The sequence below is a fragment of the Pteronotus mesoamericanus genome, unplaced genomic scaffold (assembly GCF_021234165.1).
Source record: "Pteronotus mesoamericanus isolate MK-2021 breed Mesoamerican mustached bat unplaced genomic scaffold, CSHL_Meso_final contig_2, whole genome shotgun sequence".
Taxonomy (NCBI): Eukaryota; Metazoa; Chordata; class Mammalia; order Chiroptera; family Mormoopidae; genus Pteronotus; species Pteronotus mesoamericanus.
Genome location: NW_026555084.1, coordinates 27,404,064 through 27,473,748, shown reverse-complemented (window position 1 = coordinate 27,473,748; position 69,685 = coordinate 27,404,064). Strand labels below are relative to the sequence as shown.

Sequence of the window (69,685 nt, the reverse complement as noted above, 5' to 3'; positions counted from 1 at the left end):
ATACAACTCCCTGATGACCAAGAGAGATGAGTTCTGCCACTGACATCCGCTGCCACCATGCAGTATGCAGTGGTGGCAACTGTGGGGAAGACAGGGACCAGGGACCAAGCATCACCCACCCTTCCTCCCATCCCTGCAGTTCAGACACAGCCTTCTCCAGAGCCAGCCACCAGGGGGCGCCCTCAGAATCACATCCTCCCCAGGACAGAGCTCGGAGGAAGCTTCCCAAGGAGCCACCTGGTCACTGGAGGCCAGGACAGCGAGTGAGTGAACTGCTTCTTGTAAATGGAGCAATCTCCCGAGCCCCACCCAGCCCTCCAAAGCTTTTCTTTCCACCTGCATTTTAAAAATAACATTAAATGGTTCCTTTATTTGTTCATTTTTATTACAAAAGTAACTCATGCTCAATGCACAAATGGGTGCTTTGGATTTTTGTCTCTTTTGTTTTGTTGCATGTTTCAAGATTTCCTGAGCTTAGGGCAGATGGCATTTAAATTCTTTGGACTATGGAGTAGAGGAAGGAGCTCAAATGGCCCCTGAGACCCAGGCAGGTCCCTGCCTCTCTGGGCCTCGGTTTCCCCTGTCTGCATGTTTGGGGGTCCTGGCAATCTCCTGATCTCCTAAGTCTGAGCCCTAGCAGTCGGGCTTCCTCAGAGCTAGGCAGGGACCGCATCCTGCACGTGCATGACCTTTTCCGGATGGTTGCCCAGGATCAACCCTAAAAAACAAGCACTTCCTTGGTAGGACTCTGCGCCCATCCCAGAACTAGCCCTGAGTCACCTTCTCCCACCCCCTTCATCTATAGCCAATGTCAATTCTTTCAAAACAACCTTTAAACAAAAAAGGTTAACTTCCTCTGGCTGCAAGTCTTTTTAAAAGAAAGGGTTTATTAAGGGAGGGCGAGCAAAAAAAGAAGGGCGGTCTCGGGCATTGAGGCTTAACCACCGGCAACACGACTCGGTAGGAAAAGCAACATGTCCACTGTCCTGGAGTTTTGCCAGCGTTTCTTATTTACCAGGTAGGGGGAGAAAGGTGTAAGCTATCCTGAAAGGATTTACATTGGCTGAAGGGGGTGGGGGCAGGAAAAGGTGAAGCAGGGCTAGTCCTGCGACAGGTGCAGAGAGGGTTCCACAGGAGGAGGTGCCGTTCCCTGTGGATTGGCTGTGGGCAGCGGATTGGGAGGTTCATGTGCAAATAGGAAGCGGAGGCTCCTGGGGCCCCACGGCGCCTGGCTATTCTCTCTTTCGGGTGATCTCGGAAGTGGCCACCGGGAAGCTGACCCTCCACTCCGACAGGTGACGGGTACGCAGGAATGTGAGCAGCCTCCTGTCGGAGCTGGGCCGTGGCGATTAACAGGCTCACTGTTCTGTCTCTTTCTTTCGCTCTCGGGCACCTGTAATTTTAATCCAGAATACCTCAGAATTTTTTCCTTGCCCAAACTTACATCTTTCTTCCTGCTCCTCGATGCATAAAGGAGCCCTTCAATGCCAGGACAGTTGACATGTTGTCTTTTCCATCCATTCCTGCCGCTGGAGGCTTAGACTTCATGCCCCAGCGCTTGGTCCTTTTTCGTGCTACTAATATGACCCGATGAACCCTTTCTTTTAAAAAGCCTTTCAGCTCGGTGGCTATAGAGCATCGTCCTGATACACCAAGGTTGCAAGTTCTGTCCCCAGTCAGGACAAGAATTAACCAATGAATGCATATATAAGTAGAACAACAAATCGGTGTTTCTCTCTCTCAAATCAGTGAATTTTTTTTAAGTGTTTTAAAGGCTCTCCGCTGCAGAAGTTCAGTTTTATGTTGACCACCGCCCCCTGAGGGCCTGCACAGCCTCACCTCTGCTGCCCTGGGCGCGCGATTACACCAGGCCCTTGTCTGTACAGCGTAATTCTCTAATTTCCCCCACGCTCACTCAGTTGCTGGGGCTCTGACGCCAGCAGTGACGTGAAGGGCCCAGTCCTCCCTATCCAAGCACCACAGCTCTGTTCCCCGGCGAGCCTGAGAACTGGAGCCCGGGGCGCCTTTGGGACTTTCTGTGAGTGCAATGGAAAGGCCGAGGTAGCGCTTCCCACACGGGGTGCAGGCAGCTCTGGGTCTGTCTCGTTATAAGTTCCAGCAATGCAAGGGGTTTTAAGTGCTTTCCCCGCAGATCTGAATCTCACCTTCTAACACAAAATGTTAGAGCTCAGCCCCACAAACACGAGTAGTTCAGCATCAGCCAGGTCCCACCCCTACTCTTTTGTGGGGGGAGGAGCTTGAGACTTCTGTCCCGCCCCAGTGTAGGGTCCTGGGTGCAGGGCTGAGCTGGAGGCAGGGAGCATCTCCCATGCAGAAGCAGGAATTCACATGAACCTCTGAGACCTGGTGGTTCTCAGCTCTGCAGACCTGTCCTCCCAGAAACCAACCGTCAAGCACTAGCCCCACAGTCAAGATGGAAGGATGGGGACTGGCCCAGCCCTGGCCCACAGCCAGGAACCCATTACAGTAGCCGGTCGCTGTAGCCCAGCCTGCTGCACCTAAGAAACCCCCACCCAAACCAGAGGGGCTGTGAATTTCAGAAAGGGAGTTTTTGGCCACAGATCTAGTCCCACAATGAATCAGGATGAGCAGAGGTGCCATCCACCGTCTTCTTGGTCTCGGCCAAGTTTCCCAGGGCACAAGAGGCCCCGCAGAGTGAGGGCGTGTGCTTGGCACAAAGGGAGCTGGATGTGCAGGGCGAGAGGCACCAAAGCGCCCGCTCAGAAAAGCACCCAGTTCAAAGGGGTGCATGACCCCCAACCCTCCGTCATGCTGCTCGCAGACCTGGGTCCACCCTGGGGGTTCTCTTGGGCCTGCCGAGGGCGGGGGCTGGGGGATGAGAGGTGTAGGGGGAAGTCACTTTTAAACATGCCCCTGCCCTACCTCCTGCTTTAGCGTCTTCCAAAACCATGGGCTGAGAGGAGAAAGAAGAGATGAGAAATGTTCTAAAATTATAAGCACAAAAGACAAAGCTTGACCAGAAGGGGAAACCCTTTAAGATGTCAGTAATAATAGAGCTGTGAACAAAAAGTAAAAAGAGCAAAGCTGACAAGGAAAACCGCAGTTGTCAGCAGCGGCCTCCGGCGACCCAGAGGCGCGGGGAGGCACTTTCACCCTGAAGCTCGCGGGCCGGCTCCGGGGTCAGGGAGAGCTCAGAGGCGGGAGGTGTGCGAAGGGAGTGTCCCCCACGGGCCACCGCTGCTGGGTCGCTGGGTCTCCGGGAACCAGGGTGCTGCAGAGCTCCCATGCCTGACCTTTGGGACAGTGATTTGGACCCCCCTCTCTGGCAGAGAGCTCCTGAGGGCATGGACCTGTCTGTCTGTCCTGGCTCCCCAAAGCTAGGAAGAATTTGCTTCCTAAATAAATAACCCTCAGCCTCTCTGATGGCTCCTCCCCATTAGGAGCCCTGGTGGGTGTGACTCTGTCCCCTAACCCTTCCCGGGGAACACTTCTGGGCAGAAGGAGGCCATGGGGAGCCTATGCCAGCTTAGGGGTTCCTTCTGTCCCCCCCAACTGTCCTCACAGAAGGAAGGGGGAGACATGTCCAGGGACAGCAGAGCTAGAGCTGCTGTGGAGCCCTGAAGCCAGGCTGTGAGCTCTGCGGCCTCGGGTGGCTCTCTCCGGCTCTGCGAGCTGCAGTTTCCTCGTCTGTTGGACGGGGTTAACAGACCTCCCTCTGAGGGCTGTGGGGAGGATCAGATGAGATAACAGATGGTAAGGAGTTCTGTAAACAGTAAAGTGCAGTGCAAGTGTCTGGAGACATTCTTGGGTCTGACACGTATTTATTAAACATCCGTTTTTCTGCCAGGCCCTGGCTCAGTCCAGGGGACGCAGTCGTGAGCAAGACAGAAGGCTCCTGCGGGGACAGAAGAGGAAACGGGGGTGAGAATGCCCTAGGCCCACAGCTCCCCCGGCACATACCGCCCGGGAGAGGCTGCTCAGGGAACCCAGCTCTGGTGCCTGGTCCCTGGAGGCTGCCTGGGGTGGTCCGGTCCCCTCAGCACTGTCACCGCCAAGGCAAACACAGCCACCCAGAACTATGGCAGCCTCCAGGACGCCCCCCGCCCCCCAACAACGATGGAGATTACTCAGCTGGAGGAAGCAGGACTACAATTTGTAATCGGAGTCACCCAGCAACATTTCCACAAATTAGTCAGAGAAATTTCTCCCAGGCAGTCACAGAGAGGGGGCTTCCAGCCTGAGTAAGTGGGGGTGGGGCGAGGGGGAGGGGCTTCTCGGAGTCCCCCTGGCCTGGTGATCTGCTGGAGCCCTGCTCCCGTGAGCACTTGGCTTCCCCAGAGCTGCTGCTGCGAAGTCCTGGGCTAGCAGGGCCCAGCGGCTGAGAGAGAGAGCCCGGGTCCAGGAGACAGGCCGCCCTGAGCTTAAACTTTAGCTCTGCCCCTCGCCGGCTGCAAGATCTTGGGCAAGGAACTTGGACGTCTCAGATTCATTTTCCTTAGAGTAGTATTTTCAACCTCATTAGGCTTTTGCGAAGACTAAACGCAGTAGTTGATGTAAAGCCCCTTGCATATTGCCAGGCTAGGCATAGATGAGTTGCTCGATTAATTTGTGTCTATTTAACAAATATCATGGTACTTCCTACAGGCCACAAACTGTTCCAAGTATTTTACAAACACTAACTCGCTTAAGCCTTACAAGAACACAGTGAGAGAGGGATTATCATTCCATCTCACAGCTGAGAGAACTGAAGCCCAGAGAGACTAAGTGACTCGCCCAAAGTCACAGAGCTCCCCAGCGGCAGAGCCAAAATTGAAATCCAGGCTCCTTCCTCTCTTGCTTCTTCCCATCTTTCTCTTTCCAGCCCCTGGTTTTAGAAGTTGGAGCAAGCAAGAGGAAGCTGATTTAAGAACAAGCCCCCTCCCACTGCCAAGCTGTGCCCTCCCCAGCCCCAGCGGGTCTGAGCGGGGGGTTGGGCATAGAACGGGCTCAGGCTCCAAGCTGCTGGCCTTTGCACTAAGCTTCTTCCCCAAAAGGCGATGTTGCTGCAGGACGCCCCCGCCCCCACCGAGATCGACCTCCCGCAGCAGCCTCCCCTCGCGCCCCCGGGTCCCATTCGGAGCCAGAGGCAGACGTCCAGGCCTTTGCCCTCACACTCACCTCACAGCCTGTCCCTGCTCAGGCGCCTGCGGCGGCGGCTCAAGTGGGCCAAGCGGGGGGCAGAGCCGCGCAGGAAGTACAAGCGACTGCCCACAGCCTTGGAGAAGCCTTGAGATAGAAACCCCGTCAGTGGCTTCCCTCCCTTGGGAGCCCCTCCGCCCCCCGCCGGTCTCTGCTCTCACACTTCTGGTGACAGAGAGCTCACGGCCTCTGCCGGCGGCCTGGCGGGGCCACGGGTGGCCGGCTCTGGCTGGCCGCCGTGCTTCCTCGAGCCGATGAAATCTCTCCATGGTGTCATTTCCTCCCATTAGTCCTGTCTCTGCCCTCAGGCCCCACAGGCCAGCCGCTCCCTCCGGCTGGCAGACATCTGGAGATGGCCATCACTTGGCAGGAGTCCCCACTTGGCCTCAACGCTTGGTGGCCTCGGCCTGGCCTCAGAAGGCAGGGTTCCTGGTGCCTCCCCCTTGCCCCAGCCCTGTCCCCGCACTCCCCCTCACAGCTAGCAGGGCCGGAGGATTGTGGGCACGCCTCCGCTAAGTGCTTCTAAGGGCCTGGTCCCAAGCCCAGCCTGGCTGGTTGGGGACAATAATAATTGACACCAGTCACCCCTTAGCAAGTGCCTACTCTGCCCTAGAGACCGTGGTAAGTACTTTACCAGCAAGGACTCACCCCATCTTCCCAGCTCTTTAAGACATGTATTATTTTTGCCCTCACTTAACAGATGAGGAACCAGGCTCCTAGAGGGAGGTGACTCGCCCAAGGTCCCACCCACAATGAGTAAGTGGAGAAGCCCCATTGCACACACAGGCTCTGAGGTTCAAGGCCAGCTCTTGACCATCAGATGACAAAGAAAGCAGTCGAAGGACCAGAGATTCACAGGAAACAGAGAATGAATTGCTCACGAAGATGAGTGGCTCCAATTCTAAAGGCCACAAGGGACTGGGAGGGAGAGAGGCCCCTGTGGACAGAGGAGGGGGCTTCCCGGATGAGGCACGGACCACAGACGAGGCCTGACGAAACAAGGCATCTCAGACACTGCAGGATTCCCAGCTAACGGACCCCTGGGAGCAGCCCCCCACAAAGCTGAGGCACTGAGTTGGGTCAAACCATTACGAAGGAGCTCCCCCAACCCATGGGCAGCAAGCATTTATTAAGCACCGCAGTATGTTTGGTCCGTGTTGGCGCTCAGCGAGGGCACAAAGTTTCTGTCATCCCTAGAAGCTGCGAGTCCAGCGGGGCAGGAGCAAAGCCTCACTAGAGCTGTGGTGACCGGCTGGGAAGTAACTCTTGCTAATTTTCTCCCCACCAAGGGCACAAACTGGAATGTGTTCTGGGATAAGGAGCACCTCTCCCTACCTCCCGAAACCAGAGGTACTGGCGTTTTTCCCTAGGACTTTCAGAGGAGCCATGTTCTTTGGAAAATCATATATGGAAAAACAGTTTTACGGTCAAATAAGTTTGGGAGGCACTTGGCTGAAGGAGGCTAGAAGGGGTCTCTCTAGGGCAGGATTTCCCAGTGTCTCACTGGCTGTGTGCATTGGCCTGACAGCGACTCGGCCTCTGGCACAGGTCCCCTGGGGAACCAGGACACAGGCCTCCCGCTACCAAGCTCCTGGGAGACCAGTGGGCAGTGATGGTGCCGTGCTCGGCATATGCCAGCCATTCCCGGCTTGACTTCCTGCTGATACCTTGGTGCCTTTGACCCCAGACCCTGTCCTGTGGAAACCCAGGGCTATTTATTTCTCCGGTGAGTAAATCTCAGCCCCATCCATTGGCGAGAGTGACGGGCACGATGGGAAATTGTCGTAACAAGCCCTGTGAAGCTGGGGGACAGCTCTCTTTGTGATCTCACTGCCACCGCCCCTCAAGCCGAATTGGCCAAACTCCCTTGGGGTTTCGTCAGGGATAGCTAACATCTAGCTCTATTATTACATTTGTATTGTAAGAGTAATTCTTGGCTGTTGCACAAAATCGGGGGAGGGGGTTAGGTGGTAGAGGAGAGAACCCACTGAAAATGATAAGGAAAGACGACCTCGAACCCTTCCTGCTTCATTGAAGGCAGCCGCCTAGTCCAGACCCAGGGCCGTGGCATCACAGCAGTCGTGTGTCCTCGCCACTCTCAGGCCAAAACCACCCACAGGCACACACACGGACACACACGCACAAACATGCAGTGAAACTACACAGAGTCTCCAGAGAGCAAACTGTGTTTCTAGTAACAAACCACAGTCTGCCTCTAGGACGCGTGACCAGGCTTTGCCCTGAGAGAGCAGGCTGCGCCACGGGAAGTGTTCCTGCCCCGGCCGGCAGCCCAGCCTGCAGGCGCGCACGGCAGGCCCCGACAGGATGCCAGGCTGGCTGGCGGGCAGGACAAGACGCCACTCCGAGCCTCTCCGCGTTGTAATTTACCAAATCCATCTGGGGCTCCTTGGAGGCGTTTTCTGGAAATGTTACATTTCAAGGGTCTTCCTGTTAGAAAAGGTCAGAGTTCATGCAGGCCTTTCATGTTAAAGGAACTTGAAAGAAAGGAAAGGAAATGTATATTTTCAGCTTTAGCTGTGATTAAGTGAGCTCAGGCCCTGAGAACACTTAGATGATTTACATGACGTTACATGAAGAGCCAATTAGCCTAACAACTTCCGAAAAATTTCTAGCTCAAGAGCACCCATTTATTAGAGCACTTGGAATGTGCCAGGCGTTGTGCTAAGTTCTTTCCTGGGATACATGATTCATCTCAGCCCCGCTCCCACAGTGAGGGGCAGGCTCAGGTGTGACACCGCTGTGCCCACAAGGAAGCGGAGCCTCCAAGTGGGGCAGTGATTTGTCTGGAGTCCTGCCAGCTAGTAAATGGTAGGGCAGGGATGCAGTCTCAGGTCTGCTGAAATCCAAAGCCGGAGCTCCCTTGTGCCAACCCTCAACCCTTGAGAGCTCTCCATCCAGCATCCTGCATCTGAGGACGGCACAGGTCCACCTGGTTTATTTGCATGAAGATGAAGCCTTGTTAAATCTCCAGCTCTGACCTGGCCTTCCCAAGTCCAGAAGACTCTGGGGCCTCCCGGCAGCTGGCCCTGGTCCCAGACCTCCCCTGGTCCCATCCAGGGGGCAGCCACAGCAGATCTTAGTCACCTCCCTGTGGAAGAATCCCAGGGCCTATTGTCTCATGACGGAACCTGAGTCAGGCAGTCTAGGGTGGGCCAAGGGGAGAGACGGTACAGACTGAGGTTGCTCTGACTCAAGGGAGATGCTCTGGACCCCCTTACCCAGCAAAGGGCTTGAGCCACCCATCCAGGCTAGCCAGGGAGATTCCCCAGTCCTCCCGGTGGCCCCTTCACGCAGCATGCATCACCCAGAAAGTAGGAACTCTATTAGCGACCACTCACTCATCAGTATTTGTCAGCCAAGACCACAAAGTAGGTAAGGACCCCGCTGAAATTGCAGAGGTCAGAGTGGAACACTAGTTAGGATATAAAAATTAGGGTGTGTGCCCTGACTGGTGTGGCTCAGTGGATTGGGCGTTGTCCCACAAACCCAAGTGTGGTGGGTTTGATTCCCAGTCGGGACACATGCCTTGTTTTGGGTTAGGTCCCCTGTTGGGGATGTGCAGAGGCAGTCTCTCTCACACATGATGTTTCTCTCCCTCTCTCTCTGCCTCGCTCCCCCTCCCTCTAAAAATAAGTAAAATATTAAAAAAAAAAAAAAAGAAAAAGAAAGGGAAAGAAAAGTTAGGTTGTGGGCTCAGCAGACAGGCCACCTGGGTTTGGAATTCTGATAAACTCACTTCCAAGCTGTGAGACCTTGGGTGACTTATTCAGCCTCTCTGAGCTTTAGTTTCCTCATTCATAAATGGGCATAGCCGTCCCTATGTCATAGGATTGGCATGATGATTAAATGAGATGATGTGTGTGAGGCTCTTGCCACGATGCCTGGTACACAGCACTCACTCCACAACAGGAAGCCACCACGTGGATGAAGGTGACAGGATCAGCACTAACCAGACCAAGCGCTGCTACAGGGCCCCAGCTGCCTTGTGGGGACAAGTCCAAGCTCCTTTTTCTCTGTTTTTGCTCTCTATCGCTCCAAGCCATGCATAGCCTCCCAGGCCCAGACGAAGTCGGCCTCGTCCAAGAAGCCAGCCTGACCACTCCAATCCCGCTGATCTCACCGTATTGGCGCTCCTTCTGCCCATGGTTCCTATGAACTAATCCGGCAACAAACTTGGCTCTAATGATTTCTCAGCTTCTCCAGCAGCCAGTGCCTCCTCCAGTGGCCTCCTCTGCCCCTCCCTTCTACCAGCCTGAGCTCAGGTTAGGTGCCCAGGCCTCCAGGCTGATTTCAGTGTGGCTGATGTCTGAGACTCAGGCTGCCTCTCCCTCCCTTACCCCTCCTCACACATCTATTCTCCCTACTCACCTGCCCCCCCTGGTTCCGCCCAGCAGGGCAAGGGGTTGGGAGCCATGACCCCCTAAGGGCAGTGGTTCCCAGACTTCGGAATTTCAGAGCCCTGTAAAATGTCCAGAGAAGCTTGGGGGTGGGAGAGTGATGGAGTTGTCAAGTTTTTCTTTTGCCAAATAAGAACACTAAAAAAAAAAAAAAAATTAGTTCTCACCATCATTTCAGTAAAGAAAGGCTGTTTCCACACCAATAAAGCAGAAAGGTCATAATCTCTGGTTAAAGGCTAATATTTTAAGATGAAAAGAATTAGCCCTCTTGAGAAAAACAAACTCCCTGTTGCCCTGACTTCTCTCCTTTCTCCGTGGACTGGAGAAAACTTCAGCTCCCTGCGTTCACTCGGGCCTCATGGGTCTGGGGAACTTTGTCCTGGAAGAGGCTCCTGCTAAACTGGGATCACTCAGAAAACGCAGGACGACCCCCAAAGCCTCTGGGTCAGGCAGGCCTGTATTCCCGCGCAGCAATAGCAGAGGAGGCTCATCCCAATCAATGCCAGACCTTACGACTTCAGGGGCTGAGGTGGGGGGAGGCCATGGGCCCCTCCTCCTGCGCTCTCCCCTGGGACTGGGCTGCGTCTGGCTAGAGCCCCTCCCCCACTCTAGAGAGGATGAGGTGAGACTGAGCAACAAGCTCACACCAGGAAAGTTGACCGGGTGGGGGGGTGGGGGAGGGGACTTAATGGGCAAGGTCTTCCCCACATCTCCATCGCCACACAGAGCACTAGTGCCCACCCCCCCATCCCCACCCCTCCCCCGGGCCCCCGGAAGGGAGGAGAAGAGGGCACTCCAGCCCTGAGGTGGGGGTGGGGAGCGGACCGAGGCGCCCCGCTGGGCGGGCGCAGATAGGATCTGAACACGGAGAAGGACGGCCAGGTCCCTTTGATCCGCAGCCAGCCAGGCTGGGCCCAGACCCGGAGGGGCGGTGCGGCTCTCTTCCGGCCCGACTTTGCACCGCAGCCAGGGGTCCTGTGAGAGTCTGAGTCGGGGAAGCGGCCAAGACACCCTCCCTTCCCCAGCACCTTCTGCCCCAGTAGCTCTCGGGAGAGGCGGGAACGCCTACACAGAATCCAGCGCAGGAACCTGCTGCGGGCTGCGGTTCACTGCACCGGGATCCGAAGGGGCCTAGACGTAGTGGCTGAGCTGAGGCCAAGTGTGCTGTAGAAGCCCGCGTGGACTTGACCCCGGGTGCCTTGTAGATGGGATGGAAACTGGCGGTTCCTGCGCTCCTCCCGATCTGTTATAGACTCTGCAGACTAGGTCTTGCGAGGGCCCGCTTGTGCCAGACTCGGAGTCAATGGGCTCCACGGGAATACGACTTCCCGAGTTAAATTGCTTCGCATGACCCAACCCTCATAGGAATCCCGCGGCCCACGTGGCTGACCAAAGCCTGGCACCACTGGGCCGCAGGCTCTAGGTGCGGAAATGAGTTGGGACAGTTGTGGGAGACAAAGGGTGTGACTGGAAGATCCCTATGGTGGGGAGATCGGGCCCTGCCTCCAAGTTCTCGCGGCTGTGTTCGTGCCTCGAAGCCTCCACACGGCTGAGAGGTCGTCACAACCGTGATGTATGAGCCCCACATGCAGCAGGCGCTCAATGTGTGTGGCGGGTATATGCTTATGTTTGCGCTATGAGTGGGCGACCTGACTGGCGTAGGTTTGGAGAATGGGGCTTTGAGGAAGCCTAGTCCTGCCGGCCCGGGACTGGCCTCTGAGCAGCCCCAAGCTCTAGGAAATCCCCAAATTCAAGCCCAGAAAGTCCTGGGCCGGGGGCACAGACGCAGTTCACACCTTAGCTCTTGCTCCAGGACACCCTAAGAGCCTAGGGGACATCTAGGCGCGGGGCGGGAATCCCTAGGTGAGGAAGCTGGGTCGGAGTTTCCTTTAAAGTCCCCGCATTTTAGAAGATTGGTGATGCTTTTCAGGGTCGTCCAACGCCTAATTCTGTTTACAACTGGGAGAGCGAGCCCTTTAAGGCTATACCCACTGGGCGCGTCCCCGCCGCTCCGGTGAGAGGAGGGGCGGGGCGGGGCGACTTGGCTCCGCCCCCGTGCCGCCCCGCCCCCGGCGCCCCCGCCCCGCCCCCCGCACTCAGCCGGCGGCGCCTTTGATGTTCGGACCCGCCAGCTCCCGTAGCCTCTGAGCCCGGCGCCCGCGCCCAGCGCCCAGCGCCCGCAGCCCGCCCAGGCGGAGTCAGCCCGCGCTCCGCCCGCCGCGCTCCGGGCTCGGAGGTCCGGACTCCGGGCTCGCCGCCTCCCGGGCCGGCTTCGCACCCCTCACTCCTGCGCCCCGCGTCCCAGCGGCGGAGCGCACCATGCCGCAGCTGGACTCGGGCGGGGGCGGCGCAGGCGGCGGCGACGACCTCGGCGCGCCCGACGAGCTGCTGGCCTTCCAAGACGAGGGCGAGGAACAGGACGATAAGAGCCGCGACAGCGCCGCGGGCCCCGAGCGCGACCTGGCCGAGCTCAAATCGTCGCTAGTCAATGAGTCCGAGGGCGCGGCGGGCGGCGCGGGGATCCCGGGGGCCGGCACCGGGGCCCGCGGCGAGGCTGAGGTCGGGGCCGAGGTGAGCGCCGGCCCGTGCCCAGCTCCTTTCCGGGGGCCGCGGCCATCGGAGCCCCCATCCCTGAGATCCCCGCCTGTCCCTGGCCCCGAGTCCCCAGCTTTCCCTGCGCCCCTTACGGCCCCTCTGAATCTCCCCGCAGGCTCTCGGGCGGGAACACACTTCGCAGAGACTTTTCCCTGACAAACTTCCAGAATCTCTGGAGGACGGTGAGTTTCTGCACTGCCCGGCTCCTCTCCACCCGCTAAGGCCCAGTCCTCCATGGGAGGGAAGGAGCCAAGGGGGTGCCTCCCCCCAACTGCAGCTCCAGGAGGCGGTAAAACCGAGGGGGTGGGAGGAGTGGGGGCGGGTTTCCCGGGCGCCTCCGGGCTCGAGTCACTTCCGGTGCCCTGACCTTTATAGGAGTAAACAGACCCCCGCCATCTCCGCCTCCCCTCCTGCCCAGGTGACTGACTAATCCCCTGTCTTGGGGAGAAAGCGCTGGCGAAGGTTCCTTGGCCAGCTGGCGGGGTGGGGGTCGAGTTAGGGGTCGCCAAGAGGAGGCTTGGACTCGGTGCTTCGTCAAAACTTGGCACTTGCGGGTACCCCCATCCCGTTCTTTCTCAAGTCACGAACTTGAAGGGGACCCTTTGGCAAGTCTTATTTTTCTCTAGAGAGTAGACAGCCTTCAGCCCGAGCCGTCCGGGCTGGCGAGTCTGACCCAGCTGTGGTTTTTCCAGGCCTGAAGGCCCCGGAGTGCGCCAGCGGCATGTACAAAGACACCGTCTACTCCGCCTTCAATCTGCTCATGCATTACCCACCCCCCTCCGGAGCAGGGCAGCACCCCCAGCCGCAACCCCCACTGGTAAGTGTCCCAACAGCCCAGCCGGGCGCCTCCTTGACCAGGTATGTGAGGCAGGGGCAAGAAGTAACCTTTACTTCCAACGGAATAGATACATGAGAACTCGGTTCTGGTCTCTTTTCCCCCGTTCCTGCCCAGTAGGATCTGAACCAGAGGAGAACCATGCTGAAGGAAGGAGGGACGGCCCTGGGCACCCCACTTCCCGCTAGCTTTTGGCGATGTCTCCCTAGCTTTCTCACAGCAGGTGCAGGAGCTCACCTGGTGCTAGGTGATGCTGGGGTGGAGCCTACCCGGAGAACTTTTGAGCTGAGACCCACCCCCTGGCTCCCAGGGGTGGGGTGCCTAGCGTGGTCTCAGCTGTGTGACCTTGGTAGTTAGCCTTCTCCCTGAAGCCTGGAACCCCGAGCCTTGGTGCTTGGAGGAACCAGTAGGAAAGCTTCTTGGCTTCAGGTCTCCTGGTAGTGGATGTTCTACTCGCTCTGTCTTTGTTGGCATGAGTGCACCCTTGCCAGAGAAAGGCTCTGAACGCCGTGTGTGGGCAGTGGGTTTTTACGAAGCTGACGTCTCAAACGCACCACGGAGGGTTTGCCGAGGTGTTCAGTAGTGTCGGTGAGGGGCCTGTTTGATGAATTTGCAAATTCAGTCTGTTCAAGTATCCAGTGCTTTGAAAAGGTTTCAGGATGGTTACACACTATGCTTTTCTGCCCATTGGAGCAGATGACCTCAAGTGTGAAGAGCCTGTGCTGAGTGCTTTGGAGCACTTAGGCTGTACTTTAAAAAAAAGAAATTCAGATTACTGTTTCAGTCATCCTCAGCTAGCCCACGCTGGGGTGAGGTTAGAGCTCCTAGAGTACATGAAAGGTTTGGGGGGACCCTGGTGGAAGGGTGTTGGGTGCAACTGTAGGCCCAGTGTAGGTGGGGATGGCGAGGCAGAGGCTCCCATGGCTAGTGGTGGGGTCACCCCGGGGGAAGAGGGTGACTGCCTGGCCGATTCTGATCCAGAATGAGGAGGGTTGGTCCCGGGAGCTGTTTCATGCCGACAGGAGTAGGAGGTGAGAAGATGGGCTGAGGCTTCTCTCCAGAAACTTGGGCTGGAAAACCTTGTAGACTGCTGACTCAGGAAATGAGCTCCTTGCCCTTTGGTCCCCATTTTCTCACCTGTAGAAGGAGCCTGTTGGATGAATGTTCTGTCGGTCTGAACTTTCTGTGCCGGGGAGGGGGGTGGCTCTGTCTGGAGGTTTGCTTCCTTTCAAGTCTGGGGTAGGCGCCTGCCCACCAGCCCTGCCACCTGATGCAGCAGCTCTCCTGAGAGGCCGCCCCCCCCACAGGAGCAGATGCTTAACAAAGGTGCTTTCTGGACCCCCCAGTAGGAGCAGGCCCTTTGATATTGGGCCAAGGTGACATAGCCCAGCACTGCCAAACCACTGGCGGGTGCATTGCCTGCTTGCTTGCTTCCTTGGTCTGGAGCGATTGTGGTAACGAGGACTAGACTGAAGGCCTAGGCCGAGAGCGGGCCTCGCGGGGCGGGCTCCCCTCCTGCTGCTTCTGACTCCACAGCAGGGCAAGGAAAAGCAGTGTTTCTGAGCTCCTTTCATGGCCTGGGCAAGTGGTGGGAGAGGGCCTGGAGAGGGAGGATCTCCTCTGCAGGGGCGTGGCGATGAGACCATTTGGTGTCCTTTCGTTCACTGTGGTGAAAGAGTAGGTGGACACAGGACCAACCGCAGCACTAAGGCTGGGAAGGAGAGCACGGTGCAGAGGGCCAAGCACAGCACCCGGGCCCGGGCCATTTCTTTTCTTCAATGTAAGGGCCTTTCTCAAGGCACAGCAGATGTGTCTGTCCCTGTCACAGCCTCTCCTATCAGGGCAAGTCCCCTGGTTCTCCTCCCCACTCAGCGGTGGCCTCCCACTGCCAGGCCTCTGGGAACACAGGAGGGGGTTAGGCTCTGGCACTGACTTTCCATGCCCCTGCTCCAGCTGTTCCAGGGGGTAGGGACAAGGACAGAGGCAAGGGCCTAAGTAGGGGTGACACTGGGTGAGGAAGATATATGTGAAGGTAGTGGAGCTTCTTTTAAGAAAACTTGATAGTAATAAACAAATAGCAAGTAAGACTAGTTGCTTGCATTACTTGAGTTATAGAGACACTTAAAATATGGTCAGGTTTTAAAAAGCAAAATTAATCGACCCTGTGTTTTGGGAGCACATCTATCACTGTGACTCAAGGTTCATGTGTCCGGAATCAGAAAAAGACTCTTGAAGTGGGTCAGGAGCCCCTTGCAGGGGCCCTGAGGAAAAACTGCCTTTGGAGGTTTTCTTCCAAGCGGAGCTTCCCTGCGCACGTCCGAACTGCGCAGGGGCCACGTCCCCCCCCCCCCCCGCTGCCCCGGGCCCCGCCCGGCCGTCCCTGCGGGAATCCGAGTGGTCAGCAGTCGTGCGGAGGAGCTCAAGACCAGTCCCTCGAGTTTCTAACCGTGGGGAAGCTCATGCCAGGGACCTCCTGCGCTTGCGTGGGTGGAGCATCCATGTGGTGGCCACACTGGGTACCTTGAAAAAGGCAGGCTCGAGTCTCGCCAGGAGCAACAGGCTAAGCGACCGCCTCAAGAGCAACTGCGATGGGGCAAAGAGGAATTTTTTTTCCAAAGTTTTGTTTCTTTTTGGTATTTGGCTTCTTGTAAGCTCTGTCAGGGGAAGGGGAGTTAGGTCAAAGTTTATTTCACGGCTGATGTTTGTCTGGCACCCCATGTGGGCTTGTGCGCAGTTACTGGCCTAGAGCAGTAGCCGCTCCTTTTTTTGGTTTTGTTTTCCCTGCTTTGAGACCTGGAGTAGGGGTAGAGGGAGGGAGTTGGTCCTGGGCCGGGCTTGGGGGGGCTTCTGGGATGAGTAAGGCATCACTCTTTAGGGAAGCTCAGGCTCTTGAATGTGGGGGGGCTGATGGACTGACGCAAATTCTCATCTCAGAAAGAACATGGGGCCACGTTGCTCTTGTGGCCCCTTCCATTGGCTCCACCCAGAACCTGTGGCCTGAAAGGTTGCAGAGGCTTTTATCATTTATTTGTAACTTTTTTTTTTATTATATTTTTTTATCCTCACCTGAGGATAGGTTTCTGTTCATTTTTAGAGAGGGAGGAAGTTGAGTGGGGAGAGAGAACCATCGGTATGAGAGAGAGAAACGTCAGTTGGTTGCCTCCTATACAGGCTCAGACCAGAGATGGAACGCACAACCTAGATAGGTGCCCTGGCTGGGAACTGAACCCGCAACCTTTTGGTTATGGAATGATGCTCTAACCAACTGAGCCACCTGGCCAGGGCGAGCCTTTCGCCATTTAGGTGAAATGTCCAAATTAGACAAACCCATAGAGACAGACGGTGAATGCGTGGCCGTCGGGGCCGGGAGGAGAGGGTTGTGGGGAGGGACTCTCGTGGGGTTTCCTTTTGTGGTGAAGTGCACGTCCTGGAATTAGTGCAGACAGTTGCAAAACCCTGTGAATAAAAGCCGCTGAATTGTACACATTAGAATGAAGAATATTATGGTACGTGAATTACATCTCAATACGGGGGAAAAATGAGGTGTGTGGCCCCTGCAGGGACTTGGAGCTCTTTGTGTCAGCTCCACAGCCTTGCTGACGCCTGGCGTGCCCCGAGCCAGGGGGTCCGGCATCAGCTCCAGGTGGAGGAGCCCAGTTGAGGCGCTGGGCCCCCCCAGGGGCTCTGGGCCAGCGGTTCACATTCCCGGACGCCAAGGTCTGAGGCTCAGGTGAGGGCCGTGCAGACAGGCCCTGGGGGAGCAGGAGGTGAGGGTGTGAGCGAAACACGAGCAGAGGAAGGAAGTGCTGCTAACACATGGCCAGCCTATCCCGGGGAGCTCTGCAGAGAGGCGCCCACCCAGCCCTCCGCACCCTCAGAGCACGGGGCCTTGTTAGGGAGGGTTCCTGATGGTCGATGAGCAGCGCTGGTCGCAGCAAAACCTGTTGGAAGGGAGGCTGGCACCAGGCTGGGCACCTAGATGGGCCTGAACCAGCGTCTGCTGCTGGGAGGGCCTGGCCGAGGACTCCCTCCTGGCCGGAGGGATGCGGTCACAAAGGCCCAGCTGGGGCACCCCGGGCAGAGCTGGCTCAGGAGGAGGGGCTACTGAGCAGCTTCCCCAAAAGCCACAGGAGGGGACGGGACTGGCAGGCACCAGGCTCCCCTGCAGACACACCAGCTTTCCAATTCTCCATCCAGTTGCCACCCTCAAGCCCAAGCATTGCTGTCCTGCATGTAGCGGTGGCAGCACAGCCTCCCCCCGGGGCCCTCTGCCCCGCCCCCACCCTAACGCCTACTCTAACCTCCACTCCAGGCTCCATGTGGTAGCCAGAGGGGTCCTTTAAAAATATAAACCAAATGCTGTCTCTCACCTGATTAAACCCTGCAGTGGCTTCCCGTTGCTCCTGGAGTGGAGTCCGAACCACTCACCACAGCCCGAGTGCCTTGGGGGGCTGGCACCTGCTGACCGCCCCCTCGTCGGCATCATACTCTTCCCCCGCAAAAAGCAGCTACCTTGTACCGTGGTATGTTTAACAACCAACAAGACTCCTTCGTGCCTCAGGACCTCTGTGCTTGTCCCTTCAGCTTGGAATTCTTTCCCTGCTCTTAACACAGCTGCCACCTTCTCATTCCTCATCCAGGGCTTCATTCAAAGGTCCCCTCCTCAAAGAGGCCCCCCTGCCCGTCCAGCTGGTGCCCTCTGCCGTGGCCTGGCCTTGGCTGCCTTGCCCGCCCTCGCAGCGCCTCAGGCCCAGGCGGTAGGCCCTGCTCTGTGATACACTTGCCGCGCTCCCCCCAAAGATGGCCCCTGTGCCAGGGGTGTCCCGCCTTAGTGCCACCTGTACAGAAGCAGTGGCGAGCCCTCCTCCCAGCGCTGGAACGAGGGCAGGAGGCAGAAGCGCCCAGGAGGTGCCCCGGAAAGTGCTGGCATGGCCTGGGCCAGGGCTGACGGGGTCCTCCTGTGGCTGACGCTTCCTCCTCTGCTGTCCCGGCCCCTCGGGGCAGTTGTGGCTCAGTGGCAGGCCCGCATGGACTCCCTCCTCCCTGGGAGGCTGTCCCTGGGCCCTGGGGGCCGGCCCTAGCGGGTGGACATCAGGTCACAGGCCCCTCACGGCCCTGCCCTCCCCGGGGGTCCTTGGAAGTGCTGCTCAGTTTCCCCTGAGAGTCCTCTCCCACCACCCTGAAGATTTATCTGACAGAGATCCCCCCCCCTTTCCCAGCCAGATACAAGCCCGTACACAGGATGATAGGGGCTTAAGCTATTTTGCAATGAAAAATAAGAGGGGAAAGCCCCACATGGTCCTTAGCTTCCAAACCCTCCTCAGACCTTCCTTCACGGGCACCCCTGCCGCAGCCCCCGTGCCTTGCCCTGCTGCGTCCCTTGGTGGGGGAGCGCGCGTGCCGGCCCCCAGACAGCGCCTGTGTACAGTGTCTGTTTATCTCTCATGTTGACTCCATCACTCACGTGGCTTCCAGGCTGCTTCCAGGCTGCCTTCTTTACCAGCGAGAAGCTTGCTCTGCACAAATCACTCCTTCATTGCCATTCGCCTGTTTCCCTGGAGCACAGTGTTCCAGGAGAGTTACGGGATCAGGAGGGAGGAAGAAGCCCGCACTTGCTTCCCTGTAGCCCCAGTTCACTTTGGGGTCCTCGTGGGGCCTGAGCACACGCAGCTAACGTGGACTTTTCTCTTTTGTCACTCGTTTGGTAGGTTTGGAGTGGGCAGTGGGATTTAGACATTTTTTGACTTGCATTCTTTCCTGTGGTATTGGCTGTGGTATTTGGAAAATCTGCACCCCCCACCCCCACCCCGTTCAGCTGCTCCCAAGGTCGGGCTTTACTTTCAGGGTGCCCCTGGCTTCAGGGCTGCAGTGTTAGGGCCGCCCTCCCGCTCAGCGAGGTGGAAGGGCTGCTTGGCCGAGAGCCCTGGGTTGGTTGCCAGGACCCAGCTGTTTTCCTGCAGCCCTACTGTGGTAGCGCCAAGCCAGTCCACAGCCAGCAAACGGGGACATTCATAGCAGCTCTGCCTTCCTCCCCAGGTGCCCAGAGACTCAGGTGAGTGGGCTTGAAGGCAGGTCTTGGTGGTCCCCTCCCAGAAGCTGCAGGCAGCCTGTGCCCTCTGGGTCTCCTGAGACCCCACCCCCCAGCCCTGCAGGCAGGGAGCTTCAGCTGAGCTGTTAGAGCGAGTTCTGGGGCGCTGGCTTCCAATCCTAGAGCCACCAAGGTGAGGCCGGGGCGGGGCGGGCACAGAGCCGCGTGGAGGGGCAAGGGCAGCTTCCTTAGGCAGCTGCGGTCTCGAAGACACAGTCACACTCCCTCGTACCCTGTGACTGGCTGCTTCCTGCCGCTGTGTACAAACAAGGCTCCGCTGGAGGAAACAGGTGTTTTTATCAGGTCACAGGGCCCCCCGCCCCCAGCGGCACAGGGCTAGGGTCCTTGGGCAACAGCCCTTCTTCTGCAGGTGGGGACAGTGGGCCAGGGAAGGGAAGGGACTGTCCAAGGCCCCTTAGGAAAGTGGAAGGGGAAGGCCCTGAGTCTGGAAGACCCACCCACAAACACATCTGCCACTTCTTGGCTGAGTGGCCCTGGTAAGTTCCTCGTTAGCCCCTCTGGATCTCAGTTTCCTCGTCTAAAATCGAGGGTAATGAGGGTTCCGCCTCTGGATTGCTGTGGGATGGATTGAGAGTGTGAGGTTCCTAGCACATAGTAGGTGCTTCATGAGAGGAAGAGGAAGCCTCTGTGGGAGGGCTTGCTAGCACTGTGTCAGGGGCCTGGAGCCCAGGCTGGACTGGAGCGCGCGGCGCTGGCCCTCAGCTCTGCGCCCCTGGGGCAGCATGAGGAGGGCCGTTGTTCCGCCTTCTTGGCCCCGGGCTTTTGGCTGGCCCCTTGCATAGCGCCTGCTGGGTCTGAATCTAGGGTCCCGACCCCTGCTGGCCTTCGCTGAGCCCCCCGCCCCGCCCCCGCCCCACTTGTGTACTTGGCCTTGGCTTAGCACTGAGAGGGCCGCTGCCTCTGCCCCCCGCCCTCAGCTCTGCCCGAGCTGGGCAAAAGGCGTGGAGTAGGGACAGGGGCTCGTGGGCGCAGCCAGGGAGGGTTCCAGCGGGCCAGGAGCCTGCACGGTGGCGTGGGAGACAGCTCCAGGTGGGGGGAGACAGCTTGGGCAGAGGAGTGGGGCAGAAAGCCGCATGTTCTCCCTCGTTGGAAGGGCGACCCGAAGCCCAGGTCTGAGGGCCATGAGGCGAGGCCGGAGGAGGAGGGCCGACACGGACGGCCTAGAGTGCGGCCTCGGTGCCCCGGCAGTGCCCGCCCCAGAGCCCCGGAGCGCTGCGGGGGCGGAGTGCCCGCCAGCAGGGGGCTTGCGTTACGTGGGGTGGGCGAGGCAGGCAGAGCCCGCAGCTGGCACAGGGTGGGCGCGGGGGTGACTGTAGCGTGGGGAGCACCTGGGGTGGGGCGGGGCTTCGGGGGGGCCTGAGCCTGCTGGCACGTGCGAGGCGAGAGGACCTCAGAAGTGGAAGTTTCCACTTCGTGTCGTTAGGGCTGGTTCTCGGTTTCTCAAGGGTCATGAGTCCAGGGTTTTGACCCCCTGCTTGCTTAGGGGAACTGAGCCCCAGAGGTCAGGCCCCACCCGTGGGTGATTCAGCCAGTGTCTCCAGCCGGACTCCGAGGTCTCAGGAGTCTGGGCAGGGTTGGGGGAGGGGTCTCTAAGAACCCCGGACAAGGCTGGCTTCTTCCTTCAGGCAGTTTGCTGCCTCAGCGCACAGACCTGTGATGCTTGGGGTTGGGACCTGGGTGCCGCCTTCCTCCCTTCAAAGGCGTGGCCAACATCAGCCTTTGCCTGCAGGAAATGTCAGCAGCCTGGTGGGTTTGTCCTGGTCAGAGGATTTGGCCCCTTCTGGTCCTGCTGGACCGTGGGGCTCCCCTTGGAATGTCCCCCCGTGGGTGAAGAGACTGTCCCTTGCCAGACAGGGGCCCTGGCCTGGGGCGGGGCCGAGATGGGCGTGAGTGTGGCCCTCTGGGGAGGCTGCCTGGGAAGCCTGTCCCAGCCCCGGAGACTGGCCGCCTGGGCTGTGTCAGCAGACAAGGCTGTGAAGCCCAGAGGGGGACGGGCGGCACTACCCGCACGCCAGGCCGACGGCCACACCCACAGCTCCTGGAGATCAGAGCCTATGGACGCGCTGCTGCAAAAGACCCCCGCCGCCCTCACCTCTCCCCTCAAAACAACTCCTGTGTCCGAGGACAGGAGAGCTGTCTGGGCCGCCGTGTCTGCAGGCCTGGATGGGCAGGCCGCGGCCGCAGGGACCAGTGGGCTTTGGGGTCTGCACAGCTAGGGCTGCACGCGGGGTGGGCGCACCCAGGGGCGGCAGTTGCTCCCTCCAAGAAAGCCCTGTTTGTCCCTGAGCCAGGGGCCCGTGATGGGTAAGGAAGCCGGGGGACCTCGAGCAAATCTGTTAACCTCTCCCTCCTCTGAAATGGGGGTGGGGGCCCGGCCCTGGGGGCTCCTGAGGTGCAGAGAAGTGCTGGCTGGCGGGGCCGCTGCTCGGGTGGGCCTCAGTTGGGGCTGGCGGGCACTGCAAGGGCTGCCCCAGGGCCTGCCTCCCCATCGGATGGGCAGGATCGTGGCGAGGGCGGGCAGGTGACGGCAGCCCGGCTCAGGGCATCCTAACCAGCTCTGGCCTGGCTCTGGGGGCGGCAGGCCCGGCCTCCCGGCCTGCGGGCCGTCATCTGAAACGCATTACCGATGCTTTGTAAACTCCACATCGCTTGGCCACATGAAAGCCTGGGATCTAAAAATAGCCGCTCCCAGAAGACGCCCCGCATTGGTGAGGCTCCGCTGACCTCTGCACGAACACCCACTGCCGGGCCGCCTCCCTTGCCTGCCAGGGAGCCCCAACCGGCAGGACCACACCCGCCCATGCTCCCACCGTGGGCAGCTGCTGCCCGGGGCCACTTTATCTGGGCACAGATCTCACCCAGCTTGTCAAAGCTTCAGGCCCGAGGCCTCACCCAGGGCAGAATGTCTGGAGGAGCCAAGAGGAAGCCGTTGAGGGTGTGTTGGTGGCCCTTAGAACCCTTCCCCTGCACCACACATGTCTGTGTGGGGGGAGCTCATGGGGAAGCCATCGGAACCCACCTAGAGACGAGGGCAGGGTGCTTCGGAGGGGAGCACAGAAACGGGGCCCTGGCCACCGCCAGGCGGCGGGCGGGGCCCGCCCAGCATCCCAGCGTGTCGAGGCAGAGCCTGCTCCCGCGGGAGGGGCGGGCGGCCGTGGGTCTCCAGGCCGCGAGGCTTGACTCTTTGCCCTGCTTGCTGTGGGTTCCCTTTCCCTATGGTCTCCACGACCAACTGCAAACCGCTCTTTTCCCTAAAAATAAACATGCTTATGGGATTGGGGGAAGCTTTGTAGCTATCAAAGGAAATAATAGGGTGTTTAAGAAAATTACATTGCGTTTTAAATAACCAGCATGAAAGTCATTAAGTTTGAAGTTTCATTCAAATCAGATGGCTCTGTGGCCGGCCCAGCGGCCAGGCAGGCAGAGGTGGGTGGGCCCTCCAGAACGCCGAGGGGCAGCCTGGGGAGGGCTTTGCCGCAGCGGCAGTGAGGTCTCCGGTGGGTGCAGCCGGGGGTCCAGGCGGCGTGGCCACTGAGTGTGTGCCAGCTGTGGCCACCACCCCAGAGCTCGCTGGCAGGCTTTGAATCAGCCTGCAGCCCGGGAGCCACCCAGCTGTGGTGGGCAACCCCATGGGTGGGGCTGGGGGTGACCACAGTCCACAGGGTGTGGGGACAGACGAAGCTGGGATTGCTTAGGCCACAAGGGTTGATGGCCATGTTGAGTTGGAGGTGTCAGGGATGATGGTCCGGATCAAAAAGGGCCAGAGAGGACGACCTACAGGGCCTGGGCCACATCTCTCCCCTTCACTGGTGGAATCTGTGTGCCTGGCACCAGGCATGGGGCACGGTAGGTGCTCATTAAACAGGTATTGAAAGAATAATAGTAACAATAACGCCAGGTCTGTGCCAGGAGCTTTTAATCCCAATATCAAGATCTTTACAAGCAGCCAAGAGAATAGATAGTATTAATGCTCTCATTTTTGCAGATGGGGAAACTGAGGCTCAGAGAGGTTAAGAACGCACTAGTACCTGGTAGAGGCGGGACTCGAACTCGGGTCTGTTTTAGCTCAGAGCCCATGCTCTCGCTGCCCTGCCCCTTTGCTCTTGAATGAGTGGGGGTGGGGCATTGCAGGCCGGGAAGCCGAGGGTGTCCGCTGCTCCTGTTGGGTGTATGAGCTGGATCCAGCTGGACTCCTCTGGTCCCAAGGAAGGATTTGGCCTTCACAGCCCCTGCTGCATGTGACCTCATAGCTCTGGGCCTGGGTCAGGGCTGGACCCTTCCCTCCCCGGATGCCTGGCAAGGTCAGGGCTCCCGGGGCCAAAGGGGCTGTGTTCCTTGTTTGGAAGCAGGAGCCCAGGCATCTCATAATAAACACTCCCCACAAAAGTGTTTCTAGATGCCACTGAAGATTGAATGAGGTTCGACGCATGACGCAAGGACAGGTCCTGGCTCTGGCTGAGTTGGAGCTCGCTGGTGGACCTCCCTGGCCCAGGTGCCCTCCTCTGCGTGGTCCAGGGTTGGGCTAGAGGGTTTCCCAGACCTGAGTCACTGGGAATTGTTGGACTGAGGACGCTGAGGGTGCCACTTGAGTGTACCCCCCACCCGCAATGGGAAAGCTGTGTGGGAACCAGAGCCACTGCCAGCCCTGCTGGGGCATTTAGAGAGCAGCCTCTTCCTCCACTGCTGCCTGGCTCTGCCTCCCGCCCCCGGCTCCGCTCGCTGAAGGCCTGTCAGGAGCTCAGCAGTGGCCCGAGAGCATCAGGCCACAGTCCACGGGAAACAGGGCCAGCGGCCCCCGCCTGCGTGAAGGATGGCTTTCCTGAAAAGCCACAGTCCAGGGACATGCTTGCCTTCGTCGTCATTAGCTCAGTCCTGACAGCAGCCCCATGAGGTATGGACCCGGTACCTGAGGCCTGGGGGGCTTGTACCTTGTAAGTGCTAGAAGAGGGGTTTGAACCAGGCACCTACCCCTGTATTCGCTGCCCTTGACCACCGTGTTTCCATGCCTCTTGGACAACACCCTTCTCCACTGATTTAGAAAAAGTGGATTTTATAGATAGAGCTGGGTCCCCTTGGTACCCCGTCTCATCCTTCTCCACCTCTCACCCCCAGGAATTTGGCATTTCCCCCTCTTCCGTGTATTTTGATACTGCTCTGCGCAGGTGTGTGTCTGCAAGCTGTCTGGTGTGGCTCGGGGTCCTACCTCCACCTTGTGAGGGAGGCCCACTGCGGGAGGGCCCCCGTGACGGCTGGCAGCCCCGCCCTCCTCCCCCACTGCCACTGGGCGCGGGGCCTGAGCCTCCCGCAGGACCTCTCGGCGCCTTGTTTTCTTTCCTTTGGCTAAACTGCTAGACTGAATCCAGGCAGAGCCCATGGGCCTTACTTGGCAGTAGCTGCAAGGGGTTAGACCTGAGGAACCTCCTGATGGTGGCCCCCAGGCAGAGCCGTCCTCCCGGGGCTGGTACAGGCCAGGCAGCGCGACACCCTCGTGGAATGAACCCGGGGCTGGGGGTGCGATCTCCTCCCTCCCTCCCAGCCCCAGGCCGTTGTTGACCACCGGCCTCCACATGTCTGGACCCAGCTGTCACTCCCTTCCCTCTGGGCAAGGCCTGTAGAGCTCCGCCCCAGCTGCCTGTGGCTGTCCCCCCACTCCTCGCGTGTAGGAGGGGAGCCTCTCGTTTCCTTTAGTTGTTTATGACAGAACCAAAATCATCTCTAGGACAGGGTGAAGGCCCCATCACACAAGGCTCGGAGGGGGTCGGCCATGCTGCCAGTCACTGCTCCAAGACAGGCTCTTGGCAAGGTGGTGCTGGCCAGATTGGCGGTCCCAGCTCCCTGGTGGGTTTGGAGACACGGCGTCGGGGAGGGAATCTGGGAGCCACTGGCTCCGTGGTCCCCAGGCTGGCACACCACCAGCCAGCCTGGGAGGTCTGTGGCTGGGCGATAAAGGTGTTTGGCCAGGCACCCCAAAGGGCTGGATTCAAGTCCAGACCTGTCCCTGCTGGCTGAGACCTCGGGCAAGTTGTTTAACCTCTCCCGACTTCCCTTTCCTCTTCTGCAAAGTGGGGGAGACTGTCGGGCTTCTGGGGGCGGGGGGCGGGACTCTGCAGGGTGGTAGGCACACAGTAGGCCTGCAGTGGTGGCGCTGCCATCTCTAAATCTGCACCTCTGCTGGTCTCCTCCTGCCTTCTCTGCAGAGCCTTATGACTTTGCTCCCAGGGGAACAGAACCCCTGGACTTCTCGATTGTCTCCTCCCCCAGAGCCTTGCCTTCCCCACTGCCAAGGACAGGCCAAGCTCCGAGGTGGTGTCCCAGCGTGCGGCGGGCTCTTGGGCAGCTGGGCACCGTGGGAGTGACGGCCTGGCGGGGCCAGTGCTTAGCCTGCTGCAGAGTCCCCAGCCTGTGTGCTGGTAGCATCAACAAGCAGCTCTGCTGCAGCAGCTCCCGGAAGCTTGTATTTTCCTCTAAAAACATCCTGTCCTGAGGGGCGTTCACCTCAAAGAGGAGGAAGGAAAACACAAGCGAATGCATAGAAACCACTGGAGGCCGTGGGCCAGGCCACTCTGCTTAGCGAGGTTCAGCCAGCTCCGAGGGCGACTTGGGGTGGGGCCGGGTCTAGAGCAGGCCTGTGGTTTGCCAGGGCTGCATGCAGGGACTCCCGTCCTCACCTCTGCTGTGGCAGGGCCCGTTATCTGATGTCGAGGCCCGGCAGCTGGTGGACTGGCCACACGCGCACGCACCTGGCAGGGCTCTGTGCAACCATGGCAACAGCCCTGTGCTGGCAGGCAGGACCGAAGCCTCCTGGTCCACGAGGGTGTGGCCCAGCCAACCCCAGCCCTCTAGCTCAGCCACGCTGTGTTCGGGGGTGGGCGTCTGGCACAAGGCGTCCAGTGCGCTGTGGGCGGGGAGCTTTCGGGCTGTCCTCTGAAGAGCACCATGTCCTGGGCAGCAGGGCTCCGGGCGGGGGGGTTGGGAATGAAAGGGCACGAGCCCAACTCGGGGTGTGTCTGCAGGGGCAGGGTCTGCAGGAGCCCACAAATTGAGGCCTGTTTGGTAGGCAAGCAGGTGCCCTCTGGGAGAATTTTCGGGGCCTGCTTCCCTCTGGAAAGTTTATTCTTACGGTCCCAGCCCTTGGGGGAGCTTCCCACTCAGCAGCTGACCAGCCTCCTTAGCACTCACATGCCATTGGTGCTGGACGGTGGACGCCAGCTCTAGGCACCGAGGCTGAGGGAGCCGTGGGGCTGCCTGGTGGGCCCTGGAGCCGGGGGAGGAGCCCGGAGGAGCTGGTCGAGGCCAGAGTAGGTGCGCAGGGCCAGGGTGTGGACGGAGCCTGGCCTGGAGCTGGCAGGCCTGGCCTCTGGCAGTGTGGGGGAGAGAAGTGAGAACTGGAAGGGCCTTCTGAGCAGATTCTCTGTGCGGGGTGGCATGGGGACTAGGCCGAGGAACGGAAACCCAGCCGGCACTGGGCTCCCCCAAGCCGTGTGTCCTGGCATGGGCCTGGCCGCCTGCCCAGAGGAAGGGGTACTTTGTCTGATGAGCACAAAGGTGCCGTTTGAACTGGTGGCGGCCCTGGCTTTGCCTGGTCTTTCTGATGCCCAGAGTACTGCAGGTAGGCAGGAGACAGGTAGGAGGAGGTGCAGGGTCCTAGGTGCCAGGCAGGGTGCCCTGACTCTGAGCAGTGGCCTCAGCTCCCGCAGCCTCTGTGTGCTGCTGGGACCCCCTGCCCAGCCCCAGCCAGGGTGCTCTGTCCAGTGCTGCCACATCCTCCCTAAACCCTGGCTCAGACGGGGCAGCCACACCTACCCACACTGCGAGAGACCCAACTTTGAGGACCTAGCTCTCATGTATGGGACAGAAATGGTGCAGGGTGCAGTCTCAGACCTCGGGGGGCAGGGGTGAAGACAGAAGGGGAACACATAGCAACGTCGGGTCAGGGCGACAGCCAGTGGCCCTCATGGGGGATCCTGCTCAGACAGGGAAGGTAGGAAAGGCTTTTAGGAAGAAGTCTCGTTTACGGCGAGGCCTGAGAGATGGATGGGAATTGGCTGAGCCAAGGTGGGGAGAGTCCTCCACGCAGAGGGCACAGCATGGCCCTTGGGGCCAGCAGCCCTCAGTGGTTAGACACAGTGAGGCGGGGAGGGGTGAGCGTGGCCGGCATCGCTGGAGACCCCAGGAGCCCATCTAGGGGCCCCTGGCACTGGCTTGGTGGAAGGCTGTGTGGCTTTAGGTGACTTTCTCGACCTCACGTCCATCGTGGTTAAATGGGAAGGGTAATGCCCGCCTCAGATTGGTTGTCACGTAACATTTATAAAACTGTTTTCACCTCTGCGCCTTGGTGGGGAGAACAGTGATTATCAATAGCCCACCTTTCTGTCTGGTCAGGCCCTGTCTGAGAAGGAACAGGCTCAAGATGTGGCTCTGCCACTCCTTCTGGGGGCTTGTCCCCAGGGGCCTCTCCCTGGCTCCAGAGCAGCATTAGGAACCCCCGGGGAGCGGGGAGTCAGGAGGCCGAAGTCAGCCTCGGGCAGATGAGTGCGGGAGGCACACAGCGGCTCTCCAGGCCCCGGGGAGCCGAGAGGCCTTCATTCAGCAAGTCTTGGCGACTGTCCCAGAGCCTGGACAGGCAGAGATGACTGACAAGCCTATTATGGCCTCCAGGACCCCCAGGCTGACCTCTGCACCAAGTGGGCATCTCTGCCTGCTAGGCTGATGGAACCCAACCCAGGTCGCGGTCCTTTCCAAGGGACTGACCCTGGGACTGAGGTCAGCCTGAGCCACCATCCTGGCAAAGGGCAGGAGGAAGAATGGAAAGGTGTGGGGCAGGGAGGAAGAGGCGAGAAAGGTACCGAGAGAGAAGAGCAGGCCCGGGTGGCTGGGCACGGCCGTGTCCGATGGCCGCCAGTAGGCAGGCGGGGTGTGGCGAGAACACCAGTAACGGGCGTCCGAGGACCTGCTGGAGCATTTGTAGGGTCAGGGAAACACTGGCTCTGGTACTACCTCTGACCAACCAGGCTGGAGAAGGGAGAGAGTGACTCTAGGGCTGGGCCTCCCTCCCCTGCAGCCTCTCATCCAGTCCATGGTGACCACAGAGCCTTTGCAGGACAGTGGGTGGAATCCCCGCTCTGCACTAACTAGCCATGTGACCTTGAGCAAGGATCTTCTCCGTGCCAGACTTTCCTCATTTGTCACGTGGGGATAGTCATTGTACCTCTGTCATGGACTTGTTTTGGAGCATGAGTTACACTCTGTAAGGTGCCTCAAGCCATGCCTAGCACCGTGGTGAACACTGAGCTGTCATTAACAGGTGCTGTTCCCTCAGCCTGGCACATAGTAGGAGCTCAGTAAATACACACTGATGGAGTGTGTCTGCTGATGGCAACCAGCTGAGAATCCTGGTGTGTGCATGGGGTGGGGGGCGGCAGCGCGGGGCTGGATGCTTCTGCAGACAGCCCCCTGCCCCAGGGAGGCCTTCCTGGGAGGGCCTGGTCAGGCCCCACATGCTCCCCCAGCCCCAGTCTTGAGGCCAGAGGAAGCAGCAACTTTCTTCTCTGGGAAAGTGTTGTGGGGCTCAGGCGTTTGGGGGTTTTCAGAGTCAACCGTCAGAGGCGAGGGAGTTTCTCCGCTGGCGGTGGCAAGGGCTCTCAGGGTGCAGCGAGCAGACCGCTGCGGTCTGCAGGGAAAATGCCGGTCTGCAGGGAAAATGCCGACGGTGTTTATTTTTTACCTGAGCCTGCAGGAAGTTGGGAGGGGGGCGCTCTAAGAAGGGGAAGGGGGGCAGCCCAGCCAGGCCCAAGCTCAACTTCAGAGCAGAGCAGACCTACCTCAGGAGTCCCTCATCCCTCCCCCCGCCTGCCCAGCCCTGCCCTCGGGGCCCCTGCCTGGCCCCTGCCTGGCTCCAGCCTGGCTCCAGCCTGCTCAGGGAGGGGAGGCATGCCGGCACGCCGGCACGGCAGCCAGGAGTCTCCTGCCGGGGGCTGGTGGAAATATCCCAGAAGGATGGGGACCACCCCCAGGACAGGAGATTTGGAGCGCAGCAGGGGGAAGGACCACCTCTGCAGAGATTGTAGCAGACATGGCCTCCCAGTCCCCAGGCTCTGAGTCCTGGGCCCGTCCTGGAGTCAGGAGCAGGGAAGGGGGAGAGGTTCTGGGGGACACAGCAGGCAAAGGCAAAGAACAGGGGTCCTGGTCAAGGAGTATGGACTGCTGTTGAGTCTCTCATTCATTTATATATCCCACGGTGCTGTGAGCACTTTGATGAGCGTCCAGCTCTGCGCTTGGCACTCTGCCCTCAGAGGCAATAAAGGTGAGGTTGAGTGCTGGCTGGTGCAGCTCAGTGGGCTGCGTGCCGGCCTCCAAATGGAGGGGTTGCCAGTTCGATTCCCAGTCACAGCGCATGCCTGGGTTGTGGGCCAGGTCCCCGGTTGAGGGTATGTGAGAGGCAACTGATCAGTGTTTCTCTCCCTCTTTTTCCCTGCTTACTTTCTTGAAAAAGGAAAGAAAGAAAAGAAATCTGAGGCTGTGCTATCAAGATGCTCGGGGCCTGGTGGGGAGAATCGACCCAGACCTCCTTCTCTCGGAGGCTAGGAAGTCACCAGCAGGGGAAGGAGAGGAGGGGCGCTCCCGTCCATATACACACGGAGCCTCAGACAGCCCCGCCCTGCTGTCTGGGCCGCCTGGCCCCGGGACAGCCTTGTGCTAAGGCCGTGGAGCAGGACGTTCCCCTGGCGGAAGGGGGTGTGGGCACTGGGCCCTGTGCCAGACAGTTGCCCCGGCTCCCGCCGCCAGGCACGGAGGGGCTGCAGAGGGAGGTTGCAGGGCGGCCGGCACGAATGTGGGGAGGACCAGCCAGGCCCTCCGTGCCCTGCCCTGCAGCCCTGGCCACCTCGGGGCCTCCAGCTGCCAGCAGGCTCTCTGCTCCACCCTGCCCACCTGGCACCTCTCCTGTGCTTCGGCTGCAGAGTCTTGTTTAATGAGGCTTTTCCCCAGTTCCCAGGGAAGGCTGGTAGACAGGGTGAACCCTTTGTCCACCAGGCAGCACCTCGCACCCTACCCCACTGGCCATCACCCACATACCTACCAGGCCAAAGGCTGGCCGAGCTGAATTCTGCGGTTTCCGAGGCCTGGCCTAAGCTGTGCTGTAACCTGGGGCTTGACCAGCCTGGCCAAGGAGGGTCGGCTCTAGCCCTCCCTCAGAGCTTCCTGGCCAAAGCTAGCCCTCCTCAGGGAGGCAGTTTGCTGAGCAACCCACTGTGGAGCCAGTACCCACCCCTCCAATCCTGCTCCAGGCAGAGTGGGGCTATGGGACTATCTTCCTACAGCAGGCACCTGGGACCCCAGGCTCTGCTGCTGAGAATTCGCAGGGCCAGAGGTGCCCACCCAGCAGCCAGGCTTACGGCCCTGATGGCCAAAGCGCCAGGGCCGAGACTGGGCACCAGGGTCTTCTCTGAAGCAAGAGCTTAGACTCAGAAGCCCCCTGTGATCTGGACAGACCTGTGGAGGGATTTCATTCCACCCGGTGGGCCAGGGCTCCCGGCGTGTGGACCCTCAGGCTCTGTCACCCTGGCTGCCATGAAGCCAGCTCAGGGCTGATGCCGTCTGGCGACTGCTGACCAGGAACCTATCAGTAAAACGTCCCCAGAGGCTTCCAGAAAGCTCCCCACCTTCATGGGCTCCATGGGGAGCAGTTCCTGCTCCCCAAAATTCCAGGAGATAAAGCAGGACTTCTGTACCTGTGGCCAGTGAGGTAGGCAGGGCTGATATACTCATCGCCATTTTATAAGGGGTAGACTGGCCCAGGATCCCATAGTGAAAAGGTCAATGCAAAGGTCAGCGAGCCTAGAGCTGGGCTTCCCAACTCACCTCATGTCGTGGCCCACTTAGAATGTGTCACTGGAGTGGCTGGAGAAGGCGGCTAGAGGCTGCCGCACGAATGGGAAGTCCTGGGCATGGTGAGCCGGAGGAGTGGGGTTCAAGCGGGAGTGGGGCCTGGTCTTGCGGAGCTCTGGAGCTCGAGGCAGGGGAGTGACGTGACCTGACCTGTGTGGCTGGCGGTGGGGCAGGAGGGGCTGCAGCCATCCAGGTGAACGTGGCCGTGGCTTGGACTGGGTGGGAGACCAGGAGGAAGGAGGAAGTGGTTGGATTCTAGATAGATTCTGAAAGTAGAGCCACATGGATTTGCTGACAAATTGGACATGGGGTGTGAGAGAAAAAGAAGAGTCAAGGATGACTCCGAGGTGTTTGGTCTGAGCAACCGGGAGACTGGAGCTGCCGTAGTTGAGGATGGAAAGGAGCGTTTGAGGCGGGAAGTCAAAGGCTGGGAGTTCCTGGGAGGGGTGGGTGCTGGAGATGTCATCGCGGGGCCATCAGAGGAAGGCCCTTCACGCCAGGCGCCCGGGGCAGAACACCTGGGAGTGAGGGCCAGTTTCCAGTCAGGTCACGGAGAGGGTGAGGAGGCAGAAACGAGGCTGAGAAGGAGCAGCCTGTGAGGATGGAGGGTCCTCTGGCGAGCGTGGTATCCTGGAAGCCTAGAGAAGAGGCCATTTCAAGGAGGGAGAAGTCAGTGGTGTCCAGTGCTGCCGAGAGGTCAGGTGACATGAAGACTGAGAACTGACCGCCAAGTTCAGCAATGTGGACAGCAGAGAGACCTCGACAAGAGTCTGGGGAAGTGACAGGGCAGGTGACTGGCTAGGTGGGAGGGAGGACGAGCACCGAAGGCAGTGAATGCGGACCCGTCAGCTGAGGTTTGCAGGAAAGGGGAGCGAGACGGGAGGTGGTGACTGGGGGAGATGACAGCCAGTTGGCACCCAGGCGGGAATGAGACTGGGCTTGCAAAGTGCTCGGCCCGGTGCCCGGCCTGTGGCGGGTACTCAGAGTATAGGGATTTCCCACGTGTCCACGTACCCCATGGCCGGCCGGCCCACTCCTCTTCCCAGCCTCCCGCAGGCCTGAGGAGCCTCCGTCCCACCTTCCATCCCCGCACCCACCCAAACCATCACACTTGTGTCTGAGTTCATTGCGGAAATAAAAGAAAGACTAAGAGTGGCAGTAGACCCCCAGCTTGCTAAGGAAGCCTGGCCTTGGAACAGCAACAGGAAAGTCATAACACCCGAGGCCTGGGGACAGAGTGGTCCTGTCGTCGCCCTCCCCAGGAGATGCTGCCAGGGGACTGCCAGGCATGCCTGCATCTCCAGCCAACTGCCATTTGGCATCGTGGGGCCCAGGTGCCTGGCCCGTGTGAGGCCCAGCCCCGGGGGCTGGGGAAGCCCTGCGCGCCCCTCGCGCCTGTCAGCCCTGTGGGCGAACAAAGGCTTCTGCGCGCCCTTCCTCATCACCTGACACTGAGTAATTGAGCTTGTGGGTATTGTCTGGCTTTATCCTCACATCTCACAACCCTCCGATTGTCTCCATCTTAGGAGGAAACAGATGATCAGATAGTGTAGTAAGTTCTTGAAGACAGCACATTAGAACTAGGGTCTGAAGGTGGTTGGCCTGCTGTTCGCCAGGCTCCCCGCGGAGAGCCCTTCCTGCGGCTGCTGGAGGGACGCTCACCTGCCCAAGGCGGCCCGGGGCCTCTAGTCAGAGGGAAGGTATCAGGCTCGGGAAGGCCATGGTGCCCTGTCCACACCAGTAGCAGAGGAGGAGCCACCACTGCTGGGACATCAACCCCTGTCTGCCTGAGGACAAAAGGAAGGCTGATTAGCCCTGTTTTGTCAGGTTGTTCCTGGTGGACAGGTGGGATGAGCAGGAGACTGATGGGTGGCAGTGGTGGCACCTTCCCCAAGCCCAGAGGGGAAGGCGGCAGCTTGTGGCCCAGCCTCAAGCTCCCCTGAGGGCCAGAATGTGGGGAAGCCGGTGGCCAGGGCTGGTGCTGCAGGCTGCGGGAGCCTGTGCCCGCCTGGTAGCCTCAGCCTGGACCCCCTAGAGCCAGTGCCAAGAGGCCCGGGCCAGGCCTCCTCACAGTGAGCTTGCCTAACCTTTCCCCAAACCTGGTGATGAGGGACCATGAACCCCAGCCATCACGCAGGACAGGAAACCAAAGCCCAGAGATGTTGAGGAGTCTGGCTACATTCAGCTAGTGGGGGACTGCACCCATAGGGTGGGAAGGAGCCCGGACCACACTTTGTTACTGTCTTGCCCCAGAGATGTCCCGTTTTTTTCTGTGCCATGGGTCAGAAGCCACGCCTCTGTGCTCAGCCAGCGGTGTCCGCACAGCTGGACTTTTCTGAGTGGAGCCGAGCCTCAGCTGTGGAGGTCTCCAGGGCCGTGGCTGGCACAGGTGTGCCCTGGGGCCGGGCAGAGCGGGGCCCTGGCCCTGAGCAGCAATTTCCGTCGCATGGGGAGCCCCCTTCTCAGCCTGACTGAGTCACCTCATGACAGATCCATGTGACTAGTGTGAAAAGTAAGAGTCCTGTGGTGTTGAGGAAACAGGAAGTGTGGGGCTGGGCGGGTTGGCCCTGGAGGGAGCCTGGCTTGGCCTGGCCCCTCCCCCGAGTTAAGAGGGCTGAAGGGGGCTCTTCCCTGTGTCCACCGATTCTGTTAAGCCTGGGGTGGGACAGGGGTCAGACTCAGGACCCCCAGTCTGGGGGCTGGAGGGGGAAGCAAGCTCCTAGGGTAGGTCAGGTTCTCGGACCTTGTCCTGACATGTATGGGGCCAGAGGCCCTGAGCGAGTCGCAAGGCCTCAGAAATGGGGGTACATCCAGACCGGAGGCAGGAAGAACTCCCTGGACGGGGAGGCACGCCCCCTGGAACTGAGTGCACAGGAGGATGGAGGGGTGCTCTGGGAGGAGTGGCTGCTGGGGCCGTGCCTTGGCAGCGGGGGCAGGAGGGCTGGACCACTGGGCACAGCTTGGTTTGAGGGGCGCCCCCTTCTGTGGGGCCTGTGGTTGGGACCGCCCCCATTTTGCTTTGACAGTTGGGCTGCCCACACACACAGCTCATTGGGGCTCTGCCTACGTGTAGCCCCAGCCCCGTGCCTGCCTCCCTCAGGTCTCCCCACATTCACCCATCCTCCTCGTTTTTCAGCACAACAAGACCAGTCAGCCCGCCCATGGAGTCCCCCAACTCTCTCCTCTCTATGAGCATTTCAGCAGCCCACACCCGACACCTGCACCGGCCGACATCAACCAGAAGCAAGGTACAGACCTGAGATGGGGAAGGGCCCCATGAGACAGGTGGCTCGGCCCTTTTTACAACCGGAGAACCTGGGGCTATGCAAAATGAGGAGCCCCCACCCCCAAAATTCCAGAAAGATGGTTCAGGAGCCTGGGGGTACCAGAGGGCTGGGTGAGGTGGTGCCAGGTGAAAATTTGAAGGCTGCAGGTTGAGGTAGGAACCTCCCAGTGCCATTATGAGACCAGGCATCTGTGCAAAGCTGATAACTATAAAACTTGCAGCCTTTCCCTCCCCCAGTGAGAAAATGGAAAGTGGTGGTTGTGATGGCTGATTCACCTCAGCCTCAGGCAAAGTCATTCTGAAATCAGCCACTGTCGACTGTGGGAAACCTGCTGACTCAAAGGGGGGTGAGGGGTGGCTTGGAACTCTGGCTCCACTGGCCAGGTTCCCCCAGACTAGGGGGCCCCCAGCAAAGAGGCCCCAGTTGCAGGCTAGTGGTAGCGAGGCCTGGTGTCCCATTCCAGAATGACTCCAACTCTGCCACTGGCAAGCCAGTGTCCTTGGGCAAATCACCCACCTCCTGTGCCCTTGGTCCCCTAGCCCGTAAGCAAAGCTGCTCCGCTGGGAGAGTCCTGAATAAAGCTGTATGTCTGGTACTCTAGCAAGGGGGGCGGGATCTTAGAGGCCCCGCACAGGAGGCTGTGGGGTGCAAGATGTAGCTAAAGGGGCTTCTGAGTCAGGCCCGCTCACTTGGCCCCCTCTCCACTGCAGTTCACAGGCCTCTGCAGACCTCCGACCTCTCTGGCTTCTATTCTCTGACCTCAGGCAGCATGGGACAGCTCCCACACACTGTGAGCTGGTGAGTGTGGGCCCGGTGGGAATGGGGCGCCTTGCTCTGACTGGACCCGTACCAGCCCTTCTGTTTTCCTCCTCCATCCTGTGCTGAGCACTGTTGCCCCCTCTGTATAGGTACCAGGGCTGGCCAGCAGCTCTGTCCATTCCCCTCGTAGCCTGACACACTCCCTTTAGGAAAGCAGACTAGGCTATGGTCTCAGCCCTGTTGCCCCTGAACTCTGCTTCAGTGTCTGAGACTTGAACGAGAGAACCTTGGGCTGCCCAGGGCCATATGAGTGAGGAGGAAAAGGTAGGTCTGAGCAGGGAGGTAATAGCAAGAATGGCCACGGGAGAGGCTGTTGCTTCCCAGCCACCTGGTGTGCAGGACACTCCCCACTTGCCTAAATGCCTGCAGCTGCCCGGTCCCTTCCTTGGCCGAGCTGCTTGAGAGGCAGGGTCCCTTCCTTGCCCCTGGGGTGCCTACTTGAGCCCAAGCCCCTAGCCAGGAAAAGCCGCCTGTATGAACCCTGTCAGTAGGTCCAACTCTGGGCCAGAGGGCCTGTCTTCGGCTGGAGTTGTGTCTCACAGCCTAACTGGTCCTTTGCTCAGCAACCGCAGTGTAACGTGAGCAGGTCTTGAGCCTCTCTGGCCTGGGGCAGTCACTTAACAGCAGGAAAGCTTGGCTTCCCAGGAAGGCAGCGTAGGCCAGAGGCCCGACCTAGGCGCCCGCCGCATGCCCTTTATCCATGTTTAGCTCATCTCTCTCTTTCTGGATTCTCCCTGGACAGAGTTCCACTCTGAAAACAAACCAGGGCTATGCCCACAAGTACCCCCAGGTCTGAGGTGTGCCAGGCAAGGATCTGGGTGCCAGAGCAGCACTGCCGAAGCTAGCTGATCCCAGAACTCAGTCCACCTGGTGCACAGCCCAGGCAAGAGACCAGCCAGTGGCAAGGCACTGTTAGCAGTGCTCTGACTGGGGACTGTGGGAACCCAAAGGGACACCTCATCCAGCTTGGGATCTCAAGGGCTTTGGGGAGAAGGGGTCATTTAGGATGACAGGAGCCGAAGCAGGCAAAGTGGGGCAGGAGGAGCACAGTCCTGGCGGTGTCAATAGTGGGTGCAGAGGTCCTAGGGCAGGTGTCGACTCGGTACTGACAGGGACATTTCATGTCAGGAGGCAAGGCAGGAGGGGATCTGGGGGCCTGTTGAGCTAGCTCCCAGGGGAGAGTGGCCTTTTCTACCCTTGAAGCAACAGTGCAAGCCTGTAGAGGGAAATAAGTGCAGCACAAATTGCCCTCTGGTGGCAGATGCTTAAAACACACCCTGGAGTGGTCCAAGCAGAAGCCAGTGTACCTCACACTCTAGGGTCAGGCTGGAGCACAGAGGGAAGTCCTTCCCCACATAGGGCCAGTAGCAAGACTGCTAACAGCTGTCTCTCCCAACCACAGGCCCAGCCCTCCTCTCTACCCCTTGTCCCCCTCCTGCGGATATAGACAGCACTTCCCTGCCCCCACTGCTGCCCCTGGCGCCCCCTACCCCAGGTGAGTCCCCTGCCCTGCAGCCAGGCTCCTGCTTCCTGTTGCCCAGGCTTCAGTGCCCACACAAGGCCATGCCCAGGCCACTGCTTGCCCTGTGCTAGTCGTTTGTCCATCCGTCTGTCTGTCATTCTGCAGCCCCTTGCTGCCCTGTGCCTGAGAATGAAACCAGTGGGACTGCAGGAGGCCTGAGCCCAGGCCCAGCTGTGCAACAGAGCACCACAGAGCAGCCAGGGACAGTGCACGTGCGCGGGTGCTCGTGCTCCTGCCTTTGCACACGTGAGTCAGTCCGTGTGCAGGTGTGTGTGCACTCACCCCTGCTCTGCATCCCTGCTGAGGGCAGGGCCGGCCAGGACTCTCCTGGGCGTTCCCAGCGCTCTGCCTAGGCTGAGGCAGCGTTTTTACATGCGTCTCCAACCTCTCGCCTGCTTAGGGACCCCACAGCTGTGTAAGCAAGGGGCAGAGGGGTATCCATAGAACAGAAAATGAAGCGGGAGGTGCGTCTGTGTGTGTCCCTTTACTGAGCTCACTCCCTCAGTGAAAGATACATGCTAAGTATGGAACAAGGAATTCAGCAGACATTTCCAGCCCCACCGAGTTCACGGGGTAGGAGCGCCAGCAGTTGAATGAGCTGTGCTATGTGGGTGATGGGGAAGCCCCAAGGAGACCCCAGCCAGATCTGCTGGGTCACAGAGCTTCGTGAAAAGGGTTAGTATCTCCTGGGTGAGTGGGACAAAGGGAACAGCAGTAGTTGGGGATGACTGGGGGTGGGAAGTGACAGGAACTGGGAAAAGATGGGGCTAGAATGTCAGCAAAGTGGTCACGCAGGGCTCTGTGCAGTGGGAGAATTTCAGCAAGAGCAGCCAGGAGCACTCGGGTGTTTTTCAGAGGTTGGGTGGAGAGAGTCCTAGAGGAGTCAGGAGAGTGAGGAAGCCCACAGGGCAGTCACAGGCTCATGCGGCTGAGCTGGCGAGGGCAGGAGGTGACAAGGGGAGAGATTCAAAAACTATTTAGGCCTTGATTTACAATCACCTAAATGATGTCTAAGATTTTTGCAGCCTTGTCTGTGTTATGTGTTGGGAGCAGGTATTTGTATGTATCAGTGTGTTTGTATGCAGGCTAGTGGGTGGGGTATCTGTTCACCTGTCCTCGTCTACTGTGCTGGGCCTCTGTGTGTCCCAAGGTCTGGCCTGTACACACCTGGCTCAGTGTTAACTTTCTTTCTGCTTCTAGGTTCACCCACCCATCCCTGATGTTAGGTTCTGGCGTACCTGGTCACCCAGCAGCCATTCCCCACCCAGCCATTGTGCCCACCTCAGGGAAGCAGGAACTGCAGCCCTACGATCGCAGCCTGTGAGTGAAAAGGCACATAGTGGGGAGGAGGGAGGGAAACGGGTGAGCAGACCCCAGGCTCCCATCCGTTGTCAGCCAGGATACACATTTCTTCCACCAGGCTGAAGGCCTGCTGCCTGGAAGCTCCAAGGACTACCAGAGAAGGCCTCTGGTCAAACTGTCTTGTGGCTTTTGCCACTGACCACTGTTGTTTTGAGCCTCAGAAGCAATGAGGGAGTGGGTGGAGTAGGAAACAAAGATTTAGGTTAAGCCAAGATAGGAGGGGCTTAGAAGTTCTTATACATGCTTTCCTTACTTAGCTGCCATATGCCTGTAAGGAACAGTTACTTAACTCTGCTCATCAATTTTGGAGCAGCTTAAAAAAAATAGCATTTATAAAAGCCAAAGTATCCATGCACTTACACGTAGAGGACACAGTAGAGGAGGGTGGTATCATTAGGTGGGCATTGTGGGAGCTCCCAAATGATCTGGACATGTGCCCTTCAGGAAGACACAGGCAGAATCCAAGGCAGAGAAGGAAACCAAGAAGCCAACCATCAAGAAGCCACTCAACGCCTTTATGCTGTACATGAAGGAGATGAGAGCCAAGGTCATCGCAGAGTGCACACTCAAGGAGAGTGCTGCCATCAACCAGATCCTGGGCCGCAGGGTGAGGCCACGGGCAGATGGGCTGGCAGGGGCGGCCCCTGACCACCTTCGCCCTGGTACAGCCTGCTGACTCCCTGCTGCACCCCTCTGCCCCTCCTTCCCCTTTGCAGTGGCACGCACTGTCACGAGAAGAGCAGGCCAAGTATTACGAGTTGGCCCGCAAGGAGAGGCAGTTACACATGCAACTATACCCAGGCTGGTCAGCGCGAGACAACTATGTGAGTGGCCAGCAACACACAGTAGGGATGGGTAGGGGGAACCTTCAAGATTCCATGCCCCAGGGCGCAGTCTCAGCAAGAAAAACAGGGCTACCGTTCCAAAGGCTCAGAGGAGGGGAGGTGGTGGACTGGAGGTTCAAGGCCTCCCACAGCTAGCTCAGAAGAGGATCGAGCAAGGGGAGCTGCCCATAAAGGCAGGCCTGTGTCCTTTTTTCCACCCAGGATCTACTCCCACTCCCTGCATGGCTACTGCCCTATATTTGATTTGGGCTCATGAGCAGAAGGGAGGAAGGGACCTGGAAATTACCTCTTCTATTCAAAATAGAGACCAGTGTGGGAAAGGGAGGAGGAGCCCCTAATTGCCTCATGGTTTACCTAGCAAGAACTGCAATCAAATGCTAGGGCCCCCAGGCAGAAAGAGACTGTGCCTGGAACCCCAGCCACAGCCAGGCTAGGCAGCGGCAGGCTGCAGGTATCCCAGCCACTCTCTCACTGGGGTTGGTGTCCACCTCCTCGACCTGAGGATTCTCTCCCTTTGTTTCCTGCAGGGGAAGAAGAAGAGACGGTCCAGGGAAAAGCATCAAGAATCCAACACAGGTGAGGCCTTCCCTCAGCAGTAGCCAGGCTCCTCTCCAGGTCCCCATTTGACAAGCATCACTGGTCCGGCCCAGAGGGCGGGGCAGAGTATTCAGCCATGAACCTTCAGTGCCTGGGCACTGGGCTCTCTGGAAACAAGGCCTGCACCTCACAAGTCAGATCCCTACTTGAGGAACAGCTATGCTAAGTTCTAGGGAGGACCGGCAGAAGCCATTTCACATAGCAGTGGTGTGTGGGCCCATCACCTTTGCCACCTCTGCCGTGCTCACAGCTAGCCTGTCAGGGAGAGCTAGTGAGGCACTGGCTGTATGATCCATGCTAAACTCAAGCACTGCATCCTGGCTGGTTCTGAGGTGGACAGCACGCTGTGTGGATGCCGACTTGAGCCAGACACCATGCCTAGGCCCAGAGTCACACAGCCTGATGGCTAGTGCCTGGTAATTTCTCTACCCCCACCCACTGGTTTTCATGGCAGTGCTATACGGAGGACCCAGGGAGCCCACACTGCTGCAAGTGCCCTTCATGTGGGTGGACTGCTGTCCCAACTCAGATCCACGTTCATGACTTTCTCAGCTGTGCTGCCCCCCATGCTCTGACTGGGGCAGGGCAGGCCTCGGCCCTTTTTCTGAGATTGAAGAATGGGTTTTGCTTTTCATCTGGGGAAATGGGTACAGCACGGGGCAGGGGAGAGGGGGTATGGGTTAAGCAGATATGGCGTTGGCAAAAATGAGGGTGGGGGGGAGGACAAAACGGCAGGGAATTTAGGGGTGGAAACGGCCCTAAAGCAGAAGAGGCTAGACCTGGATTCCTAAGAGCCTCCCTGGGTTCTTCTTCCAAAGTTCTTACGCTTCAAGGGGCCCCACAAGCCAGAGAGGAGCCAGCCTGACAGGGTCCTCTCTCTTCCCCACCATCCTTCCCACTGCCTCTTCTGCCCAACTGGGTGCCACGCACACCTTTCCTAATACTTTGGCTCTGGACCCTAGGGCTCCCGCTGGGGCTGGCTACGCCATGGAGAGGCCCTCTGCCTGTGGGGGCTGTGGGGTACCTGTGACTGGCTAACACTGATGTTGCCTCTTCTTTCTGGGCCCTGCTCTGCCCTGCTGCCTGCCTGCTCGCCCTCTGCCCTGCTCTGCCCCTCTGGCATGGCTGTGAGCAGACCCTGGCTCGCCTAAGAAATGCCGTGCTCGCTTTGGCCTCAACCAGCAGACGGATTGGTGTGGTCCGTGCAGGTGGGTTTGTCCCCACCACCATCTGCCCTTTGCTTCAAGCTGCTTCCCTGACTCTGCACATGTTCTGCTGGGCCTGCCTTTGCCCAACCCCCTAAGATACCTGCAGATTGTGAGCCCACACCTCCTAAGAATGGGAGTGAACACTGAACATAGATTGTAGGGACAATCACTTGGGTCTTTGTGGAAGGAGGGGAAAGAGACAATGTTCTAGAAGGGAAGGAAAGGTAGACTCAAGAAGGTAGTTCTCTGGTGCCTACAGTCCTCGGGTAATGATGGTTTGGTGCTAACCAGGCCTAGCTGGTCCTCAGTAGTCCTTAAAGAAAAACGTGGCTATAGTAGAGACCACCACAAATAGTCTGGATGCCATTTGTCCAAATAACTCGTCATCTGGTACCTACAGAGACCAGAGGGCTGGCGAGGAGCGCAGGCCCTGCAGCACTAACTGGGTGTTTCACCATACCACAGAAAAATGCTCATGTCTGTGAAAAGTATACCTACCAAGTGGCTAAAAGGTGCCTGTTTGGGTTCACATCAAGCCTGGTAGGGCCGAGGCTGAGGCTACTCCAAGACACTGACTCTAAGTTAGTTCACTGACTGTAAGGAATACTGTCCAGCCCCGCCCTCCATGCTCCTTGTCCAAGGGCAGAAAGGAATGTGGGGAATATGTGTGTCTGTGTATGCATGATGGGAGGCAACCCTATCCTTAGAGGAGGTCCTAATTCTACCCATTCTACACTACTCAAGAGAGACTGTCCAGAGAGCTCAAGATGGTAAGGATGGATAAGAATCACTGCCTTGGTTCTCCTTCCCCTTCTCTGCCTCTAACCTAGCTTTGAGCACTGGGATTGCTCAGCCCAGTAAGTGATGAGCAGTGCAGCCCCTTGCCTTAATGCAGATCTGAGCCCCACAAAAAACACAAGCAGCAGAGGCTCCATGGCCCAGACTAGGAGATGGCTCCTCTAGCAAACAATGCAGCCCGCAGGCCCCAGCTACAAAAGGTCCCTGTGCCACTGTGTGGCTGTACTGGGAACTGCACCTGTCCCAGGTCTGGCCAGGCGCAGCCGAGTAGCATTGCCGACTGAGGTCTGAAGGCGTAAACACATCACCCAAGTCCTGGGAAGAGGGGACAAGAGGTCAACTAGGCCTGTGCAAGGACAGCGTATTTTGGTTGTGGTGTATGACTATGAATTCACCCTCTGTTTACAGATAACTCTCTTCACTATTCCTAGGAGGAAAAAGAAATGCATTCGGTACTTACCCGGAGAAGGCCGCTGCCCCAGCCCCGTTCCTTCCGATGACAGTACTCTAGGCTGCTCCGGGTCCCCAGCCCCCCAGGATTCACCCTCATACCTCCTGCTGCCCCACTTCCCCACAGCACTACTTGCTAGCCCTGCGGAGCCGGCGCCTACATCACCAGCTCTCTCAGCGGCTCTCAGCCTCCCAGCCCCGTGGGCCCCCGCAGGCCCCCAGCAGTGCCCTGCAGAGTACACAGGTACAGCAACAGGAATTTCGGAGACAGGCAGCCTAGCATGCACAGGACACCTGGCCTCCAGGGACCCACTCTTTGAGAAGCAGAGACAGAGCCCCAAAGCATGTGGAAACCAGCCAGGGGCCCTGTTAACTCCTGAAGGTCCAGGTGGTGGTGATTTCAGAGGCTGCACAACTTCTGCCTGAACCTGGGGCCATCAATTCAGACTGCTCCAAGTGGTGCATCACATCTGTGTTAGCAGCTGATTAAGGGCACCTCCTGTGCCTTGTGGCAGCCTGCATCTATTCTTACTACCGTCCATCTTGCTAGCCGGATGCCCCCACCTCCCTTTTCTGCTACAGGTCATAGATGGGCTGGATTGAGCTCAGCTGCCTTCCCTACCCTGTATCCCCAGCACTCCTCCCCCTCCGCCACTGCTGCACCCTCCCCATACCAGGCACTGCATGGACCAAGAGCTGGTTTATCAAACATGTGGACCTGGCACAGCCACAAAGCTCAAGATGACCGTGCTTTTCTCAAGGGCCTAGAAAAGCCATGTTTTACAGAAAATTTGTATGCTGGACCAGAGAAACCCTGCCACATTCTCAGGAGCTTGTGAGTAGAGGGGATGGAATAGGCCTAACAGGAGCTAGAGTGACAGGCCTAAATAAGTTTAGGCCTGTCACTCTAGGCAACAGAAAAACCTGACACTACCTTAATCAGGCAAGTGTGAGTGGTGGGGACTATCTGGCTCTCTAGTTCAAATTACTTGGAAATGATTCCTGAGAAACGGAATCACCTAAGAAGCCCTGATAGCAAAGCCCCAAACCTGTTACTTGTGGCTGTAGTCAGCAGTTCAAAGTCATGGCCCAAAATCTGGTTTACATCCCTCCCCATTCTGAGAGCCTTTTTCACAGATCCATTTCCAGCTTATCCACCTCAGTCTAGCCAGCTCTTGGGCAGTGGTGAGAGGGCAAACCAAACCAGGCCAGCTTCAGTTTCCCTATGGGGCCTTGGGAAGGAGGACCATTACAGCCAAAACAAGGAGCCCAGAAAACCTCTAGTGGTGGACTGGGCTTTCACCACAGTCTGATTAATCCAATTCTGAGCCAAGCTTCAACCCTGAGCCTTTGGGGGGTATGAGGGGGCCTTTTTAATTTAACTTTTTTGTTGTTTTTAGGGGGTGGGGTTTTTTTTTTTTTTTTGGCCTCTTCACTGTACATAGCCTTAATCCAAAGAAAGAGGGCTGTCCCTGTACCCACGCATACCCCTCAACAAAAGCCTTTACTTCCTACTTTAGCCACTGGCTTCTGATTCCAAAGATCATATATTCTAGCATAGTGTTGCAGGAAGTCTTAAGGAAAAAAAGGGCCATTGTAGTATTAAAAGTATTTTTGTATTGTTAAAGCATCATCAAGAAAAACTTTTTAAACATGAGAATAAAGATACTTTTTACTGTGTGTGTCCCGTCCCCCACCCCTGCCAACCCCAAAGCTTGACCCTGAGAAAGAAAGGCTCTTTCAGGAACAGCATGATTATCCATTTCTTCACAGCCATGAAATTTGAGGTAAACTCTATTATGGTACACATGTTCGACTTTCAACCTGCGGAAGCTAGGGATTACTCTCATCTCCCTTTACGGGCTTGGGCCCTGCTGGGCTCGTGCTGGGCATAAGCTCCCATTCCAAGCCTTGCTTTTAACCCACCAATCCTAACAATTGATGGAGGCACAGACCAGCCAACCCATCCCTTCCCCTCCATTAGAATAGGTTGGAAACTGCTATTCACAGACCCTAAGATAATCCAGCTAGAAATAGGTGCACATGACCACTAGGCTCCATTTTCTCTGAGGGTCAAAAGAGGAATCACCCCATAAGTATATATTGGAGTACAAGGAAAATAAGCAAGTGTTTTCACATACTGCTATAAAATCCCAAAAGTTATTTAATAGAAACCTTTCCTCCCAGAGACTATTAAGGTGCTTGAAGTATCTTCATATTTTTATAGAAAACTTCTGAATTTGATAAATCTCCAAACTACTTAACAGTTTTTTACACCGCAGTTTCTATCACAGTGAAGTTCACTGTTACCTTTGAGACTCATCATGAATGTAGAAGGTGTCATAAAGCCACCTCAATAGTTTGATTAACCATTAGATAAGATACACTCAAGAACTGTATACAACAAGCAGCCACTGGGCCACCATCATTGTTAATTTTCACTGAATTATGTTTTGATTTTGTGTTTTAAAATATTTATAAATAAAGTCATCTTCCAGAGTAGTATCTATTTAAAGTAGGCCATTGGAAGTTGTAATACTAGACTTGCTTTTTTGTGGAAGGGTACTAGAGACCAGCCATTCTCTTGACGTCTGTCCCACTTAAAGAATTCCGCTCTGGCTACTGGCCTAGATGTTTCAAAAAACTACATTCTAACCAAGGCTTATGCAAGACTGGGTTGCTGCATCTGATTAGGTGTCTTATTTAGAGTACACTGGGTACATGAACAATGCACTCTTTGTATGAGGGTGGGGGGAGTGCTTTGGCAACATCATTAAAACCTAGCCTTTGGGGGGAAAAAAGGACATCAAAGAAGAAACTCAAACCTTTCTGGGTCACACCAGCACATTCCTATGAGGTCTCAAGGTGGCTTGAGAGTGCAGCCCCTACAATTCAACTTTGAAAACCGTACCAGTCCCACCTCATTGCCAGCCCAGAAACCAGCCCTATTTTCTGAGACGTGACAAGATACCCCAGCATCCCGTACACATTCCCATACAACTGGCAGATTTGCCTGAAATAACAGATCTTGAGCCCTCTCCTATTGCAGCTGCTCCCACTGTGTTTAAGGATATTGTAATGGCTTAGCCTGACAAACTAGCAGGGACTTACCAAGTATTCCAATTTGAAGGTATTCTGTATGCATTTCTAGAGAAACATCACAGAAGGAAGCTGCCAGGCCTATACATCAAAGTACATTTGAGACTAAAGAGTAATTCTTAACATAAAAACACTGAATTGGCTTTTGAGGTTGCTTGAGCATGACTGTTTTTCTCAGGTCTCTTAAGAACTTGAATAGTTCACCACAGGACCTTGAAACTGCACTGGCCAGCCACAAAAGTGGACGCTGGTTCTTAAGTTGGGTCTACCCACTCCATCCCAGCTATTCCAATCATTTTGAGATCTCAAATCATCATGGGACTCAATTCAGGCTTCTGAACTCTTCACTAGTCCAGAGCAGCTAATAGACTTTCACTGGTCTTGTCCACAATGGGCATGGCAGCCCGAGAGAAAGCCCTTATTTCATGTACTTAAACTGCAGTGTGTTTCAAAACAACAGATGGGAATGTTCCTATAGTCAGTTCCATAGAATAAAAATGCAGCTCAGGTCAGGAGAGATTTTGAAGTTTTTAAGCATGGGACTCAAGAGTTAACTGGAAAGGGCAAATTCTGTCCTAGAAGCAGGAATTATCCTAACCCTAGCTGTACTCATGAGTTAGGTCACTAGCAATACAAAGTAAGGGATATTTCAGCAGCCATGAATTGTATAGGAGATAGTTAAATTAGTAGTTCAGGTTGACGCTTATTTAAAAGTTCACCAGAGGTACACCATGCACCAGGGGTTACTTTTTCAAATGTTCTCTTGCTCCTTTATCGGAAGTCTTGTTTCCTTCAGACATGTGCGGTCAACGTCGAGGGAGGGAGAAAGAAATATGGAGGAGGAGGAGGAATTATGTTTCACTCACTGCTCCCCATACCCATACTCCAAAAGCCACTCTGGAAACTCCTCTGGAATATACACGGCCCAGCAGAAGGCCTGCTTGAGTGAGGCTGGAAGGGTAATAATATGGGTATAGTAATTTATAGTTTTAATTTGAACATTTCTCCTAAGATGTCATACGATGTGCTTGAGTGTGATATTGTTATGTTACAGAATTACATACTTATGATTTTGTAATAAAAGATTTTGTAATTTAAAAAAAGGGACGTTATTTGTGCCAGACCCTGCAGATTTCTGAGATTGTAGCTCTGTATTCTCACCCCTCCCCTAAGACTGCTGAGACAGGAATCTCTGCAAACCATCTGAAGCAAAAGACGACAGGCTGAGGTTGTGAAATGGCACACTCAACACAGAAAGGACAGATGAATCTGCACCATTTAGGTGGGAGGCATTGAGACTGAGAGTCCTTTTATGGAATAGGTTAATCCTTAAAGTGAAAGAAGAGGCTGGCATATAGCAGGTTAGGTGCTCAGTAAATACTTCCTGGAAATAATCAAGTTCACTGGTATCACGAGGTCATTAGAACTAGAGAAGTGGAAGCAGATATTGTGAGCAACAATTCCTCCCACAAGGTGCTTCTCAGTATTGGCAAACAGACCAGTTGTATCCAACAGTGCAAAATTCTGCAAGATAGCAGTAAAACATGAGTTAATCACCCAAATGAAGTCCCACATTGGAAATCTGTCAAATGCACCCTTCAACACCTTTATGCCACCAACAATGCTCACAACTACTGACAACCAAACACAAAGGACCAAGTGTCCAATCCTGCTATGTGTCCAAATGGCTCAAATTTGGGTCAAGGGACATGTTCTAAACTACTACTTACATCATCTTATGTCTTGATATGCACATCGAATTCTTACTCATTCTGTTTTTTGTTTTTTAAGGTAGTGGTTTTTAACAACAGTGAACAAGGAATTTAGTTGTAAAACCCCCAATATTCAAAATACTTTAGTAATTAAAAAAAGTTTTAGCTCTAACACTCAAAAATAGCAATGCCTAACATGAATCTGATACTTTTCCTCAAGTGTCATAGAAATTGTCACCCATCTGGCCTTACTATCACCTTCCAGCTTATATTTGCCAGCAGACCTACCAACACTCAACCTGCTGCTGCCAGTTCCAGACTGAACGCTGCCTTCCCCCTCACCCTGGCATATCTCCATCCCCAACCAAATCCAGCTTCACTTTTGAAACTAATTTTTCCTCATGGACTCTTTTCTAGGCTCTTCTAGCCCTGTAACCCCCAATTTGCTGATTAATCTTTGTTCTGTCCAGGAACATTTTTATTAAAGTTATTCATCCTCTTCTAGCAGTAATTATGCTTTGCCTCCCTAACTATTCCAAAATCTTCCAAGAGGGCAAACATGTCTTACACTTCCTACAAAGGATAAGCCAGGTGCTACATTAGGTCTTCAACCATTTCATATGCTTTCCCTTTACTTGCACCATTCTCTTATTCTCTTTCCTAGCTGGAAATCAGTTTTCACACAAATCCAGATAATTGAAGATCATCATCTTTTTAAAGCTCAAGCAACTTTGTAGATACATTTGAATCCTCCCCACTTGAATATATACTGAGATTTAGAAAATATCCGATCTTCAAACAGAAGTGGTGGCAAGCAAAAGTTAAGTTTCAAAAGATGAGTGAGATTCTGATGGCTGTGGATACAGTAAAAGGCATTTGGAGCAAGAGATCTGCTATTCCCTCAGTTCTGTCCCCTGGTGAAAGCCCCTTCTTATCCCTCTTCAAACTGCTACTAAGAACCTAGACAACCTACCTACAGTTTCTTCTTAATTTACCCTTGGATCAGAAAACAAATTACAGTACTGGCCAATTTTTAAGTAAATTAAGAGATCATGTTGTTTAGAATATCTGTCTGCCCTGAGTCACATGCCCGTAAGTGACTCACTGTTACTCTCTTTCTCCAGCTAGTTCTAAGCTAAGCTCAGCATCACCATGACATCACGTTACAGAACTACAGTCCCAGAAGCCCGCTAAGTTATAATACAGCTTTAGCTCCAGCAGCTAGAATAAACAAGTCCCAGTTATGTCACTCAGGCATCTGTAACTTAAAGGGATGCCTTTGTGAATCTTTGGAAAAATATAAAAATTGTTAAGCAACACCTACCTTGTGTGTTGTTAAAAGCAGATTTATGAAGGCAAGCTAATAAAATACGGGCATACTTTGGGATATTGCAGGTTCAGTTCCAGAGCACCACAATAAAGCGAGTATTGCATAAAGCAAGCCATCATCTTTCTGTTGGTTGAGGTCCTTGCCTTCAATTTGTAAAACATATCTGTTAAGTGCCATAAAACATATCTGTTAAGTACCATAAAACAAAATCCAAGAAAATGCGGTCTGGATAACCACTTAAAAAGAGTTAACATGCTTTTATAATTTAAAGATTATTAGGCTCTATTTGAGGGTCTACAACAACGTCAGGGAGAAAGTAATAAGGGCTTTGGTTTACTTTTCGATCACAAGTGACGTAAGTCAATGAAAAGCTGAAAAGCCAAAGGACTATCAGAGAGGAGTCTTCATCACCCACAGTACCATGCTGCAGGTAGCCACTATTTCCAAGTTGTCCAGGCCAAGCAGGCACTAAGAGGCAGAGGCAGAACTCCAGTCTCCCAGTATAACTTCATGCCACAGTATTAGTTTAGAAAAGTTGGGAAGTGAGAGGATAGGCAGGGGTGGGTGTAATTTTGAAGACAGGTTTGGCTATTAGGGAAAGGGCCACTCACTTGGCCTGGATAATGTGAGAATGTGGAAAATTCTTGGTAGACATTAAAGAAAGAGCATATAGCAAGGGAGAAGGAAATGGGTAGGAAAAGAGTGCCGCAGACAGCTTGAAGGGTCTCTTAATACCATGCCTATGATTTTGGGTACAAAATATCCACAAGTGGCCTGTTTACTCTTGGATGAGCTGTCAGATCTCTATTAAACATGGAGAGTTTAAGATTGTCAGGACCTTTTTTGTTTGTTTAAAGACTAGGGCCATAATCTATAGAAAGTCAGGAAGGGAACAAAGATTTGAATTACTATATTGTCTGTCCACTCAATCTTGGCTCTTCAGAAAGGTCCCACTATCCTTTACATACGGGTAGTGTGGTTATTTAGTCCCGTAATTCTAACCATTTGGGGAGATTATATGGATCAAAAGCTAATAGTAATAGGCTCTTGTTTCCTAGAAGTTGTTATTTTGTTACCAAATTAAACATAGCATTTGCCAATAATCTTAGACTTTCAGTAAAGATTTGTGTTTGTCATGATACTGCTAGGGTACACTTGGGGTGGTTAAGCTTTCTGTAAGAACTGACCATTATAGCAAGAATTAGCAGATGAGCCTCTCCAGCCAGGTTAAAATTCTGCTACTGTCCCCACTAAAGCCAGGATAAATGTAAAACAAGCTTACTCCCTGAGAGTAAAGGGAGTCAGGGATTCAGAAGTAGTCACAGGGGTTGGCAAACTTTTTGTGTAAGAGGCCAGAGAGTAAACATTTTAGGCTTTTGGTCAAGTAGAGTCTCTGTGTATGTATTTTTTAAAGAATCCTTTAAAAATGTAAAAATCACTTTTAACTCACAGACTGCAAAAACAGCCTGTGAGCTGAATTTCACCCACATACAGGCTATAGTTTGCTATCTCTGGTACAGTCAACCAATGGGGATTCATGTGATACATACAGCATATGGGATTTTATTAAACAAGGTAGACTTGGGGCAAATAAAAGGTTAAGTAGAGGAAAACTGCTGTCAATAATCTGAGCCTGAACAGCTCAGAGTAAACACACCAATAAAGCTACACATAAGCAGAGATGATGCTAACCAGGAAAGGAAGGAAAAGAGGAAACGGAAGAAAGGAAAAAAAATTTAAAATGTGTGAGCCATCTCAAGCCGTCAAGAAAACTTCATTCTACTATAGGGGAGAGGCTGGGAACAACGGCAGTGTAGTTCTGTGCGCCTGAGTACACCACCTAAGAACTGCAACACTGGTTCCAGCCAATCCTCCAATGACATTAGAAGTGACAAAAGTCTATCAAAATCCTATTGTTATGTCAGCAGCTTCCAGTGAGCTAGACTGCCTACAAGCCTTTTCCAGCTAAACAACCGCACATAAATTTAACTCATTTAGTATTAAGTGAAGAGACACATATAAGTACACAAAAGCAAACCGTTTACTACCTACTGTGTAACTTACTTTTTATTTAAAGTATCTTGCATTCATGATGGATGCTGTGTTTTGCCACACATTTTAATGTTAAAGGTTTAAAACTGTTTTACATGCAAGTAGTGTGAATAGTTTTCCCCATATGGGATCACTGATTATAAAAAGATGACATACCACTACGGTTGTCTTTTTTAATTGGAAAGTTAACACTGTCTAATTCTTTTTTCCCCCAAAACCACAAACTCAGTAGTAGTTGAGGCTCTAGCCAACACATTCAAAGCTGAGAGGATTAAAAATGCAAAAACAAGCCCTCAGATCCAATTAGGGGAGCCCTGATACATGTGGGCTAATCTTATCAGTATACTCCTCGACTCCAGGATGCTAGAAGACATCCTAATAAGCCAAATCAGAACATTTACCTCAAGTAGCCTTTTTCCAGGCTCCAACTCATGAATAAAGATAATACATTGTTAATTCTATTTCAGAAAACTTTTGCAAGTTGTTTTATTTACAATGCCAACTTTTAAAAGGTCACTAAACTAAAGTTAACTGGACAACAAACTAGGCAGAAATTGCTTTACAAAAAGAGGGAAAGCCCAAAATGCCACTTACCACAGAGGACCCACAATTCAGTTTTATTCAGAGCAAAGAGAAAAGAAACTTTTTGATCATACTGGAAGAAACTCAGCCATAGGTTTGGAGTCTGTACCCAAACTACACATGCAATGAGGACAATACTCTGCTAATACAGTTGATGTGCTGCTGCATTTGTCTACTGTTTGTCTAATATTAACAATTATAAACAGAGCAGTGCAACTAGTATTTGGAACAATCCTTACAGTGTTACAGTGTCAGGCACAACATTTCACTTCTCTTCGCACCACTGGTTCTCTTTGCGTACCTAGAAGAAGAAATGGATATAAGAAAGTACCTCAATTTTAGTCTTTCCTAAGACTACTACCTAATAATTCATCAATAATCTGTTAGGTGGGTCAAAAAGAAACAGATAGAAAACTGGAAAAACATCAGATTAATAGTAAACTTCCTAGTCACCCTTCTTTTCCTCCCTAGGATTTTATTTTGCCCTAGAGAAATTATCAAAAAAGCAAAGGCAGTGAGTAATTACAGCTTCATTCACCAGAGCCACCAGAGCAAATTCAAATAGTTCGTTCACATTATTTCAGTTTGCAGTTGTGTCAACAAAATCATTCTGATCTATTCATTCATTTCTTCCCCATTCACTAAGTTGCTCTAAAGCGTCCTAGCCTCTAACCATCTCTAGGGCCCACTTTTCTGAAATCACTTATGGCTTATATGTAAGGTCCCAGGTGCCAAAACTAGTAACAGCTAAGGAATGAGCATCAAAGAACACCTTTGGTTGAAATGCATTTTTTTTTTAAAGATTTTATTTATTTTTAGCAAGAGGGGAAGGTAGAAAGAGAGGGAGAGAAACATCAATGTGTGGTTGCCTATCACATGTCCCCCTACTGAAGATGTGGCCCACAACCCAGGCATGTGCCCTGACTGGGAATCGAACTAATGACCCCTTTGGTCTGCAGGCCAGTACTCAATCCACTGAGCGACACCAGCCAGGATGAAATATAAGTATTCTTACGTTTATTAAAGCAGTATCATTCAAGTATTTAGACTCATTCAAGTGTTTGGACACATTTTAGGACACAAAAGGTACCTATTATACATACCTCAAATAAAGTCAAGACTCATTGATACAGGCACTTCTTTTCCTGGAATGCTATGGGTTTTCTTCTTTTAAAAAGCATGTGATCAAGAACAAGCTGTGGGTTACCTACCTGGGCTTCCTCTTCTTCGGTAAAGTCATTTTTGATGTTGAAGGTCTTGCGAATCTCTTCAGGAGTTTTCCCCTTGATCATATTGGCAACAGTCTTGCATGTAACATCAAGCAAACCTTTGATATCTAAATAGTTTGCAGCCTGTGAAGAGATTATTATTTTCATTAAAGTGTATTTGACGTTTTAAACTAAATCCAGAGTTAGTGGCTGACAATTCATATCTAATTAAGCTTAAAATGCTATTTAAGAAATTAAATGGAGAAAAGTTAATCAGACAAGTTTTATGAAAGATATTTGTGTGTCCCCCTTCATTGTATACCTCTATAATACTGAGTCCTAGTGCTGCCTTACGTAAACTACATATACGACATCAAACGTTACAAGAATGGCCACTACCTGTGTACCTGCGCAAGTGTGCCCATGTGCGTCGCACATATGAGTGTACACGCGCCACATGTCGAATCTTGACAAAACATTTAAAGAATCCAAACATAAGCAGTTATAGCATTACGTTTTATTAATCTGGAAGAATTCACTTTTGATTTCTTTGATTTTCTCTACTGTTTTCCCATTTTCTATTGATTTCTGCCCTTTAACATTCCCTTTTTAAGTTAATTTCGTCTTTCTGCTACTTTCTTAAGGTAAAAGCTTAGATCACTGATTTGAGACTTTTCTTCTTTTCCAACATAGGTGTTTAGTGCTATTAATCCTCTAACACTATAACAGCTGCATCTCACAGATTTTCATGTGTTGTGTTCAAAATAGTTTCTAATTTCTCTTTGATTTCTTGCCTCGTTGGTTACTAAGAAGTATGTTAGTTTTTAAATATTTAAGACTTTCCAGATATCTTTGTTACTGATTTTTAATTTCATTTGATCAGAAAACACACTTTGTGTGACTTGAAATCTTTCAAGTTTGAGACTTGTTTTATGCCCAGAACATGATCTACCTTGATAGTATATACTTCCATACTCAGAATATATATTCTGCTGTCATTGGACGTAATATTCTGTAAATGTCAATTAAGACAATTTGATCAACAGTGTTATTCAAGTTTTCTATATCATTACTGATTTCTCTACTTGCTTTATCAATTATTTAGATACAGGTGTGGAAATATCTAACTGTGATTGTAGATTTGTCTATTATCCTTGAGTTCTATTAGTTTTCATTTTACTTTTTGTAAGTTCTGCATTTAGACAGATAAATGTTTAGAACTGTTTTGCCTTCTACATAATGAACTGATTCCATTATCATTATGCAAAGACCATCTTGAATCCTGTAATATTCTTTGCCCAGAAATCTACTTTAATATAGTTGCTCCAGTTTTCTTTTGACTGTTATTAGCATAATACATCTTTCCCCCCTTTAAACCTAATGTGTCTTTATATTTAAAATTTTTTAAAAGATTATTTATTTTTAGACAGAGGGGAGGGGAGGGAGAAGGAGAGAAAAAGAAGCATCAGTGTGTGGTTGCCTCTCACACACCCCCTACTGCGGACCTGGCCTACAACCCAGGCATGTGCCCTACTGTGGGAACTGAATCACTGACCCTTTGGTTCACAGGCTGGCCCTCAATCCACTGAGTCATACCAGCCAGGGCGTGTCTTTATATTTAAAGTGAGTATTTTGTAGACAGCACAGCTGAGTCTTGCTTTTTAATCCAATATGACAATCTCTACCCTTTAATTGTGGTGCATAGACCATTTACATTTAATGCGATTACTGATGTGTGGATTCACTTGAATTCACCAAGAGTTATAATTCAGTATCAATTAATTTAACAAATTTAACTCTGCAGGAAGCACTAAAAGCTCTGAACTAGAGATATCTTACAGTATTCATTAAAAACATACCAGAATAAGTTCAAAAAGTGTTCCTTGGTCAACTTTCAGGAATTCTTGGTCCCATACAGGGATATCATCAGTTCGTTTTTCTTTGTTCTCGTCATCCTCTGGAGGAGGAGGGTCATCCTTGTGGTGGGTGCACCACTGAATGACCTACAGCAAAAAAAAAAAAAAAAAAAGTTCATTCCTTGGTGGTATTTTGTCACAAGGTATTCATTCCACTGCTGGGGCAAGGTTGTTATTATACTGGGCTAAGAATTAGCTAGAAGTTGACTTGAATGATAAAGTTAGTAGCCAAGCTTAAAAGACAAAAATGAAGCTTGAGGAATCTTCACAGCTCTTACAGGGTGGAAGATCTTGGATAACAGTGAGTCCTCCAGACAGATTCCTTAACCACATAAAAAAGCTTCTGTGCAAAAAGATACACAGGACAAGGACTGGAGAATACCTACAACATGTATCTCCAGCAATGGATTACCCTATAGAATATAAAATTTTAAAAATCACTACAAAGAAATAAGCTAAAAATATGAACAGGCAATTTACAAAAAAAATCTGAATAGTCAAACAGGAGGAAATGCTCAGCCTCACTGACGCATAAGTAACACTACAGTTAGATCTAACTAGATTTCCAAAAAAAAAAAAAAGATTTCAATACTAATGTTGGCAATAGTGTGAGGGCAACAAATTCTTCTACTGGAAGAGTATAAACCGGAATAACCCTTTTGAAAAGGAAGCTAGCACTACCTAGTAAAACTGATTATATGCATACATTACCACCAAGCAACTCTAAAGACCCAAACACATACACAAGACTATTCAATGTAATAACAAAGCAGGAAAAGCCCAAATGTTCCCTTACTAGGGACACGAACACACTGTAATTAAATTTTTAGGAAACTGATCAACTATACTTATATGTACCCTCATAAAGACCAAAATCAAAATTAAAAGTATTAAGTTGTAGAATCTAAGTGGAATGCAAATGGGTGTTTGCTGTATAATTCAACTTTTCTATGATTATTTTCCATAGTTTAATATTAGGGGGGCAATAGTGCTAAGAGAAAATGTGAGAACCAAGAAGTTATATTGCCAGGATGCAAAACTGGGAAAGAACTCCTTCTAGAAGGAAAAGCCAAGCACAAAGGGCTTTAATGAAATAAACAATAGGTATTTAAATAGTCCAACTGTTTAAAAAAAACAGCAATTAGTACTTGCTTATATAGACATTAAAAAACTCTTAAAAGAATATGTAATTAATGTTGATTATTACTTATGAAGGTTCTGGTCAGATGAGAGACAAAAGAGTTTTACTGCATATTTTTAGTTTTTGGATCACGTTATTCAATATACTTAACGTTTAAATATTCATAATAATGCAAGTAGGTTAAAAAAACCTTATTCTCAGAAGTGGCCCTGTATCACCCAGCCCATCAGCTCTGACCTTCTCTACTATACTATCCCTTTTGCTAGTTCACTATGCTCTAGCCACCTCAAAAAGGGAAGAGCATGCTCTTGTCTTAAGCGTCAATGCACTTGCTCCCATTGTCCAAATTCTCTCCCCCTACACAGTCAGTCTTTGTTCGAAGATCATCTTCTCAGTAAGGCATTTCCTGACCACCTTTATTTTTAAAATAACTAACTATCCACCTACCAACCCACTTAATAGTCCATAGCTTTTCCATCTCACTTATGTCTTTGGTTGTATGTTTCCCCCAATATCTAAAAATTGTCTGGTATTTGAATGCCAGCAAGCAAAATTCCTTTTAGAAGCATTTTACATTAACATAAAGTAGAATGTTAATTGCAATACAATACCCAGAAACCAGAAAGGAGATCTAAATAAACTATAAAGCTTCTAACCCATAAAATACTATGAATTGAAATAAGACAAGGAAATTGGTATCAGACTACAAAATGGATGAACCTTGAAAACATTATGCTAAGTGATGATATAAGCCAGACACAAAAGAACTAATATTGTGTGACTGCATTTATATGAGGTACACAGAATAGTCAAATTCACAGAAACGGAAAACAGAATAGTGGCTACAAGGGGCTGAAGGAAGGGCGTAATGGGAAATTATTGTTTAATGGGTCCAGAGTTTCAGTTTGGAATGATGAAAAAATCTTCCTAATGTGTTCAATTCTGATGATGGTTAATGGTGATGATTGCACAACAATATAAATGTACTTTATGCCACTGAATTGTTCACTTAAAAAATAAAAGATAAACTTTATGTATCTTATCACATTTTTTAAAAAAATTTATTTATTTTTAGAGGGGGGGAGAGAAACATTGATGTGCGAGATATACAACAATAGGTTGCCTCTTGCAAGTTCCCAACTGTGGACCCAGCCCACAACCCAGGCGTGTGCCCTGACTAGGAAGCAAACTGGCGACCTTTCGGTTTGCAGGCTGGCACTCAATACACTGAGCCACACCAGCCAGGGTTTAGTTTCATTTTGTTCTTTTTAAAGGACACTATCTCAATATCAATACAGAAAGGATATTGTTAAATGAAAAAAAGAAATACAAGTGAATAGTTTGCTAACTTACCTTTTTTAATATTGCTGCATTAACATTTGGTAGAGGAACTGGGTCATCATCACCTTCATCATCCATTCCCAAATCTAACAAAACCAAAATAGAGTTACCATTATTTCCTAACTCCATTATAACACTGATACCAAACAAGGCTGATTTCTCAAACAAGCATTTTGCATGACATGATGTCTAAAAGACTGTAAAAGCTATTTTACTAAGAACAGTTCTTTTAATAGCATTTAAAATTGTGGTTCTTAACAAGACCATGAACCACCCAAAACTAAATAATGAGTGAACAAATATAGGAATATTATATCCAAAGAGTTCCAAAATAGAAGGAAAATGATTTAATAAATGTGGATTAAGATGACAGGGCAGCCACTGGGGCAGGAGGGTGCGGGGGGCGGCCAAACCCTTATCCTTGCTCTTTCTCTAGATAGACTGCATTTAGAAAAATAAAACAGTGACAAGTATTGTAAGTAACAATCTCACACAACACACACAACAGACCATGCAGCCACTGACAAAAACAAGGCAGGGAACTCCACACATACTGGTATAATTTGAAGATTAAGGTTTTTAAAAACCAGGTATAAAAAGATTTTGTATGAATACAAAATGGGAATATACTTACATATTTATATTCAAAATATCTCCATAAGGATACAGAAGGAAACTGTTAAAGACATTATGTCTAGGGAAGTTATGGAAATGTGGGTTGAGTGATTCAGTTTCAGGGTACACCTTTAGTGTTGTTCCTCATGTACATATTACCTATAATTTCAAATAGAGATCTCTAAGTTTTTCTGGTAAAAAGGCTTAACTTCCAGATTCTCAAAGTGATTGGTAAACTCTAAAGACAAAACTTAATTTTCAAATGAAATGAGTCCTTCGGTTTCTACATGACTAAAAAAGCTGCCAAAGAAAGTTATTGGGTTGGCCAAAAAGTTGGTTTGGTTTTTTTCTGTACGATGGTTCTAGTAGCACTTAGTTGTCTTGAGCTTCATTCAAAACAACTGTTAGACTGTATTGTGACAGCCATCATATCAGCATGCATTAAAAAAAAAAAAACTTATCAAAATTGGTGAATTTTTGTGTAACCATTTTAATACTGGAGATGGAAGAAAATACTCATTTTCAGCATATTATGCTTTATTTCGAGAAAGGTTAAAAACACAACTGAAACCCCAAAAAAGATTTGTGCAGTGTATGGAGAAGGTGCTGTGACTGACTAACTTTGCCAAAAGTGGTTTACGAAGATGTGGATGATCCTCCACAATCGGGAAGAAGTTAAAAAGTTGACAGCCATCAAATCGAGGCATTAATTTAGAACAATCAACATTACACCTCAAGGGAGATAGCTGACATACTCAAAATATCCAAATCAATAAAGTTATTGGTGAAAATAAAAAATGTGCCTTTTATTTTACAGAAAAAACCAAACAGACTTTTTGGCTAACCCAATACTTACCAATTAGCACGTGCCAAGATTAAAGGCCAAAACTTAACGACAGTATTATATTGGTGTAGCAGAGTATCAGTTATGTTGACATGGCCACTGTTGAATCAAACATTTGAGCCCCCAACATACCCAGGTGCTATCCTAGGGAGTTGAGAGTCAGCAATGAGTATAGGATGGGAGGAATTGTTGCAATTTTAGAAGAGGTCAGCATGCCTCCCTGAGATGACATTTTAGTATAATTTTAAAGGTGGAGAGAACACCTTAGCAGAGGGAATGGCAAATGCAAAGATCTTCTGGCAGAAGGGTCTGACATGTTCTAAAAACACTAAGGAATCTGTGTGGCTAGAACAGCATTGGCAAGAGTGAAATAACAGGGGGTCCAATAGTTACAGAGACTTCTGCATTCTGGCTACTGTACTGGAAGAGATGAAAAAGATCAAAGGGAAAAGCAGAAAACCAATTATGGAACTAGCAATAATCCAGGCACAAGATGGTAGCTTGCATAAAGTTTACGGCTATGGAAGAAGAAAGAAATAATCTAACTCTGTGTGCATTTTGAAGATAGAGGCAGCAGGACTTGTCAACAGATGGTAAGCAGAATGTGAAAGGAGTCAGAAGAATAGGTTTAAGACATGATAAGCATATGGAAGCAACCCAGGTGTCCATCAATAGATGAGTGGGTGAAACAACTATGGGATATTTACACAATGGAATACTACTTGGCTATAAGAAAGAAGAAAGTTTTACACTTTCCAACAGTATGAATAGATCTGGAGAAAATTAAGTGAAATAAACCAGTCAGAGAAAGATAAATACCATATGATTTCACTCATATGTGGAATCTAATGAACAAACTGAACAAGGAAAATGGGGACAGACTCACAGAGGGAGAGCAGGATGACAGCTAGTTCGGGGGGGCGGGGTGAGGGGATGGACAGGTTGAGCAAAAAGGAAAAAGGACTCATGGACGGGGACACCAGTGTGGTAATTGCTCGAGGGTAGGTGGGTATAAGGGGACTAAATGGTAATGAGGGAAAAAAATACAATAAAGATTAAATTAAAAAAACAAAAAACAAAAAAAAAACATGATCAACTAGATGGATGGAGTTGCCATCAACTGATATGGAAAAGTCTGTCAGAGAACTGTGATTTCTGGGCAGAGAATCAAGAACTCTACTTTCATAAGTTTGAAATATCAATTAGATATATAAGGGTTACATATGCAAGTCTAAAAATCAAAAGAAGAGATGAGAACTGTAGGTAAGTTTGGGAATTGGTGTATAGATGGTTTATAACACTGTGCGACTAAATGAGATGACCAAAGGAATGAATGAGTATAGATATAGTGAAACGGTCCAGTGATTAAGTATACTCGGAATCTTCAGGCTTTAAAGACAGGGAGACAGAAGGCTGTAAGCAAGTACTAGTAAGTTAAGTATCCTGGAAGCCAAATGTAGGAGAACAACCAACTGTCAAATGCTGTCAGCAGGTCTAGATGAGAAATGAAACAGATAATGCACTTGACAACATAGAGGTAACTGAGCTTAACAAGAAGTCCCAGTGGAGTGTAGGTTCAAAAACTATCTTATTTTCCTGTATGGTTTAGGGTTACCCATCTCCCCTCTCCTTCTTCCCACTAATGCCTTTCCCTGATCCCATCTCTGCCCAGAGTAAAACTGTAAAATGGTAATTTCCCAATTTTGATCAAGCCACTTACCCTTTCCTTGAGCTAGTATAAAATATTTTTAATCAGAGGGGCGAGAAAAAAGTTTTACTATGTAAAATACCTGTGTTCGGGGAATTGAGATTTAGAGAAAACATAATTCACAAGACCATTTTGTTTAGATCCAAATGTGACTTGGAAGAAGGTTTAAGTCCCACTAGAAGTAAGGGCCTTATGGCCCTGGCCAGTTGCTCAGCTGGTTGGAGTGTCATCCTATGCACTAAAAGGTTGGGTGTTTGATTCCCAGTCAGGGCACATGCCTGGGTTGTGGGCCAGGTCCCTGGCTGCAGGCATGTGGAAGGCAAGTGATTAATGTTTCTCTCACACATTCATGTTTCTCTCCCTCTTTCTCCCTCCCTTCCCCTCTCTAAAAATAAATAAAATCTTGACGACGACGACGACAACTACTGCTGCTGCTGCTGCTGCTGCTGCTGCTGCTGCTGCTGCTGCTGCTACTGCTACTACTACTACTACTACTGCTACTAATGGCCTTATGGTTGTAAAGGATTACTTCTCTAGCATTTAAACTAAGAACTGGCAATGTTTTTTGCTTTTAGACTGAATGCACAAGTAGCAAGTTATTCCTTTACGCTATTTTGTTTTAAGGATTTTGAGAGAGATCTGTATCCTGATACCACACCCTGTACCTGAACAAATCAGTCAATCCACATATACACAAGCCAAGATTTTCACTTCTGATTGTCATGTGATTAGAAGGTTTTATTTTTGTTTTCTAGGTCACACAGATAAAACAAAAATAACCAAAAAAAACCCCCCAAAAACAAAAAACAAAAAACCAACACCATAACTGCAGATGCAAAACAAGGAAAGCAGCGAGTTGCCGGATTCAATAGACTCTAGTCCTCAAGAGGCTAGAATTCTATATAAACCGCTGGTACTTAAGACAGAGACAAATGCTATGGGAGGAAAAGAATCATTTAACTGTTGCTATCATTCCACTCGCTTTAGTGATCAAAGTTGGTGTGAAAACCTTCAAGGAACCCTATGTTCTTACATTGGCGAATGCTTCTTTGAAGCAGCACAAGACAGATTAGTGTGCCAGGCCCAACTAAGACGAAATAAAGAACACTTTCATTGCCAAAGCATGTATTCAGGCAGCAATTGAGGTATCAGTTTCTACATCTTCTAGATAAAGCCTTACCTGCCTTTAGGGACACTTGGATTGCTTTCATACTCTTTTATTAGTGACCATACCACAGTTCTTCATTCAACAGGTACTTTATGGACTGTGACTGTGGGATGTACCAAGGGGTTTACAACTTAATAGAAATGATCTATGTATGTAAGTTACCAGGATACAGGAATATAAGTGCTATATGTTCAGCTTTCTATTAGCAAACAGAAATCACATACTAAGAAAATAAAAGACACACCCTCTGCAATTCCACTTCTGCCTCTGCCACACCTAATTACCTGCTGTTAGAAGTCCTCTAAATTATTAATTGTGAAATCCTAAGTTACCAGTCTGTAGTATATGAATCTAATAATCATTCTGGTCACCTCAAAATATGTCCTCCTTACCCTGGCTTCCACAAATCCTACTTCACCGATTCTCCACTTCTGACTTCTACACTCCTGCCCCAATATTGCCACCTGCCAACCTAATTTACTCCCATAGATATATACTCTCATAACCCACCACACAGAGCAAGTCTCTTTATCTCCAGGAGGCTACAATTCAGGGACCAAGATCCACATACTCAAGTGACTATAGATTGTTACAAAGGCCTATTGAAGAAATCTCAAATACATATAACATGTTCAAGCTCAAAGCCATTTTCTTTCCATTCCTCTCAAACCTGTTCTTCAGGTCTACCAACTGTAGTATCACAATCTCTTCCCACCCCAAAAACCCCAACTAAAAACCTTGATTTTACTTTTCTCTAACACTTCCTCTCTACCAAAGAACAATCTCCCAAAACATCTTAATTCTACTAGATTTGAAATATCACATTACTAGAACTACATTCTGCAGACTCTCCACAAGCCTGAAGAAAGCATCAGCCCAGATGTTCCCACAGCACCACTTGGCACACAACTTTATTAACGCTCTAATTATACCACGTGAAAGTTTGACTTGTTTGGTGTCTGACTCCCTTCCTGTTCTAAAAATCCTTCAAGGGCAAAGACCATTTTTCATTTACCTTCTTTTTCACCAGAATATAGCTAGTGTTTGACACATAACTTCTCTTTACTTAAATATCTATAAGCTACAGATATTCCCTACATAAAAACATTTGATATTTGAGTAATAAAGAACATTCTTATTACTATGAAGTTGTTTTTTTTTTCCACCAATTCTTGAAACTGATTTGTATGTCTCCAATATACTATTAATGTCCACCAGCTCACTGGTACTACTAAGAGATCCATGTCAACTAGCAAAAAGTTTCAGAATGTTTCAGAACCTGTTTTCCTGTCTTACTTCTTTGTTGTCCTGCACATATACTTTGCAGAAGACAAACTAGACAGAAGGGAAAAGTTGGTTTAAAAAAAAAAAACAAAACAGCTACTCGGCTTACAATCTACTCAGTTTACTCCCTCTGTTGAAACAAGGTGCTCTATTTAGCTACCTTATACAGGGGATCTCTTTTCCAAAGGCTTTAATTTTTGTCATTAGAAATTGAGAATCTAAGTTTACTTGAAACAGAAATTGAACATTTCAATATTAGCCTATGGTCTTATCTATTTAATAAGGAATAAAACTTCATTGATTCAGACAATGCAGAAAGGATGACCTGTATCAGAAAAATGTAGTTAATTCTTTAAAAAAAATTTTTTAAAAAGGTAAGCCCTTGCCAGTAGCTCAGTTGTTTAGAGCGTCATCCAGATACACAAAGGTTGTGGGTCCAACCTCCGGTCAGGGCACATAACAAAGGCAACCAATGAATGCATAAATAAGTGGAACAAGAAACTGACTTCTCTCTCCTCCCCACTTTCTGCTCTATCTCTAAAATCAAGAGAAAAAAAAATTTTAAAAAGGTAAACTGTACCCCTTCATACTCTTTGAGCACTGACAGGTTGTTACTTGTATAAATTCGATGTTCACAGGTTAGCTCAAACTACTTATTTTTTTCCCCTTTCCCCTGATCCAGGTTTGAAAATACACTTACCTTCTAACATGGTCTTGATAGTCACAGATTGTTTGGCAATTTCAACATCAACTTCAAATATCTCTCCATCAGAACTCTGCAACTTAATTGAAGGCATCTAAAAAAAAAAAAAAAAGGCATATTGATTTTGAAATTTAAGAGATATTAATTCTGTAGGACATTTCATCAACTAGTTTGTTAGAAGCCCTCTCTAACTTATTAACTATAAAATCCTAAGGACTTGTAGTACATAGCCCTGTAAAACACTGAGTGGTTATTCACAGACTAGCATACAAATGTTTCCATAAAATTTTTTCAAAGTGTATTTCCTAGAAACAGAAGCTTTCAAGGCCTGCCCTACTGAACTCATTGCTGGTACAAATTTGAAAGTTACATTCTATACTTTTGATGCAAAATATATCTAAAATGGACTTTTTTTTTTTTTTCAACCCACCTTTCTGCTCTTACTGAATACTGACTACCCCATTTGAGTAGTTAACTTCCACAATTAACCACCTGCAAAACTGAAGGAGGTCAGTCCAAAATAAACAAAACTACCAAATAAAATAGCAATTTCCCCCTAGTGAGACTTACATGGGTTCATAACCAAAGAGTTGACCAGGACATATTTATGTTTGGATCAATGCAAGATCATATAACAGAAAAGATCTAAGGATAAGCAGATGTCCACTTAACTCCCTAAGCCAAATAAGAAACTCAAATTACAGGGTCCTTTTTATCTTTCATTACTATCAAGATGTCCAAGTTTGAGATCTTCTGCTAAAATCCTCATAGCAAAACCTATTAATTGCTTCAATAATGTATTTATTAACTCAGATTAATTATGAGTCATTAGGAAAGACATCTCTCACATAGAAGTTCATTAAGCAATTAACTCCAAAGGACTTGAATTCTGGGCGGGGGGGTGGGGGGGACCTTTAAAATTAAAAATTCTAAGCCAGCAATTTCTTACCATCTTCACATTCTTGGGGGGAGAGAGTGTGGGGGAGGGCAGCAATACCTGACAATAAAAATTCAAGACCTCTTCAAATTTCAAGTATAGATTTCAAAGGTCCATGCTTCTGAGATACTCATAATCCTGTGATGTCACTGTTAACTTGAAAGTGAAGAATCTGGCATTTAAAACACTCATTGTAGGGCCTGGCTGGACTGCTCAAGTGGTGCAGGAAATGTCCAACCCGTGGCCCACGGGCTGCATGCGGCCCAGAATGGCTATGAACGTGGCCCAACACAAAATCGTAAATTTACTTACAACATTATGAGATTTGTTTGTTAGTGTTTGTGTATTTAATGCGTGGCCCAAGACAGCTGTTCTACCTCCAGTGTGGCCCAGAGACACCAAAAGGTAGAACATCCCTGGTTAGATCATTGTCAGGATAAGCCAAGGTTGCGGGTTCAATCCCCAGTCAGAGTACATACAAGAATCAACCAATGAACGCAAAAACAAGTGGAAAAACAAATGGGTATTTCCCTTGCTCTCTCTTAAAAATCAATTTTAAAAATTTAAGTATTCGTACCTATTTTAGGTTTAAAGACTGAAGACCAACTACATCAGTTAAAACTTTCATTCAGCTTTTTCCAATTATCTCTAACTCCCAAACAGATAAGCTGTTGGGGAAAGAGAGCAAAAACGTAAAAGTATGTTTTGAAACGAGCCACTGCAATATCCTGCTCTCACTGATCCATGGTTGTAAAGAATCAAATTTCACCTTTCTGTTCACAATTACGTCTCTTCTCCATGTTACTTAGTGCCTGCCAATAATGCAGAGGGCCCAGGGGAAAGGACATTGCTTGTGACAAGGCAGTAACAAAAGGTATCGCCAAAAGAAATATATTAACATGAGCCCAATTTTTAATCCAAAACATTTTTATGTTCCATATACTGGAGTAAACATTACAAAATTACAAGTCTGGCAATGCAGTTGGTAAAGTTACTTTGAAGATGACCATTTCATATTTCTTTCAAATAACTCAATAAATAACAAGATCTGCTTAGTCATAGTCAAATTCATGTATTAGGTTACTCTTAAGGGAGTTGAGGTTTCATTAAATAGCAGGGAGTCAATTGGCTAATCTAGTAATTCGATGCACTTTGTAATTCTAAACTTAATATTCAAAGAGAACTTTTAGTGTTATACAAGTGGAATTCTGTGCAAAATTTTTAGATAATAATGGGTGAAATTTTGAGTTGATATGCTTCCAAGGCGATTCCTTCAATTCTTTAGCCTTTTGTACTTGGAAATTAAATCACTCACTACGGCTGTCATGATGTGGGTTCTATTAACATCATAAAGAAAAAAAACGGAGTTTTAAGTGAACCGAAATTCTGACACCTCTATTCAGAGGGAAGAGTTAAGTCTGTATTGCTCTTAACACAGCTGCAGTCTATCATGACGCTGACAAGAAAAATAAATAAATCGCAACCCAAAAGCCGAAACCCAAAGTATCCATTAAAAAGTGAACCAAAGCAGGTGAAAGTCGTATCCCTTTTTAACAGCCAGACACCTTAAGTTTCACAGTTAGGGTTCCTCAAAGTCACACCCTGTGACTATGGTACCTATCACAACAGTTGTTCCACCAACTCGAGGCCGTGGCAAAATAATAGAAATATTCAAAAGGAGCAGGCGACTGTCTACGAAGATTCGGCCCCAGCTCAGCTGGCGAGAAAACCAGTGACTAGTGATCCCAGAGACGGGAGAGAAAGGATGAGAACCAGAGTCAACCACTCCCCGGACTATCACCGCCACGCTCCCTCCGACACCAAAACAACACGAGCACAGGCCCACGCTCACGACAGCCAAGGGCCGACCTCCTCGAAGAGCTCCGCCGCCGCGCCCGTCCTCGGTCCCCAAGGCCGGCAGGCTCAACACCGAAGAGGCCCCGGGCCGCAGCCTGGGCCTTGCAGCCAAGCTCCGCGCCGGCTGACGCTCCCCCAGTGAAGAGGGCCCAATCCCGGTCTCGGCCCGCACCTTATCCCACCCGCCCCAGCGCCCACGGGGCATCTTGACGACGTGAAACCAAACGAGGCCTCGCCGAGAAAAGGGGCAAAGTGGGAGAACGGGGCCCGCGGGGAGCTCCGGAAAACGGGGTCTAAAACGGGTTGCACCAGGCCTGAAAGCAGGGCAGGTCTAGGAGCCTCCCGCCTCAGGCAGGCCAAAGCGGCAGTGCTGCGGCCAACAGCTCGCAATTCGCGGAGCCACCGCCCATTCCAGCTCTATCGGCAGCTACTCACGGTGCTCAGCAGAGAGCGGGCCGGAGGCTGACGAGAGCGGGTCACCGTCAGCAGAGACTACACGGAAAGGCGGAGAACAAGGTCCCTTCAGCAGCACGGCGCGGCGTCGGCTTTTATAAGAGCAGCGCAGGCGTCGAGGACCCGGGAACCGGTGGCGTCACAGAGCCGGCGGGGCTGGCCGCCGAGTTCGCCTGACGGCGGGTGGAGGACGGCAGAGCGGGCTCGGGGCGCCGGAGGGGCGGGGCCGGGCGTAGAGACGGCGGGAGCGGCGGGAGCGACACAGCGGGGCTTCATTCGTATCCCCAACCTCGAAAGCGGGGCTCGCAGTTCTCAGAGAAAACGGGAGACTGGAATGGTGGACTCTGCGACCTGCAAGGGTCTTTCAGGCAGGGGCTGCCTTATGCCGAATTGAAGACCCCAGTCCTGAAAAGCCTAGAAACTGCAAATGTGTGTGAGCGCGGCGGGAGGTAATTGGGAGGCGCAGGGACTGTCCTTTCAGGATGGGAAAGCTGGGGCTCAGAGAAAGAAGGCAGATGGGCGTTGCTGTCACCTCTGAGATTCTGCCCAGCGGCGTAGTGCTTTCCATTGACTCTAACATGACTTAGCTCACTGTCCACAGTAACCCATGAGGCGAAATAGCAATCTCTTTTTCTCCTTTAAATGTGAGGGAACCAGCTCCGAGCGGCGCAGTGGCAGACCTAGCATGGGATCTCTACTCCACAGTTTGGTGCTCTTATTCCTTATTTCCTACCATCGATTTCTGTCGAGGCCTCCAGGCCCCAAATAACCACTAGGCTTGCAGGGGAACCCCAAGCCTAGTGAAGGGGCCTCCCCCTGGCAGTGGACAGCCATCCATTCAGGAAACGAGAGTGAGCGCCCCTGAGCGCAGCTGAGGATATGCAGTGAACCCGTCGGTCAGCCAGGGTCCAGAGCTCTCTCGCAGCTTGCACCCTGAAGGCAGTGATAGGGACCACAGGAAGAAGCCAACCCTCAAGGAAAATCGTTCTCTGAAACTCCCCACCCCCACCCACCCACCCAGCCCGGGACTTTACCTGGCTCTACCCTGCTGTGCTTAGGGAACATTGCCACCCCTCCCTAGGAGACTCAGGCGCCAGGCTCACCTAACCCACAGGCACATGATGTATTCCTGACGCCAGGGAGACAAAAGACACTTCCACACAAGGCTCTCTAAAGAAATCAGAAGCCTACAGTTCTGGGATGGGAACGGGCAGGGAGGCCAAGCAGCTTCTTGAGTTACCAGGTCTTTGTCTACGAGCAGGGGTATCCAATATCTGCCAGGTGCCGCAGCTGATGAAGGCAGATGAAAGGACCTGCACCTCTCGTGCTCTTTTTCCGTAACCCAGCCCCGCCCTCAGCAGCCGGGCCTGAGGTCTCCTAGGCAAGGCCCGCCGGAGCCCCTTTGGCCCCTCCGCACATGGCACACAAAGTGGCTCCTTGTAAACTTGTTGAGCATCCTAAGCAGGACCGGGCAGTGCCAGGTCACACACATCTCGCTCATACCCAGCACAGGGTCTGGCATAAAGTAGGTGTATGCTTTCACAAATGTATCTGGGGCCCCCAGTATTAGAGATACTTGTTTTTAGGTTATTAGAAAATGATTTCTCTCTTTGAAATTTTGCCTTAATGTAGTGTTAGAAATATTGAGAACACGGAATTTCGACTATTACCATTTATATAATATTTTCTGTCTCATAAGTATGTAAATATTTAACTTAAAATTAATTCCTACAAATTCCATTGTAATAAGTGAAATAATAATAGAGTGATTGAGCTTGTCAAAGCAAATATGTTTTGTGTGCAATTATTTTTTCCTAAGATTTTATTTATTTACTTTTAGAGAGAGAGGAAAGGAGGAAGAGAGCGAGAGAAACATCAATCGGTTGCCTCTCACATGCTCCTCAACCAGGGACCAGGCCTGCAACCCAGGCATGTGCTCTGACCAGAATCAGACAGCCTTTTGCTTTATGGGACGACACTCAACCAACTGACCCACACTGGTCAGGGCTTTTGTGTGCTATAAACTGCTTTATTTTTATGAATGAAGCAACTTTTTCAAAGAGAAAAAAAGATGCTTGTTTTTAATATACAGATCTCATTTACTCATATGTACGATTCTATGCATAGATTATTTCAGGAAAGGTACACAAGGAATTGTTTGCCTCCAGGGAGGGGAACTAGGTGACTGGGGGACAGAGGTTGGGTGATTTTTCACTCTACACCCTTTCTACCTTTAGGATTTCAATCCATATGAATGTATTACATATGTCAAAAATTTTTTTTCTTCAAACAATAAATTGGCACCAGCACAAGAAAAATTCAGATTCCTGGGTCAACTCTTGACCTAATAAATCAGCTCCCATGGGGCAGGTTTTACTGCCTTTTAAACAAGTCTCCAAGTGATTTTTTAAAAAATATTTTATTGATTGTGCTGATACAGTTGTCCCAATTTTTCCCCCTTTGCCTCCCCACCCCACATCCCCCACTTCCCTCAGGCAATCCCCCAACCCGGGTTTATGTCCATGGGTCATGCGTATAAGTTCTCTGACTATGCTATTTCCTACGTTGTATTTTACATCCCCACGGCTATTCTTCGACTACCAATTTATACTTCTTTTTTTCAGATTTTTGAAAAAGATTTTATTTATTTTTAGAGAGAGGGGAAGGGAGAGAGAAAGAGAGGGAGAGAAACGTTGATGTACAAGAGATACATTGATTAGCCACCTCCCACACATCCCCATAAGGGGACTTGGCCTGCAACCCAGCCATGTGTCCTGACTGGAAATCGAAGCAGTGACCTTTCTGTTTGCACGCCAGCACTCAATCCACTGAGCCACACCAGCCAGGGCCCAATTTATACTTCTTAATCCCCTCCCCTCATGCCCCCAAACTCCCTTCCCGTCTGGTAACCATCAAAATGCTCTCCATATCAATGATTCTGTCTCTATTCTTGTTTGCTTAGTTTATTTTTTAGATTCAATTGTTGATAGGTATGTGTTTATTTCCATTTTATTATCGATAGTTTTGATCGATAATAAAATGGTGGTCCTCTTTCCATCAATCTCGTTTGAGACTCTGTGCTTCCTGCACTTGCATGTCTATTTCCTTCACCAAATCAGGGAGGTTCCCTTTCATTATTTTTTCAAATAGAGTTACAATTTCTTGCTCTTTCTCTTCTTCTGGCACCCCTATAATGCGAATGTTGGTTTGGTTGAAATTGCCCCAGAAGCTTCTTATGCCATCCTCATTTTTTTTTTAATTCTTTTTTCTTCTTGTTCTGATTGGTTGTTTTCTATTTCCTTATGTTCCATACCATTGATTTCATTCTCGGCTTCATCCACTCTGTTGTTGATTCCCTGTAAATTGTTCATTTCCGTTAGCATATCCTCCATGTCTGCCTGGCTTTTTTTTTTTTTGTGATGTTGAAGTACTCACTGAATTCCTTAAGCATCCTTGTGGCCAGTGTTTTAAATTCTGCATCTGATAGATTGCTCATTTCCATTTTGTTTATTTTGTTTGTTTTTCTGGAGTTTTGATCTGTTCTTTAATTTGGGCCATGTCTCTTTGTCTCCTCATTTTGGCAGCCTCCCTGTGTTTGTTTCTGTGAATTAGGTAGAGCTGCTATGATTCCCTGTCTTGGTAGCATGGCCTGTAGGCTCCGGTTGCGCAGCCTAAGCTGGGTACTCGATGTGTGCCCTTCATGTGGGATGAGTATACCCTCCTCTAGTAGCTGAGCCTAGATTGCTGTTGGCAGGTCTGTGGGAGGGATTTACCCAGGCCAGTCAGCTGCAAGGATTGGCTGTGACCACTGGCCACCAATCTCTGCTCTCTGTGGCGGGTCAGC

The 69,685-nt window shown here is 51.5% G+C and overlaps 2 protein-coding genes across 3 annotated transcripts; one reads left to right on the top strand and one right to left on the bottom strand.

The window, feature by feature from the left end:
• Nucleotides 1-11,897: 11,897 nt before the first annotated feature.
• On the top strand, nt 11,898-43,156 carry TCF7 (transcription factor 7). 2 transcript variants are annotated; one of them, XM_054568465.1, is made up of 11 exons: nt 11,898-12,149; nt 12,289-12,355; nt 12,866-12,990; nt 34,140-34,251; nt 35,001-35,088; nt 36,512-36,604; nt 37,832-37,951; nt 38,438-38,600; nt 38,710-38,817; nt 39,366-39,414; nt 41,873-43,156. In XM_054568465.1, exons 1-11 carry the CDS (start codon nt 11,898-11,900, stop codon nt 41,950-41,952), a joined length of 1,257 nt encoding a protein of 418 aa, XP_054424440.1. In that variant the 3' UTR covers nt 41,953-43,156. The 2 variants fall into 2 exon arrangements, with proteins under 2 accessions (XP_054424440.1, XP_054424441.1); XM_054568466.1 differs by having other exon boundaries at nt 41,850-41,925.
• A 6,916-nt stretch (nt 43,157-50,072) lies between these two features.
• On the bottom strand, nt 50,073-65,979 carry SKP1 (S-phase kinase associated protein 1). The gene is made up of 6 exons (XM_054568464.1): nt 65,824-65,979; nt 62,592-62,688; nt 56,285-56,358; nt 53,734-53,877; nt 51,878-52,018; nt 50,073-50,967 (listed from the first exon to the last, which is right to left on the bottom strand). Exons 2-6 carry the CDS (start codon nt 62,686-62,688, stop codon nt 50,932-50,934), a joined length of 492 nt encoding a protein of 163 aa, XP_054424439.1. The 5' UTR covers nt 65,824-65,979; the 3' UTR covers nt 50,073-50,931.
• Nucleotides 65,980-69,685: the final 3,706 nt, after the last annotated feature.

What these genes read in the sequence shown, in the direction of transcription:
- TCF7 (XM_054568465.1), top strand. Translation starts at nt 11,898, where the DNA reads ATGCCGCAGCTGGACTCGGGCGGGGGCGGCGCAGGCGGCGGCGACGAC. An exon ending in CCCAGCCGCAACCCCCACTG is followed by an intron (nt 12,991 to 34,139) that starts GTAAGTGTCCCA and finishes CTCGTTTTTCAG; the next exon opens with CACAACAAGACCAGTCAGCC. An exon ending in CAGCCCTACGATCGCAGCCT is followed by an intron (nt 37,952 to 38,437) that starts GTGAGTGAAAAG and finishes TGTGCCCTTCAG; the next exon opens with GAAGACACAGGCAGAATCCA.
- SKP1 (XM_054568464.1), bottom strand. Translation starts at nt 62,688, where the DNA reads ATGCCTTCAATTAAGTTGCAGAGTTCTGATGGAGAGATATTTGAAGTT. An exon ending in TATCAAGACCATGTTAGAAG is followed by an intron (nt 56,359 to 62,591) that starts GTAAGTGTATTT and finishes TGGTTTTGTTAG; the next exon opens with ATTTGGGAATGGATGATGAA. An exon ending in CACTTTTTGAACTTATTCTG is followed by an intron (nt 52,019 to 53,733) that starts GTATGTTTTTAA and finishes ATCTCTTCACAG; the next exon opens with GCTGCAAACTATTTAGATAT.